At 52.2% G+C, this 70368-nt stretch overlaps 1 protein-coding gene across 1 annotated transcript; it reads left to right on the forward strand.

Moving 5' to 3' along the window:
• The first annotated feature begins 16019 nt into the window (after window positions 1-16019).
• On the forward strand, window positions 16020-51370 carry LOC135326378 (olfactory receptor 5L1-like). Its single transcript, XM_064504261.1, has 3 exons — window positions 16020-16381; window positions 48568-49518; window positions 51343-51370. Exons 1-3 carry the CDS (start codon window positions 16020-16022, stop codon window positions 51368-51370), a joined length of 1341 nt encoding a protein of 446 aa, XP_064360331.1.
• The last annotated feature ends 18998 nt before the right edge of the window (window positions 51371-70368 follow it).

The following is a 70368-nucleotide window of genomic DNA, read 5'->3' on the forward strand; positions in this document are numbered from 1 at the left end:
TATGGTCTCTTTAATAAAAGAAGATGTATTCAGTTCAGTGCTTAAAGTTTGAAGGGCTCTTCTTCCAAAGCTGGAGTCAAAAATGTGCTCTAGGACTTTCACCCTGAAAGACAGTGTTGCTTTTCCGGGGCACTCCTTGGGCTCAAGGCGATGAGCTGAAGTGCTGATTTGTTAGGGAACGAAGGCTGGATTCACTTCACACTTGTGGGTGCCCAGTGCTCCTGGAGGTGGTGAATGGTCAAGTGGTATCTCCCATATGACAGGACTGGAGGCTGATACCCATCCTTCTCAAAGGGAGTATGGATCCCCCAGGAGAGCCCAGGGCCTCTGCAAGAGCACCATGTGCTTCGGGGTGGGCAGTGAATGGAGCTTCTCAATATCAGGCACAGTCACCCAAAGGTGAAGGGCTAAACCAATGAATGTCCAGGCTAGTGAGAGCTCTGCAATCCAACGAGAGGCAGTGGGGACCCTGCAGGCACAGGAAGGGAGCCTGGAGAGTGGTTCATGTCACCTTCAATCCAAAACCAGGGGCTATATTTAATGACACACTGGAACACAGCCTGAGGCATTTGAAATGCCCCCCGATTGCGCAGAGCATCATCCCTGGCCACAGGCCCCTTGGTAGGTGGGGGCTGTCAGGTGCAATGGTGCCCATGCAGCTGGGTCTGCTTCCCACCCTGACCACCACCAGTGTGGAGTCACCCCGTGGCACTACAGCCCCACAGCCACTTGCTCTGCAGAGCAGCACCGCCAGCTCGGGGCCCCGCGGGGAGGATGGGGGAGGCCCAGGAATGGTCGGGCAGGCCAGCACTGATGCACTTACCTGGGAAAGGCTCTCCAGAGAGTAGGGATATGGCAGAGTGCCCTCCTTATATGTCCCCATCCTGCTGGGAGGATGGCACGGGCACCAGGGAAATGGCCTGATTCTGCCTGGAGTCACTGCAGGACTTTTGCATGAGATGAACATAACAGCTTCTGTGCTGCAGAAACACCGGCCATGACCCCTCGCTGCAGCCCCCACTGCTCCCTGCCGCTGCCCTGCTGATCTGCTGCCACCCCCACGCTGCCCCATCTCTCATCCCCTCTCTCCACACTTCAGGGACCAGCAGTGCAGCAGGAACTGGCACAGCCCCACAGCCGCTGCCTGGCCCTGGCCCTCCCCACCTCCCCCACCAAACATGACATCCGTCTTCAAGAAGGACAAGAAAGAGGATCCGGGGAAGGACCTGGGGCTTGTGGTGGACATCAAGTTGACAAGAAGTCAGCAGGGTGCTCTTGTAGCAAGGACGGCCACCTTTTTTCTGGGTTGTATTAGCAAGAGTGCAGGCAGCAGGGTGAGTGCAGTGGAGCACACAAAATAGCCTGGCAGCTTCAACCAAAGAGGAGCAAAATAAAGAAAGGGCAGAACTCACAGACTACCCGTGCTGGAGAGCATGGTATGCTCAGCAAGTGCCCAGGTACTGCAAACATTTTAAAACAACCAAAAAATGGCATTTCTGCCAGTGGCCAAATGGCTGGAGCCAGATGTGCCCAGACTTGCTCACGGGGGACTTCTGGTTTACTCTACCTCTAATAGCATGGCCAGGATTATGATTTTGTAGTCATAGAACATGCCTTTGCTAATCTAACTTAACCCAAGAGTAAAGCCTTAGGACTCATGCTCAAGCACACCAATGGGGGGAAAGAAGCCAAAAAACCCTTTCCATTGCCTTCAGTGGCTGCAAGATGGAGCCTGATTCTGGTCTGAAAGAGAAAACATTAGGACTGAATGTCCTGAGGGGGGCTATAAAATACTTGCTGCCTTTTGTGCTCTTCAGTGATGTTTCCTCTGGTCCCACCTCAGTCTACACTGAACTCTGTTTTTCCCCTTGCCTAATAGATCAGGACTGTGAAGAAATAGATGAGAAGAAAGAGGCCACTGCCACGCTGATGATCTGGGCAGCCTGGGGAGCCCATTGAGAAAGCAAATGTGTGCACGACACCTCATGGCCTGGAAAAAGCAAGTGGCAGTGACCCTCACGAGGTGTCAAGGATCCCAACCCTGAGCCATGAGGCTGGATATGGCTTCCTCTACTCACGCCGTGGGCTCAGGACCCACCTCACAGAGTCAGATAAATTTCTGTGGGAGAGGTGGAGGAAGAAAGTAGAAATGAGCCAAAAGAGGGGGAATGCAGGCCAGGAGTCCCAGCAGTAAACACCTCCAAATGTGGGTGGATTTACCCCCTCTCTGGCAAGTCCATTTCTTGCATGACCAGCAGCACCTGGGGGAAAGAAGGTTTTTTCCTGACCCTCCTCATGGGATGGAGAGCAGCAGGATTTGAGAGACCCCTTCCAGGCAAGGGGGAGTTGCTGGGCACTCAGGCAAAGATTTCAGCCTGGGACCTTAAAGTGCAGGGTGGCTGAAGACTACGAGATGCCTCCAGTGTGTGGCTTACAAGGGACCTGAGTCACATCACAGCCACCACTGAAACACCCTCAGAAGCAGATCCTGTAACATGTGGCCTGAACAAGACCTGCAGTATTTCCCCACCTTTCTCTGTGCACCTAAAGCTTTCTTTTTAGCCCCTCAGCACTGGGGAGCAGTCTCAGCTCCTGGAGTGGTGGGGTAGGCACCAGTGACTGCCAGCCCTGCCGCTACACTCAGAATTTCACTGTGTTGAACTAAACCCAGTCCCCCAGGTACTCCCTGCAGCCAGCTGGATGGGCGCAGATGGGACCTGTTCCTCGCAAGCATGTTGCTTGAGGAAGTGCTGGAAGAACAGGCCTGGCAGGATCCTCATGGCACTGCAATGCCTGTGGCTGTCATAACACCCCTGCAAGCAGTTCCTGGGCCAGGTGCCTGGGGACAAGCAGCTGGCAGTGCTTATGGGAGTCCAGCAGGAGCATGCCCTCCGGATGGGCAAGGAGAGCTCAGGTTCTTGTCACCCTGTTGGAGAGGAGCTGGCCACTCAGAGGACTGAGGGGAGGAGGGACAGGTCCCATTGCTCGTGAGGTGAAGGTGCTGACACATGCCTGGGGCCAGGGCACTGCTACCTCCTAGGCCCTCTCCCAGCTCCTGGGAAGCCCCTGCAGAAGCAAGCAAATCCTGGAGAACAACCCTCCCCACATTTTGGGGACCAATGACAGGGTCACTTCTGTGTGAGAGCATGACATGTGGCAGCAGGGATATGGCTGGCGTTTGTACTTCTGAGGTCACTTCTGCATGAGTACCTGATAGGTCAGCAGCAGGGACATGGCTTAGATACATATTGTGAGGTCACTTCCCCCCTCTGAAGCTGATTGTCCTACAGCAGACTCTTGGTTCATGAAGATTATTTTTGGGTCTGCTCTGTGTCTGCTGCTCAGAGGCCAGGAACGGGCTTATGGCGTCGATGCTAATTGTGCGATTGTCTTTGCAACAGCACCTGCTATGCCAGAAGCAGACAGAAGTTTGTGCTTGTGAGGTCCCTTCTGCCTGAGTACCTGATAGGCCAGCAGTGGGCACAGCTTCCATTCTGACTGAGAGGTCACTTATTTCTCTGGAGCTGTTAGGCCAACTGGAGGCTCTTGTCTCATGTAGGTAGTTGTGATGTCACCTCAGTCTCTGGTGGTGATAGGCCAGAAATAGACTTATGGCTTGGATGTTGATTGTGATGCCACTTCTGCCTCAGTACCCAAAAGGCCAGCAGCAGGCGCATGGCGTGGACCTTGATTGTGAGGTCACTGCTGCCTGAGTACCCGATAGGCCAAAAAGGGGGATACAGCTCTGATGCTGACTGTGAGGTCACTTCCTTCTCTCTACATGGGAGAAGTAAGCATGAAGATGAAACTCGGTCCTAGAGTTCCAATGAAGTACATTGTTTTTACTGATCACATGGAAGGACCGAGCCTCCACTAGAAAGATCCACAGACTCTTAGGTCATGTTGATTTAAAACACAGTACTCCTTAAATGACTCAAAACCAAAGAAATGTGTTGTCTATCCTTTTAGGTTAAAAAAAAAAAAAAGAAAAGAAAAAGCTATAAGGGTTTGTGCAGCCATCTTTGCCCTTCTAGCTTCCAGGATTGTTAAAACAGCAGTGAATTGTGTAGTGGGAATAAAATTGAGAAAGGTTTTGTTAAAACAGCATAGGAAAAAGTTTGAAACAATGCCTATGTTTGTCATCTTTAAGGCCCTAAGCTTATGTTAATCTTTTGATAGTTCAATGTGGAAGTCATTAAAACCCACAGCTGAAAAGTGAGGTTAGGCTGTCCCAGTTGTCCCACTTGTTTTTCCCAATTTCTCTTACTGTGCTGGTCAGGAAATCCGCTGACCTATTGATCTCAGTTATGTCTCTAGGATCTTTGGTTCCTTGAGCCAGCAAAGGTCTCGCAGTGCTGTGCTGGCAAAAAGAAATGCTGTCCACAGATGTATTTCATAACACTACAGCGAGATGACTAGAAAGCTTATTTGCGATCTGGATTAGAAGACAGCACACAGGGAAAGATGAAACCATTGGAATGGCTGAAATAACAAAAATAAATATCATATATGTATCGGTGATAATGCTGTAACTTTACCTATCCAACACAGCTCCTGGGTTTCAATGCCCATATTGATTTTTTTTCTAAAAATGCTGTTCTGCTTCTTCCTCCCTTCTCACCTTCTTTTCTAACTGTTGACCAGTCTCAGCTGAGCATGCCAAATTTGGATACCTCGATGTTTTTGAACTCTAGGCATCAGGAAAATGAATGTCTGGGTGAGGAAGAGATCCCGACAGGTGTGTGATGAGGGAGAAGGTTGTAATTCTCCCCCATATCGCCTAACTGACCCCTTGCCCTGGGCGCATTTGACTGACAAATGCCCAGGTGTGATGTGAGAACCATCACCTGCCCAGCCAGCATGGTGAGGACCAGCAGACATGGTGGGGATGGGCAGGATTGCTTAGGGGAAGTGTGGTACGAGTCAGCAAGAAAATGGGCTTTGGTAGTCTTCCTGATCACAGAACAGCTTACTACTTGTTGGAGCATGGAGAGCATTAACAACAAAAATAAAAGTGAGGGGAAGGGCGAAAGAAAGAAGAAAATCATCAGCACCTCCATCTTCCTTGGTAACTTCATTTTCAAACTTCTTGTTTTATGATTATCGTTCTAGAAATTGTGATTGCCACCCAGCATGGTACAGGCCAGGGCTCTAAATGGCTGGAGAGCCAGGATACAGGCAAAGGACTCCTCTGGAGCCTGCAGGAATCCGTGCTCTGGAGAAGTTGGCAGCTCTGGCAACCCTGGGCCTGTCAGCTCTGTTTGTTCGCACCACATCCCCTGAAGAAAGATGCACACAGGGAACTTTTCCCTTCTTTAATCTCATGGGATTTGTTGACTCAAGTCAGAGAGATAGGTGGAACTCATGGTAAGGAGGTGGCCTAGCTTTGATATGCTTGCTATTATGTCTGAACATCCACATTTGTTTCAGATTGGATGACATCAAATGATGCTGTTGTGCATGCCCATAGCTTCCATTCCAAATTAAACAGTCAGGAGGTTGCTGGCAGCTCAGGGAGATGAAGACGCTGCTCATAAACCTCTCTTCATGGCAAGAGCTCCTACTGCTCTCAGTGGGATTCGGACTGTGATTTTCATCTCCTCCTAAGACTCTGTAGCTCCCAGGAGCTGGCTTTGCATCAGCCTGACTGCAGGTTGTGCCCTTCTTCTCACCTCCTTTCTTTTTATATAATAATATAATGCAACCGATTTTTTTGGTTATTTTTTGTGGAAAAAAATGTGTTGAGGGTTGTGTCTTCCAGGTTACTGATGAACATGTTAAACAGGACAGATCCCAGCAGAGACCCCTGTGTACTCCACTTGTCACCAGCTTCCAGGCACAGCACAACCCATTCACAAAAACCCTCTGAGTGTGATCATCCAACCAGCATTTTACCCACCCAGTTGTCTACCCAGTGTATTGTAACGCTTGCTTGTATACAAGAAAACAGTGTGAGACAGTATCAAACACCTTGCTAAAATCGTGGTGAATAACATCCACTACTCTCCTCTCCTCCGCAAGTACAGGTCCTTTATCAGACAAGGCAATCAGGTGGGTCAGGAATGATTTGTCTTCAGGAAATCCATGCTGACTGCTCCCAGGCACCTCCTTCTCCTTCATGTGCCCAGAAACATGATGTGAGAGGACTGACTCCATGACACACTGCTCACCAGAGTGAGGCTGAATGGCCTGCAGCTCCCCAGGTTGTCCCTGTGGCTTCTTTTGAAGATGGGCACAACATACTCCTTTTTCTGGTCATTGGGACCTCCCCTGATCTCCATAACCTTTCAAAGATGGTAGAGACTGGCCTTGTTGTGATAGCAACCAGCCCTCTCAATGTCCTCAGATGCAGCCCATCCCGTCCCATAGACTTATATGGTTGAGTCCTTGCAAGTCATCCCTCACTCAACCCTCTTCCACCTTTTGTTGTTGTTGTTGTTGTTGTTGTTTTTCTTTGGAGTCCTGACTCTTGGCACAATGGCCTGGGAGACCTTGTTGCTGAAGACTGAAGCCAAGAAGGCCCTGAGCTCCTCAGACCTACCTGCACCTGCTGTTACTAGATTCCCTGCCCAATCCAACAGTAAGCCAACATTTTCCTTTTTATTCTTTTACTGCAGCTGAAGCAGTACCAGTTTTTCTTCATGCCCTTGACATCCCTGCAAGTGTCAGTCCTAGGCATGCTTTGGCTTCCCTAACACCATCCCTGATTCACTGGACAGTATTTCTGAATTCCTGCTTTGCTGCCTCTCCCTCCATTCGCTTCCTGCATGCTGCCTGCTATATATATATAGCCTGAGAGCTGAGGTATGAAAGGAGGTTGCCACTAAGAGGGAAAAGCCTGCAGTGCCCAAGGCCAAGAAGAAACAGAGCTGGGCCATGCAGGAATGCCAGGAGAGGGGTTTGCCACCTGAGCTGACTCTGCAGCACCTTGGGGCCTGTGGCAGAGGTGAACTGATCTCCAGAAAGGACATGGTGCCACTGAAGAAATCCTTGGGCCTGGGCAGCCTGTGATCCAGCCACCCTGAGGTCATCATTAGCCCATTCCCTGTTTATATTGTCCAGGGGTTAGAAGAGGTTCAGAGGGAGAAGAGCAAGAAGGGTTTGAGAGTGCAGAGAGTAGAGTGGAGACTTTGGTGTGCTGTGCCTCCCATTTACACAGCACGCTTGGATGTGGACAGTACAGACTGTGCCTGAAGGCAGAGGAAGGATTCATTTGTTTGGGCACAGGTAGGAAACCGGAGATGGCCTGGGGCACTTGCCCAGCACCAGTCCAAAAAGCCATGACATTCCTGTGGTTCCCATGGTGTATCTGCTAGAAAAATGCAGTTGTGCTGGACATCCCAGGCATCCGACATGGCCCTGCCAACGTATTTCTATGTCATTAAATCAAGGGTCTGCACTGAATTACATTAGGATTTTGCACTTCAGGGATCCCCGTGTGTCTCGACTTCATAGTGAGTGGTGGTCTAGCAGTAATAGGCATCTGGGGTCATTACAGATGGCCAAGGAAATTCCCCACCTGGTGCTCTAGGAGGATCTTGCTCATAGTTGCTCCATCAGAGCAAGCAGACACTGGCACATGCCTTGGACCACCTCTGTCTTTTCAAATGTCCCCAGGTGCTTGTTTATGGGCAACTGACTCCCACCCTCCATCTCCAGCGATTACAGTGGGAGCTTAGACAAGGAGCTCCCATGCAGACACCTCTGTTGTGCTCACTTCAGCTTGGGCAAGGGAAATCCCATCTCCAGTGTACTTGTGGAGTTCAAAGGAGTTTGCTGAACCCCAGTCCAGCCCAGGGGCTTCTAAACTGGCATAAGATGCCTAGACTGACTCATCTGAATCAATACCTGAACCATGTGTCAGTGAGCTCCCTTCTTGTCCCCATCTAGGTGTCCTGCCTAGTTAAGAGATGGGAATAGGGCCTTCCAGAGTGGGACGTTTCCACCTCTCACAGATAACCATCCTCTGATGAGACAAATTGCAATGCTGGAATGGGTTTCTGTCCTCTGTTTAGAGAGGTACCATAGGTGAATATTTTGGCATGGGGCTTTTCTGCCCCATCATGTACACCTTGCCACTTCTCCTTGCACATCTTCAGCAGGTCTCTATTTTCCAAACCCCTGAGCTCCTCTGCCCTTCAGAGCTGCCTCCCTTTGTCCATTCCATGGAAGAGATCCATACAGCTGAGCTTCCCCTTCACACAAAGGGCATCCTCCCTGCTTGCCTTCCCTCCTGGTTTCCCCTGAAGAACTTGGAGCCATCAGTTGCAGCTCTGTCATCCTGTGAGCTGTCCCACCATGTCTCAGCTATTACCCCAACAATGCTGTATTTCTGTGACAGAACACGGGGCTCCGGCTCCTCTTGCCTGTGCCCCAAGCTGAGGGCATTTGTACACGTTGGAGCTGCAGCATCTCAGCTCTGGTACCAGGGCCAAGTGCAGCCTTATGATGGGGAAAGCTCTTATGGAGTGCCTAGGACATCACGTATGCAAAGGCTTTGCTTCATAGCAGAGACATGCTGGAGTGGATGGCACATGGCAGTGGAATGCCGAAATAAGGTGCTGATGAAGAGAGCAAACCCTGCAGTCCCCAAAGCCAGAGAGAAACCCAGCTGGACCATGCAGCCCTAGTAGGAGAGGGGTTTGCTGCCCCAGGTGAAGCTGAAGCACTTTGGGGCCTGTGACAGAAGTAAAGAGGATGTCTGAGAAAGACAAGCTGCTGCTAAAAAGGTCCCTGGCATAGCATAGTCTTTGATCTAGCCGTGCTGTGGACATCATTAGCATGTTCACTGTTCATACCGTCTGCGGGAGAGAAGGTTCAGGAAAAGGAGAACCATCAGGGTTTGAAAGCATAGGCACATGAGTGGAGACTCTGGTGTGATGGGTCTCCCAGTCCTGCAGCACCCTGGAGGTAGCCAGGATGGACCTTCTCTCCATGCTGTGGTGGTGGTGTTCAGCTGCTGGCACACAGGCCCCAAACCCCTTTGAGAGACCCTGTGGTGTCTGCCCCGTACCCCTTGCAGCAGCACATGGCTTTCCTGGAGGTCGTGTGCGGTATGTGCCAGCCACATGCAGTTGTCTCGGCACCCCAGGCACCTGGCACAGCACTAGAGGCCTTTTTGGATCCCTTAAAATGAGAGCCTTGAATTAACTGGAGTGTCTGCAATGCCGAGATGTGCATGTGTCTTAGCTCTGTAGTGACTTGAGCTGTAGCATACACAGTTGACAGAGCCTAGAAAGCAATCAGGCTCTCCTTACGGTGAACTCCTCCTTTCGGTCAGCTGAAAAGCTCTGCAGGCCCCTCTGGCCCACAACTGATGCTCAGGCAGGATGTGGGTCTCTCAGCATTGCTGCATCAGAGGTGGCAGACGCACACAGACTTGGACCAAGCCTGGAACCTCAGCCATCACCAGGGGTTTGGGTGCGAGCTGCTGACTCCCCACCCCATCTCTATTGATTATCCTGGGAGCTCAGACAAGGGGCTTGCATGCAGGTGCCTCTTCTGTGCACACCTGAACTGAGGCAAGAGGAATCCCACCTCCTATGGGTTTGTGGCATGCCTGGGAGAGAGCTGAATCCCCCTCTGCCCAGGGCTTTCTAAGCTGAGATTAATCGCCTGCATTCCCTCCTCTGAATCACTGCCCTATGCAGGGGGAATGCAGCCCTCCCTGCCACTGTCTAGGTCTTCTGCCTAGTAATGGCACATGAATAGGGCTTGACAGAGGGGAACGTTTCCACAGTCCCAGGCAGATACTGCTTGACCATTCAGCACCTCCAGGAGCACTGGGCACCCACAAGTGAGAGCTGAATGCAGCCCTCATTCCCTAACACAGCACCCCATGGGCTCATCATCTCGAATCCATAGAGAGCCCTGGAAAAGCAAAAGGCCCTTTCACAGTGAAAGTCCTTGAGCACATTCTTGTCTCCAGCTGTGGAAGAAGAAACCAACTTTCAAGCATAACACTGAGGAAATTCCCTTTTATTAGAGACAGGTGAGCTCTGACACAGTGATTTCAGCTCTGACACATTTACAGAAGGCCTCTGGGTCAGACACAAAGGGTTTGGCCTCTGGAGAAGTGGGATGAATTCAAATACTCTGTACAAGCATGATTATCACAGGGAGAATGGCCAAAGCACAGGACTTGTCTGAGATAAATTCAAGGCACTTACAAAGAAGGATGGGCAGCTTATAGCTGCTGAACTAGTCCCAGTTGAATCATTTTCCTCAGTGCCTCCTTGAGTTCCTTGTTCCTCAGGCTGTAGATGAGGGGGTTCACTGCTGGAGGCACCACTGAGTACAGAACAGCCACCACCAGATCCACAGCTGGGCAGGAGAGGGAGGGAGGCTTCAGGTGGGCAAACATGATAGTGCTGACATACAGGGAGACCACGGCCAGGTGCGGGAGGTACGTGGAAAAGGTTTTGTGCCGGCCCTGCTCAGAGGGGATCCTCAGCACAACTGTGAAGATCTGCATGTAGGACAGCACAATGAAAACGAAACACCCTGAAGATAAACAGGCACCAACCACAAGAACCACAGCTTCCCCAGGATAGGAGTCTGAGCATGAGAGTCTGAGGATCTGGGGAATCTCACAGAAGAACTGGTCCACGATATTGCCTTGGCAGAGTGGTATTGAAAATGTGTTAGCAGTGTGCAGCACAGAACAGAGAAAACCGCTGCCCAAGACAGCTGCTGCCATTTGGACACAAGCTCTGCTGCCCATGAGGGTCTTGTAGTACAGGGGTTTGCAGATGGCAATGTAGCGGTCATAGGCCATGACTGTGATAAAAGAATACTCTGCTGATATAAAGAAGACAAAGAAAAAAACCTGGGCAGCACATCCTGGGTAGGAAATGGCCCTGGTGTCCCACAGGGAATTGGCCATGGATTTGGGGACAGTGGTGGAGATGGAGCCAAGGTCAAGGAGGGAGAGATGGAGGAGGAAGAAGTACATGGGGGTGTGGAGGCAATGCTCGCAGGCTATGGCTGTGATGATGAGGCCGTTGCCCAGGAGGGCAGCCAGGTAGATGCCCAGGAAGAGCGAGAAGTGCAGGAGCTGTAACTCTCGTGTGTTCGCAAATGCCAGGAGGAGGAACTCATTCAGGAAGCTGCTGTTGGACATATGATCCTTTGGGGCACAGGAGGCCTGACCAAGGAAGAAAAGAAAATAAAGTTAGAGCAGCCTTCTCTCAGCCAAACCCATTCTGTTTCTCATAGAAACCCCCACATTTCCTCTGTCTTTCACCTTATTTCAGCTCCCTTTCTGGGACTCTGGTTTGCGCTGGCTGAGTGTGTCCTGTGCAACAGGGGCCTCTGCCCGTAGCTCCAGAGGAGTCAGTTCTGCTTTGCCGGAGGTGTAAATGGACGTGTCAAACAGTCCCAGGTATTTGGGGGAATACCTGGGAACGGGCTGCATCAGCTGAGTGGAGGGGGCTTGGTCCTGTGACCCAGGGGAAATATTCTCTATTTACCACAATGAGAGCTGACTACAGCTGTGTCTGAAAGAGAAGACCCTTGTGAAGGATTCATCGCACCCAATCTTGCCCTCGTGAACAGAGGTGTCTGTATCTGAATCAGTCACACCAGCTCCCACCCTAGCAAGGGAGAGAAAGTCAAGCGTAGGCAGGGGCTGACCTGACTTTTTCTAGATGTCCCCGTTCCAGTGAGATAAACCAGCTCCTCACATCAATTTACATCCGTGCTCTTTCTCCCAGCGCTGTAGTGGGAGTGGCAAGGGGCTGGTTCTGATGTGCACATCCTGCAGCAAATTATGTCCACCCCTTATGTGGAAGGGCTGTTCAATATTTTGAAACCTATTATCTCCAGAAAATAGCCTGCAGCAGAGGAGTCTGATTATATATTGGTTTAGATTTTAGATGCCTCCATTACACCGTGGGAGCATTACTCCATGAGACCATTCTTGGACGGGCTAGAAATCTTTGGCATTTCAGTTGCTCTTAGCATGAGCAGTTATGCACCCGAAGAGGAAAAAAGGGCTCTCTGTGACTCTGTACAGAGTCCTGGGATCTGGTCTGTCGATGAGTTTTGTCCCTTACTGCCCTGCACTTCCGCCTCACTCAGATAAAGGACAACCACACTCACACATTCCTCTAAGAAAGAAACTGGACTGAGCTGGGAGCAGAGGACTTCAGTTAGAAAGGGAAGATTTCCAAATTCTTCTCTCTCAGCCCAGAGATGGAGGGAGTGATGAGTGTGACAAGGTTTCTGACTCACAGGAGCAGACCAAGGATGCTCAGATATCACAGAAATGCTCCAGGGAAGCTGTGCTCTTCTGCAGGGCAGCTTGCAGCTTGGTAGGACACTCCAGAGAAACAGTCTAGGGTCCTAAAGATGGGTTCTCCTTAAGAGGGAAACAGCTCAGTAAGAGTCATCTCTCTCTCTTGAGAGAGAGACAGATCAAAAAGTCTGTGAGAAACCTCAGCAAGTCCCTTCATCCCCACCTCAGCCTGCAGACAGCACCAGCATCACCTCCATGGCCTCATCAGGGTTTTTCTGACCTGCTTCTTAGGACCTGCAAGCACAGAGATGGCCCTGGCCAGGGCCCTGACCCAGGAGGCTTCTGTACATCACAGAACACAGAGTGGGGGATGGGGTCTGTGAACACCAACTGGGAAAAGACCTTGGAACAGAAAAAAAGCTCTTGGCAGAAACAGCTCCGGGCAGCAGGGATGGGCAGGGAAAGGTAGAGAATTGCTAACAGAAACATCACGGGAGGAAAGGGATGAGCCAGTCATGGTCAGTCATGCAATGCCAAAGCCTTCCCCAGGGTGCTCTGGTGTGTCCTGCAAAAACCTCCCAGCAGCAGGGCACTGTCCAGGGGCATCCCTCTGTGTGCAGGTGAGTTAATGAGTCTCAGCCGTGTGTCCAAACCTGACAGCTCTACTTCCATCTTCCCCTTGCCAGGTGGAAGGAAACTTAAAGCACTATCTCAGGGAATTGCCTTTTCTTTCACTAAACACTTGCCTTCGCCTTCCTTTTGCAAAGTCCCCTCAGAAATGTCCTGTGCATGAGTTGGAGCTGTGAGCAGCCCCGACCTATGCACCACCCTCTCAATGGGAGAATGAACCTGCCCTTCGATCCTCCCACCCAGAGCTTCTCCCTGCAGTGTCTTGAGGAGTTCCCTGGGCAGGCTGAGTGCTGACCCTCGCAGGCAGCAGAGTCACTGTTCTGGGCACACAGCACCCTGGGTTGCAGGGACACTGCTCTGAATTACAGCCCTGGGCAGACCTAGGTGCACACCCCAGCTTCACACCCCTGCACCATCCCCTCAAGAAGGTAGCCATGATGTCCTGTCAATCTGACAGCTGGGAATCTCTGCTCTAAAGCATCACCTACCTTCAACAGGAGAACCTGGTAGAGCCACCCTGACAGACCCTATCAGCTGTGGAAGGTGCCAGCTGCAGAAGAACCCTCTGGCAACCACAGCAGCGTTGCCTGCAGCCAGAGACTTACTGTGTCAAGGGCGGTGAAGATTTCTCCTCACAGTGAGTTTTTAGCTGTCCTCCTCTTGCTGACTGTCTTTAACTTCTGAGTCGCTCATCTCATCCTGGCCCCTGCCGACAGCACCTTGACTCTTGCTGCTGCTTTAAGAGGAGCTGCGCCAGGACAGAGCTGTGTCTCTGCAGCACCTGCCAGGTTGCCATGGGCTCCTGCAGTCCCAGGAGCCAGGCCCAGCTCAGGAGCAGAGGCCCAGCTGAAGACATGACTTCCTCTGTACCGTGTGCACCCTCGAGATGTTCCCGGGGCTCCAGGGCTGACAGTTCCTGAAAGGCAGCAGGGTCACCCGAGGGAAATGTCCACTGAAGTGGACTAAAATAATCACCAATGGTCTCTCCCTAAACAGCGGAGAGAGACTGATTGCAGGATTGCAGTTGCTCTCACCAGAGGATGGTTATCTGAGAGAGGTGGAAATGTCTCACTCTAGAAGGCCCTGCTCCTGTCTCATAAGAAGACAGGACACCTGCAAAAGACAAGAAGCCAGTTCACTGACTTGTGCTTCAGGGACTGATTTAGAGGAAGAAATCAATACATCCAATGCCCATTGAGAAGCCCCTTGGGATGGGCTGGCATTCAGCCTCCTGTGCACTGCACAAACTCTCAGGAGGTGGGATTCCCCTTGCCCAAGTTTTGAGGTGCATAAAAGAGGTGTCTGTAGGCAATCTCTTTTTCCAAGCTCCCACTGTGATTAATGGAGATGACGGGTTGGTGCCAGTTGTTTACACACACACACACACACACACACACACACACACACACACACACACACTTTTGGACATTTGAGGTGCACAGCTGAGCACAGCTAAGCCACATAGGTCACCAAGGAGGACACTCTCCTGGAGCTGGAACTGGTAAACAAGGAAGAACTGACCAGGGATGTGATAATCAGTGTCAGCCTTGCCTGCAGTGGCCACGAGGTAGTGGAGCTCCTGCTCCTGAGGGGAGTGAGGAAGAAGAGTATTAGAGTCCAGACTCTGGATGTCAGAAGAGCAGACTTGGGCCTACTGGGGAGACTGGTTGAGGAATCCCTTGGGAGGCAGCTCTGAAGGGAAAAGCAGCTCAGGAAAGCTGGCAGCTCTTTAAGGCAGCATCCTCCAAGCTCAAGAATGGCCCATTCTGATACCCAGGAGCACAAGTAGACACCTTAGGAGACAGGCTGCAAAATGCACAACAGTACAAAAAGGCAGCACACAGAATGGGCAGCAGGGAGAGGCTGCAAAGCAACAATTCAGAAATATTGTCCAGGGAAGTAAGGAAGTGGTTGGGAAAGCCACAGCTCCTCTCGGATTGATCCTTGCAAGAGATGTCAGGGGCAGGAAGATGATCTGCTATTGCTTCACCGACAGTAAAAGCATAAAAACAAAATGTAGGCCCATGGCTGAATGTGGCAAGGAATCTGGTAACAGCAGATGCACAGAGGTGTGGGGAACTCAATCCCTTGGCTTCAGGCTCCACCAAGAAGGTCTCCCAAGCCATTGTGCCTACACTAAGGACTCCCAAGGAGAAAAGCAACCCACAATGAAGGAGGGTTGAGTCAGGAATTATTTGCAAGAGCACAAATCTATGGGATTGGATGGGCTGCAGCCAAGGATACTGAGAGAGCTGGCTTCTATCTAGCAAGGCCGCTCTCTATCATCTTGGAAAGCTGTGGAGGCTCAGGAAGGTCCCAATGACTGGAGAAAGGCAAATATTGCATCCATGTTCAAAAAAGGCCAAAAGGACAATGTGGGGAACTACAGGCTGTTCAGCCTCACTTTGATCATGAAAATGTCATGGAGCAAGTCATCTCTGGCCCCGTTTCTGCATAAATGAAGGAGAAGGTGACGAGGAACAGTCAGCATAGATTTACTGAGGCTAGATCATGCCTCACCAACGTGATGGCCTTCTGTGTTAAAAAGACTGTATTTGTGGATGAACTGAGAACAGTGAACATCAGTCACCTTGACTTTGGGAAGGCTTTTGACACTTTCTCCCGCAGCATACTTGCACACCAATTAGGACTTTCTGATCTGAATGGGTAGACAACCGTTGGACAAATAACTGGTTGGATGATGAGGCTCAAAGGGTGGTGGTGAATGGGAAGTACTCTTCCTCGAGGCCAGATGAGAAATGGAGCACCACAGGGTCTCCACTGGGGCCTGTCCTACTTATCACCTTTATGAATGACCTGGAGGGGGCAACTTTCATCCTGTTTGTAGATGACCTCAAACTGCTTTGGGACTAATCTTAAGCTTGAGGGCTGCCATTGAGAGGGACCTAGACAGGCAGGAGGAAAGAGCTGTCAGGAATCTCATGACATTCAGCAAGGACAAAATGCCAGGATCCTGCACCTGGGACAGACCAACACCCTGCAGAGAGACAGGCTGGGGACTGAGTGGCCATGCAGCAGCTCTGCTGAGATGGGCAGACATATTTTGGCAGACAGAAGGCAAAATGTGAGACAGCAGTGTGCCTGGGCAGCAAAGAAGGCCAACAGCATCCTGCGCTGTATGAATAGGAGCATGGCCAGAAGGTCAAGGGAAGTGATCAGCCCCTTCTTCTCGGCACTTGTTAGGCCACATGTACAACACTGCATCCAGGTTTTGGCCCACCAGTACAAGGGCCCCGACCCCATACAAGGAGGTCCTCAGGAAGACAAAGCCAGGCTCTCCATAATGGTGCATGGCAGAAGGATGAGAGACAACAGCCACAGGTTGAAATCAGAGAGGAACAGGCTGGAGAGCAGGACAAACTTTTCCACTGAGAGGATGGTCACGCCTTGGAACATGTTGCCGAGAGAAGCTGTGCCATCTCCATCCCTGGAGGTTCTCAAGACTGGATCAAGGCCTCAGCAACCTGGTCTGACCCCAAAGCTGACCCTGCAGTGAGCACAAGGTTAGGCGGGAGGCCTCCTGAGGTCCTGTCCAGCCTGGAAGACTCTGTGATTCCTTCCCTTCTGGGTCAATTCTTGTCAGTGTTAGGGAAAGCACTCAGTTCTCATTGACCATGTGTCAGACACAAGCATGACCAGTTCAACTGGCTTTCCTGTCCTGCTCCAGTCAGAGATGGGCAGAGGCAGGGCTGCTTCACAGATACCCCTGAACAGCCCTGATCACTCCTTTGCTTCACCTTTTATTGTGTCTGTGTGTCCTTTACTCCCTCCAAGTTCTACCCTCTCCCCAGCCTCATAACCTCCCGTACAAACTGCCCACCTCTCTTTACCCTCTCCCCACAGACCCTCAGTGTGCTTGCTTTGTGCCCTCACTAGGCATTCCTGGGATGGTTGCCAAGGTAATTCCTACCTAGGTCACCAATTCCATTAAACCAGTACCTCCTTCTAGTACTTGAAGTGTCCTGCAATTCCTTCTGCTGCTGTCTTCTTAGAGGCATCCCAACTCAAGGTGAGCCATCTGCATTCACACGTTAACAGCTGCTGCACTGTGCTTCAGTCTGGGGGGCCTTGAGAACCTTGGGGATTCAGCCAACAGAAACCTCATGACATTTTACAAAGAGAAGGGGCAAGTCCTGCACATGGGGAAGAATAACCCCGTGTATCAGGGCAGTTTGGGATGTGAGCAGCTGAGGAGTGGCCTGAGGAGAAGGCCTGGGTATTGCAAGGGATGCCATAGGAGCCAGTGGTGCATGCTCACTGTGAATAAGGCCAGGCATCAACAGGGCTGCATTAGGAGCATGGCTTCCCAGACAACAGCAGTTATTATCCCCCTCATCTCAGCACTGGTGTGTCTGATTCCCAGGCTCCCTGGAACTTTTCTTGGTAGTGGGAAACAGCATGGGAAGGGGAAACAACCTCAGACCTGCAGCTTGGGAAGTTCAGACTGGCCAGTAACATAAAAATAAATTACCTGAAGGGCGGTGCTGTGGTGCAACAGGTCACCCAGAGGGAGTGTGTGATCAGCCCATGGCTTTGTGTTCCAAGGAACAGCCAGTGAGGATGAAAGACATCAATGAAGGGAGAGAGAACCCAGGGTGAGAGCCAGGTGGGGAAGCAGGCTGGGTGTCTACAGTCTGCAGGGACACAGGAGCAGGAGTGGGACAGTGTAGGTCGGCCTGTGGTGGAGATGGCCGAGGGTGCTGCAAAGGCTGAAGGGCCCTGACAGAACTGAAGTTTTTGTCCTATAGCTGTTGTCTTTGCTACCAAGGCCTACCAGGAGACACTGGGGCCTCGTTGTCCCCTTGTCCCCCCAGGGACCCCAGGAGATGTCTTGTCATTGTCCTGCACTCAGCCTTGCACACCCCCACCCGCACACTGCCCCAGGAGGAGCCCTGGGCAATGCATGAGGGAAAGCATCTCCCTTCCCAGGGTCTCAGTGTCCATGCTTGGCTGTTCTGTTTGAAAAACACACCAAGGGTTAACATGGTGTCAGAGCCACCTGCACATTTCCTTTGCCTACCTGTAATCAGTGATTACAATGTTCTGCTCTCATCAGCACCCAGTGAGTCTTTGCTGGTAATGGCCCTCAGTGGGATCTATTAACGCTCTACAAAAGTTTGGGATTTGCTTCTGACTTTGAAGTGAACATTTTGCTCCATCTCCTCACAATATCTGAGTTTCATGGACTCAGCACCAAATACACCATGGGGCTCATTACAACGCAAAAAGCCAGGATGAACCACGTCTCTCCCTGTAATTTTCTTCAAGTAATGTACGGCTAATTGGCTTCAGCAGTGTAGTGGAATGATAGTGACTTCAGTTAGAACATAGTGTAAAGGTATTTCTGCTTTTTAAGGTTTTTAGGATTAGTATTCTTATTCAGCTTTCACAATAAGTGACAGCAACATTCTCCAAATGACATAGATCCAGAGTGTTTCCTAAGGAAATGCGGACATGCAGGAAAAGCAGCGTCCCAGAGGTCAGATGCTGTATGGGCAATCTTCCTCCCCATCTCCCCAACCCTGCCTTTTCCCACATCAGCCACCTGGGACTTGCATCACTCCTGTTAAAGTCAAACCTTTTTCCATTGAAGTCTACAACTGAATGTTGCAGCTCATATGCCCCACTTCTCACCTGTTTCCTTAGAGAATGAGCTGCAAACAGACACAGAATAATTTTTCTTAACTGCAAGCCAGAGAGAAAAAAAAAGGCATGATGCAGTTTCCTAAAAATAATTACACTCCTCAACTGTATGCTAAGTCTGAGCTGCCTCCAATGAGGTCCCCTTTCCACAAGGGATAGCCTGGCTAGAAATCTTTTGGAGAGATAGGAAATGCTAGATAGAAACAGAATGAAGGACTTGCCCAGAGGAACAAACTACTGAAAGATGGAGCAAGCTTTAGACTCCCCAAAGCGCAAATCAGCAGTGTGGTATGGGAATGAACAAAGAGTAATGGAAGGAGTTGCAATGTTACAGTATCCAGACAGCATGCTGTAAAGGGGATGTTAGAAATTGTTAATGTAATCAGGACATGTGGAAACAGAGGAGAGAGCCATACAGCTCCTGGGGGTCCTGCACCATGCTGGGGGCTGTGCTGCTCTTGGGCATCTTGGACCAGGTTGTGTTTCTGCACAAAAGTCTGGAAAAGCCTTGAGGCAAGCCCCTGGAGAATAGGGATTTTCCTGAGTGTGAAAAGCAACCCAGGCAGGACTCAGGCATGTCAAGGGAAACCCATCCCACCCACACCAAACCCATTGCTCTCCCCAGAGACCTTCCCAACACTTCGGGCCAGGAGCAGGAGGCAGTGTGGGGCATGGCCACGTCCCAGACGAGCCTCCATGAGGCATGCAGCTCCGCAACATGTCCCAGCTTCAAGTGAGCTCTCTAAAGCAACACTTCCCATGGCCCTGGTGCACTGGCAAGACTTTGGGCAGACACCCAGGAGACAGGGCAGAGAAAGGGCAGAGACCTCAGGGTCCACAGCTGGGCTCACAGCATCACAGAGGCAGTGCCACACACTGAATAAGCAACCCAAAGAAGTAAACAAGTCCTTCCTTTGGCAGTGACTTGGAAAGCCCTATCTCTGACAGTATTCAAGGGGGATGGAGCCTCCCTTCTGCAAGAGTCACCCCGGGATTGTGCAAAGACTAGGAAGAGCAGGAAGGTTGGTTGTAGGGCTGTTCTCAAGCTTCAGCAGCTGCAGAGGTGGGAGCTGGTCACCTCACAAACTTCTGAATGAGCCCAAATGCAGGTCCTGAGGCATTGCACTGCCTTACAGGCTCTGCACTGGAGCCTGGACAGCAGTACTGCAGTGTGTGGGCATGTCCTGAGAATACCATGGTCAAAACTGTGGGAGCTGCAGGGTGCCAGGGCTGTAAAGCCCCTCAGGAGAGCTTGAGTGGCAGCTGGGTATGTCCAGGGTGCCAGCGGCTTTAGTGACCCCCAGACAAGAAGCACTGCATTGAGGGGACACTGAAAAGCCCAAGGCCCAAAAGAGAACCATGGAGGAGAAATGGCTTTCCCTAGGCTCAGGTTAGGCTCAGCCAGAAGGAAAGCTGGGCAAAATGCATGGGAAATGGGAAAACTTCCCCAGATTTGCTCCCTGGCCTGATCCTCCAGGTGATGTGTGTTAAGGGCACATTTGCTCTTCTCTGGTGTATCATCATCTTAAGCACCACAGATGGAGAAACCTTGCTGAGGACTTTTAAAATGAAAGAGCCTGCTTTGGTGCCTCAGGGAGGAAGGCTCTGTCCTCTCCCATATTGTCCTACATCCTACTTCGACAAAAAGAGTGACCCACAGCAGAAAGCAGTTTTGAGGCTCACCAAAGCCTCTCAGCCTGTGGCCACACTTTGTGCTGTTTGATCTCGTATGACTTTGATCCCGGCTTTGAAAAATGCCAAACCTTAAACCCCAGCTTCCTGCACAGGTCTGCCCAGGGCAGAGACCTGTCAGTGCAGGGGTGCAGAAGTGACTTCTCCAGTGCCCCATTTGAGATATTTCACAGCCTTTGGCACCATCTGGAGACATTCCTGAAGGATTTATCAGCAAGTTCTGGAAAATAACTGGGGCGAGGGGAGGGGACGGCTTTCCAGGACATGAAGGGAAATCTGTCTGCTCTCGCCCTGGCTGTGCCATCTCCATGGCAGTGACCTCCTGAGCCCCCTGATGACACCAGCTGAGGTCACAGTGGGATGTGCCACCTCACACAGAGGTCTCCCTGATGGCACAGCGGTGCAGTCACTTCCCTGAGAGGCCCAACCGCTGCTGGGCACCACTTGTGCACTCTCCACCACTGCCCTTTGGAGCAACTCCAGGGCAAGGAAAGGGGATGACAGCCATGCTGGGGCCCCTCCCCAACAGGCAGAGGGACACGTTGGAGAAGAGTTTTGGGTGATGAGACGGGAAGAGCGTCCTTCCTCCTCATCTGGAGAGGTGAGCCAAGGGCAAGGGGGCAAGTGAGATGCGGGACTGCTGGACCAACACCATCAGCCCAGACCACAGTTCCTTGTTCCCAGCGCTACTGCGGCTCTGCACTGAGGGTAAGGGCTTTGGGAGCTCCTTCCTGAGGGGTCGCACAGAGACTGTTAACTGCGAAAAGGGCTGTGGATCCTGGGCTGTGGGGGTGGCTGGACAGGGTGGGGGCTGCTGTGACAGCCCTGTTGTAGGGTCCTGATGGTGCCGAAGGGGTTAGAGGACGTGGCCTGGCCTGGCACCAGCACCGGCCCTGGGGCTGCTCCCCCCCGCCCAGCACGGCCCCTGGGCACAGGGTAGCCAGGAGCCCCGCGGGGCCCCTGCAGCACAGCCCAGACCCTGCGGGACAGCGGCTGGGCCCCGGGGCCCCGCACTGCCCGGGCCACAGGGTGCCAGGCTGCCCCCAGGCCTTGCCACGCCCCGCTGCACCCCGCGCTGCCGCCCACAACATGGCGCCTCACTGCGTGGGGGGGGAGGAGAGAAGAGGGGAGAGGAGGGCAGAGCTGGTCGCCGGGGCAGGAGGCTGCAATGTTGCCCCGGCAATGCCCCAGTGCTGCCTCCTATTGGTGGATGTGAGGAGGAGGGCGGGATGGGTTTGACTGATGGCTCTTTCAGCCAATCGGATTGCAGCATGCGAAAGAACCCAGCCCTGGAAGCAGGGAAGGAGCAAAGCGGGTGCGAGCGGGGCTGACGGGGCTGTGGGCATGTCCTGATGGTGGCAGGTGCCCTCCCGCCGGGGTGGGGGCAGCAGTGCTGCCCCGGGGCTGCTTTCCTCCAGGAGCTGCAGCAGGGGCTGGTGGGGCCGGGAGCACGGGACAAAGCGCCCTGGCCCCGGGGCAGCTGCCCTGCGAGCCAGACGTGCCGGCTGCCCCCGAGCAGCTGGGCTGGGGCGGCTGGGGGTTTGGGGGCAGGAAGCTTTGCCCCTGCCCTGGGTCACAGACCCCTTGTCCAGCCTTTCCCAGAGCTGCTGCTTTGGGGGCAGTAACTGGTCCGTAGCGGGTGTTTCGCTTCCCGATGAGCGTTGCGAGGCCCTGGGGTGAGTCCGGGCGGCCACTCAGGACCTGGCTGAGCCTTGGGGGAGGCAGGACAGCTGCAGGTGGCAATAGCCGCGTGGCCAGGCTGTGGGCAGGGAGGTCACGGCTGTCTGCGAGAGCTGGGCCAGGAGATCCCCAGTGTCACATCAGCTCTTGGTCAGTAGCTGCCAGGCCAGCAGGAGGCCCGTGGCTCGGCTGTTGGTGATGAGGTCACTTCTGTCTGAGTCCCTGATAGACCAGCAGCAACGGGAGCATGGCTTGGATGTTGGTGGTGAGGTCATTTGTGATTGCTGAACTGATTGAACAGCAGCAGCCATGTGGCTGGAAAGGTGCTTGTGAGGTCACTTGCAGCTGAGCAGTTGATGGGCCAGCAGCAGGTCCATGGCTGGGACATGTGCTTTGGAGCTCACTTCTGCCTGAGCAGCTGATAAGCCAGGATTTGGCTCATGGCTGGAGAAGTTATCGTGAGGTAGCTGCTGTCTCAGAGGCTTGTAGGCCAGTGACAGGCACAGGGCTGTGAAGGGGACTGTGAGGTCATCTCCTTCTGAGTCCCTGATAGGCCAGCAGCAGGCCCTGCCTGGGAAGGTCCTTGTGAGGTCACTGCAGACAGAGCAGCTGGCAGGCCAGCAGCTGGCACCTGGCTGGGAACTGACTCTGAGGTCCCTCCTGTCCCAGCAGCCTCTGGGGCTGCAGCAGGCGCCTGGCTGTAAAGGTGCCTGTGAGGTGCCTTCTGGGTGAGAAGCCAATAGGCCAGCAGCAGGCTGTGAAGTGGGGAATGTGCTGGTGAGATCAGCTGTGTCTTGGTACGTGATAGGCCAGCAGCAGGCCCATTGCTGGGAATGGACTTTGAGGTCATTTCCTCCAGAGCAGCAGGGAGGCCAGCAGCAGGCAGGTGGCGGAAAAATGTTTGTGAGCTCACCCCTGTCTCAGTGCCTGGTAGACTGTGTGGAGGCACATTGCTGGGAGAGTCGCTGTGAGGTCACTTGTCTCTGCAAGGCTAGCACTTGGCTAATGGCTTGGGCATTTGCTTGTGAGGTCACTTGTGCCTGAGTCCCTGATAGGCCAGCAGCTGGCAGATGGGTGTGGAAGGAGATTGTGAGGTCTCCTGGGTCAGAGTAGCTGGTAGGGCAGCAGCATGTTCATGGCTGGGGAAGGTATTTTGAGGCAACTTCTGTCTCTGAAGGCCTTAGACCATCAGCAGGCACCTGGTGGGGGTATGGACTTGTGAGGTCACTTCAGTCTGAGCAGTTGATAGGCCAGGAGAAGGCCCATGGCTTGGATGTTGGTGGTGAGGTCACTTCTGGGTTTGGTGAGTGTGCCAGGAGGAGGGATTGACACCTGCAGAGCCCTACAACAGTACAGAGGTGCAACTAATAAATCAAGGAGAAGTAGACAATAATGTTCCATACCATCTGTCACAATTTTTTTTCCATTCCATCATCATGAAATAGTAGTGCTACATTTAAAATGAGGATGATGTTCTCTGGTAAATGTAGACATGGAGTCTGACTTTTTGCTTCTTGCTAAGTATAGGCTTACAGCCTGCTACTGGTGGGTGAAGGAGTCCAGCTAGAATTTTTCCACTGCTAAATGAGTAAAATGCTGGTGTGAGCAGTGAGCTCAGTAATCAGATTTCCAGCATCTGTGTGCTGCAGAATATTCTTCCACATCCAAACACCAGGGCGCTTCTGAGATTTTTCTCCCATATCTGAAGGATATCTCTGTCCTTTGATTCCTGGAGGTGGGAAGTGAGCAGGTGCCGGGCTGTGCCTGGTTTTTGAGAGGAAGGGCCTGTTGCAAGGCCTTGGAGGACTGGAAGGGAATGGCAGGGCTGGAGAGTTGGTCTGTGTGTGTTTTGGGGCCCTGGGGATGCCCTGGCTGCTGCCATGTGTGGTGCTGTGTCCGGTGTGTCCCTGCTGCAGAGGCACGTGTTGGCTGGCCACCCTCTGTGAGGGGAGGGGCAGGTGCTGCGGTGTGTCACAGTGGTGGGGTGGCCTGTGGTGGGGACAGGTGGTGGCTTCAGTGTCTTGGTGCTGCTCTGCGTGGGAGGAGGTGTCTGGAGAGAGCAGTGGTGTGCGTGGGGAGTGCCGCCAGGCTGGGGAGCTGGGGAGCCCTTGGAGGTGAGGAGGTGACTTGGCTCGCAGGGCCCAGGCTGCCCTGGTGGCCAGAGCCAGGGGTGCTGGCAGCCTGCTGCCTTCTGTGCGCTGAGGTTCAGCCTGGAGTTTCCTCAGCTCTTGCCAGGATCTGCAGCCAGGTATGCCACATAGACTGTGAAATACATAGAAATATGCAGCTTAGAGTATTTGGAGTACAAGAGGTCATCTTTCTGAAAGGCTTTCTTATTGGAGATTCTTGAAGTTAACACTTCTGGGATCTGTCCAACCACAAGGGTTTTTAGGCTAGAGGCACAGTAGTTGCCTCTCTCTTCTATTAGCAAAGGCTATGGGGAGATACTGCCCGTATACCTAATTGGTGGAGACACTCTTTTCTTCTCATGTGGCAGGACCCTAGAAACTCTTTGCTTATAATGCAGTAGTATACCCCAATTAGCCATTACTTCACGCTCCGATTAAACCCCCTTCAATCCAGTGAAATATAGCTGGGAGAGAGGGTCTTGAGCTCTTCCTGCTGAAGGCCTCCCTGCTTCGGGGCTCCCTGCTGCTCCCTGCACCCTGCGCACTGCCCTGGGCTCTGACACCGGACATCCAGGGCCTGGCATCTAGCAGGAGGCCTCAGAGGGAGCAGGAGGCCACTGAGAGCAGTTTAGATCATGTGGGACTTTTTTCACCCACACAGTTAACAAGGAAATGGTCTTGCCACAGTGGAGCACTCAGAGGCACCCTTTCAAGCGGCAGTGCCACAGTCATTAGATTTTAAAATGCGCAAAATAAGGAAATCTTCCACTGACAAAGTATTTCTTCAGAAAATAATTGGCCTTTAAAAACACTTCTCACAGATGCGCAGTGACTACAGTGAGTCATGATGCTCAAGCCCTTGCCTGCAAGTCAGCAGGAAATACTTCAGGGGTCATAGCTGAGAATCAGCTTGCAAAGCTGAAGTTGTTTTGTGCAGATAACTTGCAAGGCCCCTCAGAATTAGGTTCCTCACCTTTCCATGTGCTCCTGTCTGCTCTAAGGGAGTCATTTATAACCTGGCAGTTCAGGTGTCCAACTCAGCTGAGCACGTTTTGCAGTGTGTCACTGAGCTGGTTGAGGCCTGCAGGTTCTGAAGCTCCTGCCTGATTAGCTCAGGCACAGCCTGGGTCTTAGCTCACTTGTGGAGAGGAGATTCCTGGAGAGTGCTGAAAACAATTTCTTGGCACAGGCAATCAGTGAGCAAACAACAGCTGGACTGTCAGTCACAAGCAAGGCAGAAGCAGATGGAGATGTAACGGTTGAGGGCAGCCATGGCTGCAATGATCATGAGATGGTGGAGAAGTAAGACAAGAAGTAGAATCACAACCCAGGACTGCAGGAGAGCTGACTTCATCTTGAATCCTGCTTGGAAGGGTCCCACAGGAGACTACCCTGGGGGGCAGAAGGGCCATGAGGCCTCTGTAAAGACAGACTAGGCAGAGGAAGAGAGGACAGAGAGGCAGAGGAAGAGAGAGGAGACATGTCAATGTGAATACAGTAGTTTCTCAGAACAAAGTTTCTCCAATCAGAGTGTTGCAGGAAGTGTATCATGAAGAATAACATACACATATATATAAACATGTAATCTCACATAGAGTAATTACTGTAGTGCTCAAATATGGCCAGAAAGAAATAAATAAATTATCAAAAATGGGAAAAAAAAGTTTTGCTACACTTTTCAACTTTTTAAACTTCATTGTGTTGTTATTGCCCTTTTTTGTTTGGTTCTTTTTTGATACACTGGTCTTTTGGGGAGATTCTTTCCCTCTCTCTCTCTTTTTTTTTTTTTTTTTGGAAAGGAAAAGTGATTTTCAGGGCTGGGCTGGGATGCAGTCCCAGGGTCCTGGACATATGGTGCCATTGCAGGTGCCCTGATCCCCTCTGCCCAGTCTCCATCTGCAGCTCCGAGGGGCTCCGGTCTCCCGCAGGTCCCCTGTGAGAGCTGCCAGGCCCAGGCAGGACCCTCAGAGACATGAGGGACACTCTCCCATGAGATACTGGAAATTTTGAGGAAGGGTATGAATCTCAGGAGAAGAAACGTTGATCTGCCTGTTAACTCACATTACCACTGCTCTATCTTATGCTGTGAGTATAATCTCAGTAACCTTTCACATATTTCCACATGTCCTGATTAAACTGAGCATTTCTAAAGGCATCTTTGCATCAGACGATCTGGACATATGCACTTTCCATAGTTTCCCAATTTTCCTCCTCCCCTTGCTCTTTATCATTCAGATAGCTCTCAACTCTCCAGTTGCTGCCCCGAGCTTCTGGGAGTCTGAAGCTTGCCTCGTTTTTCAGCAGGCTCATTGTCTCTTAAACAAACTCCTTCACTGTGTGTCTATCCAGCCTTTCCTATCTATTTGTCAAGAACATTTCCTTGTAGACTCTAAACCTCACTACAGGCAACGTGGAGTTGACAAAGTTGAGGACGGTATTTTATTTCTTATGAAACTGGATAATGATTATTTTACTTTGATCACAGTTAAGACAAATCCTTCTGAGCCTGTTTGCAGCTAGTTCTCTAAGGAAAGCAGGTGGGAATTGGTGCATGTGAGCTGTAACATTCAGCTACAGACCTGAGAGGAAAAACCTTAGATTTTTAACCAGAGTGCTTTAGGTCCCCAGTGGCTGATGAGGGAACTGGCAGGGCTGGGGAGCTGGGGAGGAAGGTTGTCCATACATGTCTCCTATCAAAAATACTGCTTGTCCTACATGTCCAGACTTCATTCAGAGACCCAGTGGGTCAGTCTGTATTGGAGAATGTGGGTATCACTTATTCTGAAAGCTGAAGAATAAAGAAAGCTTAAGAAGCAGACATCTTTCTTTTTCAGGTGTTCATTGAAATCTGCCTAACTTCAATACTCTCCTGAAAGCTTCCCAATTAGCCACACAAGAATTGACAAAATGAGGAAAATTATGGAAAGATGCATGGTTCCTTAGGGTTTTTTGCATTTTAATGACCCCTCAGGTGTATTTGGTGCTCAGCCTGCAAACCGCAGATGCTGAGAGGAGATTGAACAAACCTCTCAAGAAATTAAAGTCATAAGCAAATCCCAAGTTTCTTGGAGTGTTAACAGGTCCCACTGAGGGCCATTACCAACAAAGTCTCCCCAGGGCCTGATTAGAGTGGAAAGTTGGAGGCCCTGATTGCAGGTAGGCAAAGGCAATGTGCAGGTGGCTGTGATGCCAAGTCAACCTGGATGTGTGTTATCAAGCAGAGCAGCCAGGCACTGACAGCCAGCCCCTGGGTAGGGTGATCCTTTCCATCCTGCATTGCTCAGGGCTCTTCCTGGGGGCAGTGTGTGGGTGGGGGTGTGCAATGCCAAATGCAAGACCATGATACGGCACCTCTTGGGCTCCCAAGGGACAAGGAGGCAGCAAGGCCACAGTGCTTTAAGGAATGGCATTTTCTCATGGGCCTCGGTGGCAGAGACACCAGCCATAGCCAAGAGAACAAAGACCTAGCTCTGTTAGAAGCTTTCAACCCTGGCAGTGCCCTCAGCCATCTTCATCTCGGGCTGTCCTATGCTTTCGCATGCCTGTGCCTGTTTCCTTGCAGACGATAGACAAGCAACCTGCTTCCTAACCTTGCACTCACCCTGGGATCTCCCGACCTCTCCTGATGTCCTCCTGTCCTCACTTGCTTTTCCTTGAAACACAGAGCCATGGGCTGAACACAGACTCCCTCTGCGTATCCTATAGCACCACAGCATTGCCCTACAAGTGACATTTCCTTTTCCTAATGTCACATGTACACCCCACAAGCTGCTGTTTGTGGCTTTTTCTCCTTCTCATGCTGTTTTGCACTACCAAGAAAAGCTCCATCATCTCTGATACCACCCTTCAGGCACTCAAAGGCTCCTACTCTACTACCTCCACTTCAGCAGGATAAAGAAGCTGAGGTCCCTCAACCCCTCCTCATGCACAGGTTTATTCCCACCTAGGCACAGGACTTGACACTTTTCTTGTAAATATTCATAAAGTATCTGTTGCCCGAATCACCCAAGTTCCTCAAGATCCTTCTGGACTGTAGCTCCTCCTGTGTCAAAACAAAAAAAGAACAAAAAAAAAAAAACCAAAACAAAACAAAAAAAGAAGCCAAAGCAGCACCAAAGAGTTAAGGGGAAGCAGGAGTGGGGTGATTGTGGGGGAAGGGACCAGGATGGTAACAGAGACAAGATTAAAAGGGAAAGAAAGAAAAAAAAACAAGGAAATTAAAAGCAAAGTAAAGGATTGATCAGGGCTGTCTTGGGGATTCCTGCCAAGAAGCCCTGCAGCTGAATAATTCTGCCTGGAGAAGGGCAAGAAAGCTGGCCTACTTCCACTGTCACAGGGAACCTGCATCCTTTCCCAGGCACCAACAAGAGAATATTGAGAGTGGGAAGAATCATGGACTCCTTCAGGGTGGAAGGGACCTCAGGAGGTCTCTAGCCCAGTCTTCTTGCCTCTTCCTCCTGATTAGATGTCATGTACAAACGTGATGAGAGTTGCATGCTCCAGGTCACTGATGAACCTGTCAGAATAGACAGGTCCAGTGTAGACCCTGAATACTCCACCTTTACCTGGCTTCCTGGTAAAGAATGACTCATTCAAAAAAAACCCTCTGAGCTCGATCATCCAACCAGCTTTTTACCCACCTAGTTCTCCACTCATCTTATCGTAAAGCCTTACTTATATTCAAGAATATTCATGCAGACAGTGTCCAACACCTTGCTAAAATCATGGTAAATGACATCCAGTACTTTCTGCTCCTGCACAATCACGTGTCTTTGATCACAGAAGGCAATCAGCCTGTGCAGGCATGATTTACCTTCAGTAAGTCCATGCTGACTGCTCCCAGGCACATTCTTCATGTGCCCAGAAATGTGATCTGAGAGGACTGGCTGCATGACACAGTCCCCACCAAAGTGAGGCTGAAGGGCCTGCAGCTCCCTGGGTGGTCCTTGTGGCCATTTTTGAAGATGGGCACAACATATTCCTTTTTCTGCTCATTGGGACCTCCCCTGATCTCCACAGCCTTTCAAAGTGATAGGCAGTGGCCTTGTAAAGACAGCAGACAGCTCTCTCAATGTCCTTAGATGCAAGGCGTCTAAACCCAGAGACTCGTATTGATTTAGCTCTTGCAAGCAATCCCTCACTCAATGCTCATCCACTGCTGGCTGTTTTTCTTCTCTGGAGCCCTGACTTGAGGCACAGCAGCCCAGGAGACCTTGTGGGTGCAGACTGAAGCCAAGAAGGCACTGAGCTCCTCAGACCTATCTGAATCTGCTATTATTAGAGCCCCTGCCTCCTTCAGCAGTGAGCCCAGGTGTCTTTCTCCATTACTGGAGTAGTAGCAGCTCTTCTTCATGCCCTTGACATTCCCTGCAAGTGTCTATCCTCTGGGAGCTCTGATTTCCCTAACATCATCCCTACTTTGGTGGACAATAGTATCCTGTTTAGCCAAGCTGGTCTCCCAAGACGTCTACTAGTTTTACTGAGTATCAGTAGGGACCATCGTTGTGCTTGGTGGCTGCTGTCCTAAAGGACCTGCTGGCTTTCCTGAGTTCCATTGCCCTTCATGGCTGCCTCCAGTGGGATCCCCCAGCAGTCCCCTGGAGAGACCCAAAACTGCCCCTCTGAAGGCTGGAGTCTGTACACTGCTCTTGTCCTTCCTCACTGCCCTCACAAGCCAGGACTCCCCTGTTTCATAGTCACTGCGGCCAAGGTTTCCACAGATTATCACAGGCCTGATCAGTGCTTCCCTGTGTGTGCGAACCAGGTCCAGGTGAGCATCACCCTTCTTGGCCCATCAGGGAGCTGTGCTTAGAAGATGTCCCTGACACCCTCCAGAAATCTCCTGGACTGCTTGCACCCTGCTGTTTGCCCTTCCAATGAATGTCAGCGAGATTACAGCCCCCCCTGTAAGAACCAGGCCTTGTGACCCACTGACTACCTCAGGTTGCTTAAGGGAGACTGTATCCACCTCCTCCACCTCCTCACCCTCATTGGGTGGTCTGTAACTCTCATCACAATGTCACCTCTACTCTGATGCTCACGCACAAGCTCTCACCCAAACCCTTGTCCATCCCATTCAAGTGCTCCATACATCTGGACTGTCCCTTCACACCAAGGGCATCCCCCCTGCTCATCTTCCCCAACCGTCTTGCCTGCAGAGCTTGTACCCTGCCATCACAGCCCTCCAGTCATGCGAGCTGTCCCACTGCATCTCAGTTATTCCAACCTTGTTTCAGTCCTGTGACAGCTTGTGCATCTCCATCTGCTCCACTCTGTGCCCCAGCCTGCATGCACTTGTGTATATTTGGGGTTGCAGAGCCTCAGCTGTGACACAGGGAACAGATTTGTAATGGTGACACCTGTTACCAAGAGCCAAAGAAACCGTGTGTGCAATGGCCCCACTTCAGAGCACAGACATGCTGGCATAGATAGCAGGTGGCAATGTAATGGTGAAAGGAGGTTCCCACTAAGAGAGCAAACCATGCGGTGCCCAAGGCCAGGGAGAAACAGAGCTGGGCTGTGCAGGAATGCCAGGAGAGGGGTTTGCTGCCTGAGCTGATTTGTAGCACCCTGGGTCCTGTGGCAGAGGTGAACTGATCTTCAGGAAGGAAAAGGAGCCACTGAAGAAGTCTCTGGCCCTGGGCAGCCTGTGATTTGGCCACTCTGAGGTCATCATTAGCCCAGTTCCTGGTCATATCATCTGGGGGTGAGAAGAGGTTCAGGAGGAGGAAAGCTAGAAGGTTTGAAGGGTTCAGAGACTAGAGCGGAGACCTTGGTGTGACGTGTCTCTCCCATTTATGAAGCACGCCTGGCTGTAGATGGGATGGACTTGGCCTAAAGGCAGTGGTGGGATCCAGTTGTTTGAGCACTGGTAGGAAATCTGAGATGCCCTGGGGCACTTGCCCAGCAACCACTCCAAAGGTCATGGTTTTCCTGTAGCTCCCATGGTGTATCTGCTAGAGGCACGTGGTTGTGCTGGACACCCCAGGCATCCGACATGGCCCTGCAGGCCTATTTCTCTGTCACTGAAACAAGTGCCTGCACTGGATGGCATCAACTGTTTGCAGTGTTGGGATCTGCATGTGTCTCAGCTTCCTAGTGAGTGGAGCTCTGGTAGCAGTGGACATCTATTCCCATTTCAGTGGCCAAGGCAATTCCCTACTTAGCCCCCAACTCATGCCCTAGAAGGATGTAGGTCTCACAGTTGCTCCATCAGAGCAAGCAGACACTGGCACATGCCTTGGACCACCTCTGTCTCTTCCAAAGTCACCAGGTGTTTGTGTGTGAGCACCTGACTCCCACCCTCCATCTCCAGGGATTATAATGGGAGCTTAGACCAAGATATTGCATGCAGACATCCATGCTGTGCTCACTTCTGCCTGGGCAAGGGGAATTCCACCTTCAGTGTGTTTTTTGTGGAGCTCACAGGAAGGATCTGAATCCTATGCCAGTCCAGGGCCTTCTAAAGCAGCCTGAGAAGCCCAAACTGACTCATCTGAATCAATATCTGAACAATGGGAAAACAAGCTCTGTTTTTGTCCCCATCTAGGTGTCCTGCCTAGCTAAGAGATGGGGATAGGGGCTTCCTGAGTGGGACATCTCCACCTCTTGCGAATAACCATCCTCTGATGAAACAAATTGCAATGCTGCAATCACTCTCTCTACACTGTTTAGAGAGGGAGCATCAGTGATTATTTCAGTTTATTGCAGTGAACATTTCCCATGACGAGGGAGCACAAGGGATAGAGAAAGTCAGGCCTTCAGCTGGGCCTCTGCTCCTGAGTGGGGCCAGGCTCCTGGGATGGAGGGAGCTCATGGCAACCTGGCAGCACTGCCCAGACACAGCTGTGTGCAGGAGCAGCTCCTCTGCCAAGAGCAGCAGGGCTGCGGGCACTGCCTGCTGCTGCTGACATGAGCTGAGAGAAGGCAGAGAGAAGTGGAAGGCAGTGTGGAGTGGGAGGACAGAGGAGAGCTGCTTGTGGGAGAAATCTTCACAGCCCTTGACACGGTAAGTCTCTGGCTGCAGGGCAATGCTAGTGAGGTTCCTGGAAAGGTCTTGAAACCTGTCCAGCCACACAACTGGATTTTTATGGATCACTCTCCCAGTTTCTCCATTGCAGGGGAAGGGGACTTCCTTTAGAGCAGGGATTCCCTGCCACAGCGTCACAGGGACAGGGCATCCTGTTATCTTCTCGCAGGGATGCTGCAGGGCTGTGAAGCTGGGGTGTGCACACAGGTCTGCCCAGGGCTGTAATTCACAGCAGTGTCGCTGCACCCCAGGGTGCTGTGTGCCTGCAGCAGTGACTCTGCTGCCTGCAAGTGTCAGCCCTCAGCCTGCCCAGGGAGCTCCCCACAGCACTGGGGGAGAAGCTGTGGGTGGGAGGAGAGAACCCAGCAGGACAGGTCCTGTCAAGAGGGAGCTGTGTGGGTCAGGACTGCTCCAAGCTCCAGCTCACTCCAAGGACATTTCTGGAGGGGCCTTTTCAAAAGGCAGCTCAAGGCAGAGGATACATGAAAGGGAAGGAGCTGTCATGAGTCTGTGCTTTCAGTTTTACTCTCTTCGGGTGGGGTGAAATCGGATTGGACCTGTCAGGTTTAGACAGCGGTCGGAGGCTCCAAAACAGTAACACTGAGAGGAGCAGCTCTGGGAGGGACTCAGCAAATGCCTTCATCCACCCTGAAGCCTACAGACAGAGCCAGCAGCACCTTTCCAGCCTCACCAAGGTTTGTCTCCCCTGCTCCGGAGCACCTGCAACCACGGAGGTGCCCTGGGCAGTGTCCTGCCCCCGGGAGGTTTCTGCAGGGCAGAGCTGAGCACCCAGCGGGTGGGATGGGGTCTGTGAGCACTGGCAGGGCAGAGACGTGGGGACAGAGAAACAGCTGCCCGCAGGGACGGCTCCAGGCAGCAGAGTCATGCTCAGAGTGTGAGAGGAAACCATCAACTCCAGCACCTCCTCTCCTCTGCCAGCCAGCACAGCCCTCTGCTCTCAAGGCTGTGGGGTTTAGGGCATAAATTGTTTCCTTGGCAGCCAGACATCCAGGACAGGGGAAACTCCTGAGTGCCCATCTGTCTCTCCCTTGTCCCTTCCTCCATGAGCAGAAATATCATGGTATTGCTCTGTTTCCCACCTTTCCATGCTGCTCTTGTTATTCCCTTTTGACTGTCTGAGCAGCAGGGTTTCCGATGCCGTTCAGACACTGACCCAGCAGGTCCTGCCATGCAGACGTGTCCTTGACACTGAAGTGCTAAAGCCTCCCTTTAACCTGTGGGGTTCTGAGCGATGCAGTGCTGGGGGGCTGGGAATGAGCCAACTCTCTCTCCTGGACACTCCATCTTCAGGACATTCAGCTACTTCTCTGGGGTGCCCAGCTATGCTGCAGGCTGCCCTCCAGAAGGGCACAGCTCTCCCATTGCCTCTGAGTATTATCTAGGGATCCCCTGGAGAAGCTGTTTAGATACTGAGGCCATGGAAATGCTATTGGGTGGCTGGATGTGGGCAGCTGGAAGGAGTTCAGTGTCTTCCTGGCTAGAAGGGGAGGGCTGAGACCTCACTCAGGTACTCTGAGAAAGGGTGCTGAGTCAGTTGATCTGCACTTTGAACCTGGATTCCTCTGCTCTCAGCTGTCGCAGTTCTTTTTAGGGTAACAAGAATAGGATCGTCCTCCACCTCTGAGGTGGGAGCACAGCGCAGCTGGGAACAAGGCAGATGGACAGACCAGCTCTCCTTGCTCTGCACTAAAGCTGGAGTGAGTCCTTTTGCCTCTCCAGAATTACAGTTGGTCCCTCTGAGTGCAGTAGCAATGCTGAGGATTTCTATCTTCAAGAATCCTCCTCAAGTGTGACATCTAAAAGAAAAGCCTTAAAATTATTAAGGAATCGACAGTGTTTAAAGCTGGGAGGGAAGATGCTGAAAAGCCCTTCTACATTGCGAGTGGATTAAGTCTCACTAGAACTGTGAGTATAGAAGTTGAGTCACCCCTGTTCCCGTGTAATCACTGCTGCAGGTCAGGGCTGACTCCTCAGGATCCCACGAGTGGAGGTCCCTGCTCCTCATGGCAGACTCGGGCAGTGTGAACAGCAGCTCAAGCCAAGGACCTCAATGATGCTCCTGCCAAGATGGGGAAAAGTAATATGTGTGTGTTTGGGGGAGGTTAAGAGAAAGCTTTGCTCAGAGAAGTCTATCCTACCTTGTCAAAATCTCTTTTTCTTCAGACAGTACCCTAGGTTCCTGAGGGAGCAAATGTCCAACAGCAGCTCCTTCAATGAGTTCCTCCTCCTGGCATTTGCAGACACACGGGAGCTGCAGCTCTTGCACTTCTCACTCTTCCTGGGCATCTACCTGGCTGCCCTCCTGGGCAACGGCCTCATCATCACAGCCATAGCCTGCGACCACCACCTCCACACACCCATGTACTTCTTCCTCCTCAATCTCTCCATCCTCGACCTCGGCTCCATCTCCACCACTGTCCCCAAATCCATGGCCAATTCTCTGAGGGACACGAGGGCCATTTCCTACTCAGGATGTGCTGCCCAGGTCTTCCTCATTTTCTTCTTGTTTGGAGGAGAGTATTCTCTTCTCACTGTCATGGCCTATGACCGCTTTGTTGCTATTTGCAGACCCCTGCACTATGGGACCCTCATGGGCAACAGAGCTTGTGTCCAAATGGCAGCAGCTGCCTGGGCCAGTGGTTTTCTCTATGCTCTCCTGCACACCGCTAACACATTTTCAATACCACTCTGCCAAGGCAACACAGTGGACCAGTTCTTCTGTGAAATCCCCCAGATCCTCAAGCTCTCCTGCTCAGACGCCTACCTCAGGGAAGTGGGCCTTCTTGTAGTTAGTGGCTGTTTAATTTTGGGGTGTTTCATTTTCATTGTGGTGTCCTACGTGCAGATCTTCACAGTCGTGCTGAGGATCCCCTCCGAGCAGGGACGACACAAAGCCTTTTCCATGTGCCTCCCGCACCTGGCCGTCGTCTCCCTGTTTGTCAGCACTGCAATGATTGCCTACCTGAAGCCCCCCTCCCTCTCCTGCCCAGCTGTGGATCTGGTGGTGGCTGTTCTGTACTCAGTGGTGCCTCCAGCAGTGAACCCCCTCATCTACAGCCTGAGGAACAAGGAGCTCAAGGAGGCACTGAGGAAACTGGTTGAATGGGTCCATTGTCAGCACCAGTAACAGTACGTTGTGTATTCACTCCCCACGTTATCTGGCATCAAGGTTGTGTGTTCTTTCTTTCTTATTTTTCTCTTTTTCCTAAAAAGAAGAAAAAAAATAGGTTCATGTCCCATCTCCTCAGGAATCTCTCATTTGAATGTGACCCAGAGACCATGTTGAAGCAGGAAGCTGGGTTTCCCCCTGCATCAGCTGAGGTGAGGGAACCTCAGAGCCTGCCAGTTTGTGCTGCTGCAGATGCCTCCAGTGTAATGAGGCAAGTTTCCCTTTGCAGTGTCTCTTTTGACACTGACACCAAGGGAGCTCAGGGGCACAGAGTCAGGCTCGGATGAGTACAGGCGGGATGAGACCATGGGTCCCGTGTCCATTAGGAGAGCTCGGCTCCCCTGGCCACAGTCAGGGTGTGATCTCACACCCCTCTCCTGTGAGGGTGGCAGCCAAGTGTCACCGTGGGCTGGTCCCTTTCCTCTACACGCTCCAGCACTACAAGTGGAGGGGGAGTGGAGGGGAGGGGAGTCAGGCAGCAGCTTGTGGGGACAGACCCCGTGCTTGGCAGTATCATCCCCCCACTGCTGCAGCAGGCATTTCCTCACTGCAGCCTTCGCGGGGGGACTGCAGCTTTCCTGCAGAGATGTCCTCACACAGCAGCAGGACTTTCTCTTTTTAGAGTTGTTCTTTTCATTTCCATGCTGGCCTTCTGTGCTCGATTCTGTGGATAAGGCCCAGGAGTTCTCATGACCTGGTGGTGGTAGGGTTGTGTTTCCATGTGCGTGTGTCCTGGAAGTACAGGCAGCACCAGACACTGGGCACCCTTATGTCAGACCTGGCCTGCAGAACAACATTTCCATAATAAAAGGGGATCTCCCCTGTGATGTGCCTGAAGTCTGTCCTTTCTTCAGAAGATGGAGTCAAAAATACGCCCCAGGGGTTGCACCACTAAGGGGCTGGTGTTCTGCTTGTGAAATCCATGGATTCTAGGGGACAAGCTCAGAGTCCCTGGGTGATCTGTTAGGGACTGAGGGCTGCACTCAGAGCTCATTTCTCAGTGACCAGTGCCAGTGGGGAGGGGGAATGGTCTCTGAAATGTCTGCCTGGGGCTGTCCCATGGGTGACAGTGCTGATGAGAGATGCCCATCCTTCTGGAGGGGAATCTGAACCCCACGAGAGCCCAGGGGATCTCCAGGGACAGCGTGTGCCTCGGGGTGGGCAGTGAGTGGAGCCTTACAAAATGAGGGATGGTCCACAGTGGAGTAAGCAGAAGGTAGAGCACTAAATCCAGGTATACATGGAGAAACGAGGGCTCTGCAATCCCTAGAGAGGTGGTGGGGACCCAGGAGGCCCAGGGAAGGGGCACTGGAGGGTGATTCCTGCACCCTCAGTGAAACACCACAGGCTGGAGCTGGTGCCCACCCAAACACATCTCCTGCCACTGCAAGTGCCCTGGGGTCACTCTGAGCACCATCCATGAGCGCAGACAGGTGCCAGCAGTATCAGTGGTGGTGATCCCTGTCCAGCTGGGTCTGCTTCCTGCCCCAACCAGCATGGCCTGTGGCCCCACAGCAGGGCTGCTCTGTATGGGAAGTGGAGCCAGGAGCCAAGGGTGCTGGTGAGGCAGACAGGGCAGGGACCCACTGACGAGAGGTGTCATCTTGCAGAGCCTGGACGCGGAGCAGAGCAGGACTGGGGAGGGTACCCGAGGTCAGCCACAGTCCAGTGATGGCCAGATGGGACTGCAGGGCTCCAACCAGCCCTGCTTTGCGTGGGAGGTTGGACTGGAGACCTCCGGAGGTCCCTTCCCACCAAAACTCCTCTGTGATTCCATGAATTCTCAGCCTCCGCTCTGGCTTGGTGGCATGGTGGACAAGAGCACCTGGGGCAGAGCAGAATGAGCCCAGCTGGGAGAGCCTCGGGGGAAGATCCAAAGGTCCCTGGCTCAGCCCTGGGCTTTGGAAAACTCCCTCACACACCCCGAGAGGCTCCATCTGCCTCTTCCACCCTCCCTGTGCTCCCCTTCAGTCGGCGAAAGTGGAGTCCAGCATCGCCTGGGGACTCTTCCATGAGGAGGAGAGGGAGGGCCTTCACCAGCCCCACACTGACTTTTCCACCCCCAACCCTTGCTATTGTTTGTGCCTAGGTTTGCCCACTTGCCTTCACCATGGTCATGGCTGCACTGAAGCCCATGAAAATCCCAGTGCTCCTATCCTTGAATGGGCATCCACCCTGAACCTGGAGCCTGGCTGGCTATAGAGGCATCACCCATCCAGTGTCCCGGCCATGCAGCCAAGGGCAGGGGTCTTTCCTCTAATTTCCCTGCTCCTCCCATGTTCCTGGCACTGCTGTTGCTGTGCCCATGTCAAACACTCCTGCCGGCAGACTTCCCTGGGCCTGAGGCAGCTCCAGCTCCCTCCAGGGCATCTCTGGAGCCTTTCAGGAATGGGCTGAGGTGGGGCTGGCACCAGAGATCTCTGACATGAAAAGGGCTGGGTTATTATTAAATGACTATTAAATGATCCCCCAGAGTCTGGGGGACCTGAGCACCTGGCCCCTGCCCAGCCCAGCCTGTGCCCCACTCGGGGGTCAGCAGACATCCTGCTCCGGGATCTGCCAGGCTCTGGTGCAGAAGAGAGGCCCTGCAAGGCTGGTCTTTTCCCTTCTGTTGGGATACGGAGACCTGCAGGAGGATGGAGCTGGCCATGGACCACCCCACAGCTGGGTGAGCAGCCAGAAAGGGGTGATGTGAGGGGCTGCTCTGGGACGATGGCCCTGCAGCAGCTTCCCCAGTGTGTCCGTGCAATGCTCTCCTCTCCTGCACCTGCCATGTCCTGCTGCCTTTCCCAGCAGACCTGCATTTGCCCTGCAAGTACACGGCTGTGTGCTCCCACAGTGCTGTTCACACACAGGAGCTGCCTGCTGGCTTTTTCCTCTCCTGGACCCTTTCCAGCCCAGCCCAGCGCAGCCCAGACCCTCCCCACCTCTCCCCACCTCCCCTGCCCTCTCCCCAGCCCACCCAGCACAGCAGACCAGGCTGCGGTGGCCCCACAGCAGTGCCCGCCACAGGGGGCTGCAGAGCTCTGGGCACTCACCCCACAGCCCCAGCCCCTCTGCAGGGCACAGCAGCTGCTGGGGGGCAGAGAGGGGTGTCAGCCTCCCCATCAGCCCCCGGGCTGGGGGCCAGCAATGGCCCAAGGAAATGGAGGCCAGGCACTCCAGGTCTCCACTGCTCTCATGACCAGAGATCCTTAACCCTGGCTGCCTGCAGCCCCTCCGGCACCTCCTGCGGCCCCAGGGATTGAGCAGCCTGCCCACTCCAGGCACATGCTGGCCCTGGAGATCCTCTGTGATCCCTGGGTGGCTTCATATCCCCTTCCAGCAGGAATGGCATCTGTCACCAGCCCTGTAATATGTGGGACAGTCCCCGGCAGATACCTCTTGACCACTCACCCCCTCCAGGGGCACTGGGCACCCGCAAGGGACAGCTGAATCCAGCCCTCCTTCCCTAACACATCACTCTACGAGCTGATGCCCCTTAGCCCATGCAAAACCCAGGCACAGCAACAGGGCCTTTTTGGGTGCAATTCCCTGAGCGCATTCTTGGCACCAGATGGGAAGAAGAGCCCAGCCTTCAGGCAGAGTACTGAGAAAATCCCCTTTTATTACGGAGATCCTACATGAGTGGTCAGCTCTGACACAGTGAGGGGCAGATTTACAGAAGGCCTCTCAGTCAGACAGATGGGGTTTGTGTCTCTGGAGAAGTGGGATGCATTCAAACATTTGTGCACAAACATGAGTATCACAGATAGAATGTGCAAAACAAAAGAGCTGCCAGAGATAAACTGGAAATGACTTGTGAAGAGAGGTGGGCAGCTTATTGCTGCAGAACTAGTACCAGTTGAATCAGTTTCCTCAGTGCCTCCTTGAGCTCCTTGTTCCTCATGCTGTAGATGAGGGGGTTCACTGCTGGAGGCATCACCGCGTACAGAACAGCCACCACCAGATCCAGAGCTGGGGAGGAGAGGGAGGGGGGCTTCAGGTAGGCAAACAGGGCAGTGCTGAGAAACAGGGAGACCACAGCCAGGTGCGGGAGGCACATGGAAAAGGCTTTGTGCCGGCCCTGCTCAGAGGGGATCCTCAGCACAGCAGTGAAGATCTGCATGTAGGACACCACAATGAAAACAAAACACCCAAAGAATAAGCAGGCATTAACCACAAGAAGGCCAAGTTCCCTGAGGTAGGAGTCTGAGCAGGAGAGCTTGAGGATTTGGGGCACTTCACAGAAGAACTGCTCCACAACATTGCCTTGGCAGAGTGGTATTGAAAATGTATTAGCAGTGTGCAGGAGAGCATAGAGAAAACCACTGGCCCAGGCAGCTGCTGCCATTCTGACACAAGCTCTGCTGCCCATGAGGGTCCCACAGTGCAGGGGTTTGCAGATGGCAATGTAGCGGTCATAGGCCATGACAGTGAGGAGATAAAACTCTCCTCCAAAGAAGAAGAAAAACAGGAAGAGCTGGGCAGCACATCCTGAGTAGGAAGTGGCCCTGATGTTCCACAGGGAATTGGCCATGGATTTGGGGACCATGGCGGAGATAGAGCCGAGGTCGAGGAGGGAGAGGTTGAGGAGGAAGAAGTACATGGGGGTGTGGAGGCGGTGGTTGCAGGCTATAGCTGTGATGATGAGGCTGTTGGCCCTGGCGTCTCTGAGGGACCTGCCTGGGCCTGGCAGCCCTCACAGGGGACCTGTGGGAGACAGGAGCCCCTCAGAGCTGCAGAGGGAGGCTGGGTAGAGGGGACCAGGGCACCTGCAATGGCACCACATGTCCATGACCCTGTGACTGCATCCCAGCCCAGTTCTGAAAATCACTTTCCTTTTCAAGCAAAAAGATAATGCATAATTACCCCAGAAGACTAGTATACCGAAACAGAACAAATCAAGAAAGACATAAGAGCACACACACAAAAAAAACAAGAAAGAAAAGCTGGAAAGTATAAAAACATGATTCTTTGCTTTAAAAATCTTTTTTTCAATTGCTTTCTTGTTTCATTTTTTAATGTCATTTTCTAAACAGTTCTGCTATAATCAGGCCCGCACTGTTAAACAAGATATTTTTGTGTCTCACATAGTGCTGGTACTCAGAAAACCACCCCTGCCCATCGCTGTCCGTGCCACTCCTCACTCTTTGCACAGAGCACATCTCACTGTGAGGCTTCGGGCTCTCTCGACTGATGAGGAAAGCAGGGCGACCAGCTTTGTCTATTTTTGGATGGCCAAATTGGCACAAATCTCAACATACCAGTCTTAAAGTGCTGCTTGAAAGGAGGCCCTAAAACATCTAGCCACATGCCCTTGACATTCCCTGCAGGAAGTCAGTGAAGTGTGACTTCATTTTAGGGGACAACAGGGAGGAGGCTGATCTCACCCCATGCCAGACCCCACCAGTGAAAATGTCTTTGTCTAAGTCAGCTGTCGGGACTTCCCTCTCTAGTCAATGGAGGGAAATAGGTTTCTCAACTGAGGTGTTTGGAGATACTTTTCCTAATGACAAGCTAAGGTCCCGTAGGAGCCGCCCCCAAAATCTCCAGCGCAACGTGGGAACACAGCAGCTATCCCAGGGCATCTCAGGCAGCAGCAGCCTCTCGGTGTGGTCAAATGAATCAAGCCCCAAAAGGAGAATCTAGTCACAAGCTGAAATCTTCTCCAAAAATAACTCAATGTGATAACTGACAAAAAAAATCCTCTTTCCAAAACTTCACACATTTTTACCATTGCTGAATATTTTCTTTTTCTTTCCTCTTAATGGGCAGCATCATGTTCAGGCACTCCAGTAACCATGGCTATGAAGCATGGCAGGGACCAGGGTCCCAGATAAAGCTCTCAGGATGCTGTGTGTTCAGGACACATTTGCTCTTTTCTGGTGTATCGTCTCTACCTTAAGCACCACAGACCGAGAAACCTTGCTGAGGACTTTTCAAAACAAAGAGCCTGCTTTGGTGCCTCAAGGAGGAAGGCTGTATCCTCTCCCGATATGGTCCTACATCCTGCTTCTGCAAAAAGCGCAGCCCACAGCAGAAACCAGTTTTGAGGCTCACCAAAGCATCTCAGCCTGTGGCCACACTATGTGCTGTTTCATTCCACATGACTTTGATCCTGTCTTTAAAAACTGCCAACCTCCAAACCAACCCCCAAACCCCAGTTTCCCGCACATGTCTGCCCAGTGCAGAGACCTGACAGTGCAGGGGTGCAGAAGTGACCTCTCCAAGGCCCCCTTTTAGATCTGTCACAACCTTTGGCACTGTCTGGAGATGTTCCTGAAGAATTAATCAGCAAGTTTTTGGCAAATACCTGGGGTGAAGGGAGGTGAGGTGAGGGGAAATCTGTCTGCTCTCTCCCTGGCTCTGCCATCTCCACGGCAGTGACCTCCTGAGCCCCCTGATGACAGGAGCTGAGGTCACAGTGGGATGTGCTGCATCACAGGGAGGTCTGCCCAGTGCCGCAGCAGTGTCCTCACTTCCCTGCGAGGCCCAGGAGCTGCTGAGCACTGCTCACACGCTGCCCGTCAGAGCTGCTCCATGTCACGGAGCCGGGATAACAGGAAGCAGGGGCATGCTGGGGCCCCTCAATGGCCGGCAGAGGAGCAGCGAGAGGAGTTTTGGGTGATGAGATGGGAAGAGCATGCTTTTTCCTTTCTCTCTGGATGGACAGAAGAGCTGAGGGCAAGGGGGCAAGTGAGATGGAGAACTGCTGGACCAAGACTGTCAGCCCAGACCACAGTTCCTTGTTCTCAGTACTCCTGCAGTTCTCCAAAGGTAAGGGCTTGGGGAGCTCCTTCCTGAGGTGTTGCATAGAGACTGTTAACTGCAAAAACAGCTGTGGGTCCCGGGCTGTGGGAGTGGCTGGAAGGTGTGGGGGGGCTGCCACAGGAGCCCTGCCTGAGGGTCTGGCCTGGCTCGGGGGACAGTGTGGCAGCCAGGACTCCTGGTAGCCCCAAGGCTCCTGTGGGGCCAGCTCCATCTGCCTGTGGAGGCTGTGGGGCAATCCATGGCCAGGCTTCCCTGGGAGTGGGTCCCCCTTTGGCATCTGGCTCTGCCAGGAAAGGAGTCCTGTGTCCTGGAGCTGGGGTGTCCGGCAGCTCCCGTGGGGCTCTCAAGACCATGCTGGAAATGCCCAAATGGGAAATCAAACCTTCACCTTGTAATAACCCCAAGGGGTCTACTTGTTTGGGAGAACCTCTCTTCTTTCCCCCAGATCCTTTTATGCTGCCAACTTGGCACAGCATGTTTGGGGCTCAGAGATGTTGTCCTCCAAAGGCCACAGCCACTAGCCTCCTGCAAACTGGGGTCAGACCTCTGCACCCAAAAGACAGCCTGTTTGGGGGAGCAGCTTGGGAAGAGGTGGGGGTGCCATCGCCACCCCACAAGTCCCTGCTGACCCCAAGCCTGTTTCTCTGAGCCGTGGGGGGCAGTGCTGGGGGGAGCCCAGCAGGGCCATCTCCCCCGCCCCCTCCCAGCCCCACACCTCTGCTGCCCAGCACCGGCAGGCCCAGAGCTGCTCTGGCCCTGGCTGCCCTGAGGCCCCGGGGCTCCTCAGGGGGTGCCGCAGGCAGGGGGCCGGGGCCCCAGGGGCCAGAAGGCTCTGCCCTGCCCTGCCCTGCTGTGCCCGGGGGCAGCAGGATGCTGCCCATGGGCTCTGGCACCCTGGCCATGCCCAGGAGGACCACTTCTACCAGAGCAGCTGATAGGTCAGTATTTGATGCATGGTGGCGGAAGTCATAGTAAGGCAGCTGCTGTCTCAGAGGGTTAGAGGCCACTGACAGGCATATGGTTGTGAAGACGGCTGTGAGGTCATCTCTTCTGAGTACCCTATAGGCCAGCAGCAGGCCCCTGGCTGAAAAGTTGCATGTGAGGTCACTGCACACAGAGCAGCTGGCAGGCCAGCAGCTGGCACCTGGCTGGGAACTGACTTTGAGATCACACCTGTCCCAGCAGCATATAGGCCTGCAGCATGGGTTGGATATTGATGGTGAAATCTCTGGTTTCTAGTGTCTGTGTGCTATAGAAAATCCACCTCATCAAAACTGCAGCGAGCTTGTGAGACATTTCTCCAAGATCTGAGCCATATCTCTGTCCTTTCATGCCTCGAGGTAGGAAGTGACCAGGCGCAGGGCTGTGACTGGCTATTCGGAGGAAGTACTTGTTGCAAGCCCTTGGAGGACTACAAGCAAACGGAAGGGCTGGAGAGGTGGCCTTTGTGCGTTTTGGGGCCTTTGCGGGTCCCCTAGCTGCTGCCATGTCTGGTTGTGTGCTCTTTGTGTCCCTGATGAGAAGGTGTGTGTTGGCTGGCAACCCTCTATGAGGCGAGGGGCAGGTGGTGCGGTGTGTCACAGTGGTGGGGTGCCCTGTGGTGGGAACGAGTGGTGGCCCCAGTTTCTTGGTGCTGCTCTGCACGGGAGGAAGTGTCTGGAGAGAGCAGTGCTGTGCGTGGGGAGTGCCGCCAGGCTGGGGAGCTGGGGAGCCCTTGGAGGTGAGGAGGTGACTTGGCTCGCAGGGCCCAGGCTGCCCTGGTGGCCAGAGCCAGGGATGCTGGCAGCCTGCTGCCTTCTGTGCACTGAGGTTCAGGCCTTGAGTTTCCTCAGCTCTTGCCAGGATCTCCAGCCACATATGCCACATAGACTGTGAAATACATAGAAATATGGAGTGTAGAGTATTTGCAGTATAAGAGCTCGTCTTTCAGAAAGAGTTCCTTATTGGAGGTTTTGAATTTTGGCACTTTTGAGATCTGTCCAACCAAAAGTTTTATTAGGCTAGAGGCGTGGTAGTTGCCTCTCTCTCTTACTAGCGAAGGCTAACTGGAGATCTTACCCATCTACATAAATGGTGCAGACACTCTTTTCTTCTTGTAATGGAAGGTTAGGCTCACTGGCCACCATAACAGGGTCCCACCCTAGGTTCCTGCTGAAAAGTTCGGAGCCAAATCAAAGCAAATTAAATAAATAAATTTTAATGATGTGTGTGCAGTAATTACAGCTCGAGCTGGGTGCCTCCAAAGAGGGACCCCAACAAAGAAATCCCTGGGCAATTATAACTTTTCAAGCTAAGCTCTCCACCCCTCACACGGTAGTTCAGACCAATAGTATTATTGAGGTCTGGGGTCTCCTGCTCCTTATTGGGTCTCATCGTTGTCCCTAGGCAGGCTGTTTTTCTCCCTTATCTTTTCTGTTGCGGTTTCTGCTGACGGATGTACCTTCATTCCTTGTTGGGTCACGCTGTTTTCTCTCAAGGTCCTGACAAGGAGGTGGTAATTCCAGACCACAACAATTAACACTGTTTCAGCAGTGAGAGGAGACTTTGTCTCTCAAGGTCCTGACGCCCTGCACAGCCCTTATTTCAAAGTCTTGACATTCTGCCTTTTGGAGTGTGAGACACAGGAGCACAGACTGCTTGGAACTCCCTTATCTTTCCAGCTTGAATCAGCTCTGGGGCCTCTTTTACTGAACTAGGTGAAAGTTCCTTATGTTATCTGAATGCGGTCTAAGGCTTCAGCAAATTTAACTCCTCATGTTAAGCAAGTTTTATAGAAGTTGTGCTAAGCGGCTCCCTCTAGACAGTTTCAGTTCAATAACTTCCTTAACAGGAGGGATGGTGTCAGGAAAGCCAAAGCTCAAAGTTGAGACTTGCAAGGGATGTCAAGGACCCCTTGACACTAGTGAAGGGCTGAAGAAGGAAAGAGTTGATCCATTGCTGAATGGAGTGGGTGACTTAGTGACAGTGAGCACACAGAAGGCTGAGGAACTCTTCTGTGATTCCTGAAAAGGCTTGAGGAGGAGAAGAACTGCCAGAGGTGCATGAGGACTGAGTCAGAGATTACTTGTGAGAACTCAGCCTCTGAAAGCCATGCGACCCGACAAGCTGCATCGAAGCGTACTGACGGAAGCCACCAACCTCCTTGCAAGGACACTCTCTGTCATTTTTGAGAGATGAGGGCAGGCATACCCAGGGAGTAGAGAAAAGCACCATCTGAAGCCATCTTCAGAATGGGCCATTCTTTTAATTACTCTTTTAATAATCCAAAGAACAACAGGCTGGTCAAACTTACTTCAGTGCCTCAGTAAATCATGGAGTGAGTGCTCTTGAAACACATTTATGATCACACGGAAAAGAATGTGACTGGTAATAGTCAGCATGGGTTTCCCCCAAGTTTAACTCTTGCCTCACCAACTTTGTTACCTTCTAGGGTAAAATAAACAGATTAGTGGAAGAGGGAAGAGCAGTGGATGTCACTCACCTTGTCTTTAACAAGGCTTTCCACATGATCTCAAGCCTCTCAAGTCAGGATGTAATGGTCTAGATGGGTGGACAAACAGAAGAATAACACTGGTTGGGTGTCTGGGCCCATATTATGGGTCGTACTCTACCTGGGGACCCTTAACAAGTGTAGTCCTTCAGGGGTCTATCCTGGGATCTTTCCTGTTTTACATCTTTATCACTCACCTGGAGGACATCTGCAGAGGAGAACAAACTGCGTAGGTAGCAGCCAATATGCTCAAAGACAGGGCAGTCATCAAGAGAGACCTCAAAAATCTCAACAGGTAGCATGAAAATGCATGAAATTCAATAGATGAATGCCTGCCTCTGGGAACTAAAAAACCTGTTGCAACAACAAAGGCTGGGGACAGATTACAGGATGTAGCAATGGCCAGCTGCTCCCAAAGGCATGACATGCTGGGAGCCAAGTGTGACAGGGCAGGGGCTCCAGCAGCCTGGGCCCAGCCCCACCATACCCAGGCAAGGTGAGCAGGGAAGACCTGGAAATGGTAGCCAGGTTCAACCAAGACTCCAGATCATCAGGCAAGTTCTTGGTGATAAGGCAGGTCTGAAGGCAAGCTGGGAACACAAGTCAGCAAATCAAAATCGGGTCCAGTGAGAGTAACCAGGGTCAGACAAAGGCCCATAATTGCAGGGCAAGATGAGGCATGTCCAAGGTCAAGCTGGAAAGTCACACCATGAGTCAGAGTCCGGATCAACAGGGCCCATGGCCAAGAACAGGCACACCTATAACACAGCTGCAGAGAAGCATACCTGCAATGTAGCTCAAGATGGGACTGAAGACTCAGACCTGAGCTTAAATGGGTTCCTGGGCCTTTGAGAGGTGGTGCATGTGGAAGCCCCTGGTGAGTCTGTTAGGGGGCTGTGAAGGCCTGTTATTGGCCCCAAAGCCCTGTCGAAAGCCTGGCCAGGAGCAGCTCTGTGGAAAAGGGCCTGGGGATCCTGCTGCACAGCCAAGTGAATGTGAGCCAGCAATGTGCCCTGGCAGTGAGAAAGGCCAATAGCCTCCTGGGCTGTGTGCACAGGAGCATGGCCAGCAGATCAAGGAGAGCGAGCACCCCCCAGTGCTCCTTAGACCACATCTAGAGTGCCACGTCCAGTGTTGGGTCCCAAATAAAGACAACAACATACTGGGGCCAATTCAGTACAAGGCCATCAGGATGCTCAGGAAGCTGCCGCACAAACTTCTGTGTCTATGAAGCCAGCCACTCCTGCCTTCCAGCCAGGGTAGAGGCCAAGGAGGCTCCAACAGGACTGAGTGGAATCCTGCCCTGTGGCACCCATCGGTGCGACAACAGGAGCAAAGGAGATCTCTGAGAACCTCTGAGATAAGAGAGAGGGACAGAAACCAGGAGGAAATATCAGTAGCTCTGCTCCCTTCAGTCCCTCACACACCAGGCCCCTGTGTCTCAGGGAGAGGTTTGGGGGCCCTCTCCCTTCAGGGGAAGGAGCCTGGCACCCAAGGGGGATTCACCCATTCCCCCAGGGAAGTCTCCATGGCTGGGAGAAATACCAGGGGCTCGGCCTTTTCCTCCCCACACACCATTGTGGGAGGCTGGAGGGACCAGCTCAGGCCATCAGGGCTCTCTAAACCTGAGTGAGTCAGTGAACAGACAGTTGCCTGCAGGGAGGTGAGGGGAATCCCATTCATGGGATCTCTCCTGGCTCTGTGTCATGACTTAGGAGGAGGCCTGATGATTGTGCTGCCTCAGTTTCCTGAGCATGTCCCAGAGTTTGAGTGACCAGCATTATGGGGAAAGCTGTATGTCAGAAGTGTTTGCAAAGTTTCCAGCAGTTCAGAGGTTTCAGTCTCCTTTGAGGGCCAGTTATGCCTTGCTTGCTCCCTGTAGTCACTGGGGAGAGATGATCTGCAGCAGGAACCTTCAGAGACTCATTAGTGCTATAAACCCCAGGACAATCTGGAGGGCCGGGGCATTCAGCTCCTGCTGGAGACTCTCTATAGGAGCTGCTGAAGGAGGACAGAAAGCGCAGGGCAGTGCCTGATCCTCAGATCAGGGTTTGCAGAGAGCTCAGGGAAGACAAGGACACGTTGGAGAAGAGGCAGAGGATCAGATCCCTCACCTTGATCATCACTTCCTGGCACCATCAGCGCTGAGGTCATCACCTCATCCTGAGGACTGCAGGTTTGTGTTGTGCCTTCTGAGTCAGGGCTGTTCCTTCTTAGCTGATGAGGCTTTGCATGGTGGTATCTATGAGTGAGAAAGGTGACGGGCATATCCCTTCCCGGGTGTCTTCTACTCCAGCTCCCTCTTCCCTCCACACATTTCTTCTGATGCCCTTGTTAGCTGAGCAGAGTCCTGGGGAGCTTGCTAGTGGGTGTGGAGTTAGAGTTGTGCCTTTGCTGGCCCTGAGCCTGCCCAGAGTCCTGACAAGGGGCACCCCCACCTCACTTGGGAGGTAGGATCCGGGTAGAGGACTGTGCTTCTCAGGCAGGGACCTTCCCTGGCTGTGCACACAGCCATGTCCTGGGCATTCACCACAAACAGGAGGGTAACGATGCTCCTTCCCAATCTCACCCACCGCTCACCATGGAAGCACCCACCCCTTCTCCTAGCAAGGCTGTTCAGGGAGCCCCATGAGCACAGCTGGCAGTGCTGAGGTCCAGCTGCTGGACTGTGCCATGAGGCAGCTGGCATGATGTGCTCGCATAAAGGGATTTTCTTGCCTGGTTGGGATTGGGCTTGCTATTTGGAATAACTTTGGGTGTAGGAGAGACACTGTCATGGTCTGAGTGAATGCTTTCTCTCCTATACCTCCACCCCAAGAGGGAAATGAGCACCTCTGTGGGGCAGCTTACCTCTGTGGTTCTCCTAGGAGGCCCTTCTCTGTAGATGCATGGTTTAACTCTCTCTAGTTCCCTCCTTTCACTAGTCATGGAGGTCAGTAAGAGAATACAAATGCAGTCAGAGAAGTGTCAGAGTCATGTTGTCTCTGACAGAAACTGTCTTCATGATTATTCTACACAAGAAACAAATAAATAAACAAAGGCTCTTTCTCATAGGTGTCCTTGCTGGCAAAGAGGAGTGAGGAAGCTGAGGTGCTACAGGGAGAAAGGGGAATGGGAGAATTGCACATCGTCAATGGAGTTTGTCCTGCTGGGAATGGGGAATTTGCCCTCGCTCCAGACACCACTCTTCGTCCTCTTGTTTATGATCTACTTGGTAACGATGATTGGGAACATCCTCATTGTTGCGTTGGTGGTGGCAGACTGGCACCTGCACACCCCCATGTACTTTTTCCTCAGCAATCTCTCCTCGTTGGAGATCTGCTACAGCTCCACGATCCTGCCCCAGCTGCTGGCCAGCTTCCTGACTGGGGACAGGACCATCTCTGCTCAGGGCTGTATTGTACAATTCTATTTTTTTGCCTCTTTTGTGGTTACCGAGTCTTATCTGCTGGCAGTTATGTCCTACGATCGGTACTTGGCCATATGCCAGCCCCTGCTCTATGCAAGCATCATGACCTGGAAGGTCTCTCTACAGCTGGCAGCAGCGTCTTGGCTAGTGGGATTGCTAATCTCCACAGTAGTCATTTCTTTCATATCTGAGTTGAAGTTCTGTGGCCCCAATGCAATTAACCACTTCTTCTGTGATTTTAAACCATTGCTGGAGCTTGCCTGCAGTGACACCCGGGTGGTTACAATAGTAACTTTCTTCCTATCTTTCCTGGATTTAGTCTTCCCTTTCCTGTTCACAGTGGCCTCCTACATGTGCATCATAGCTGCCATCCTGAGGATCCCGTCCAGCGTGGGCAGGCAGAAGGCCTTCTCCACCTGCTCCTCCCACCTCACTGTTGTCAATGTTTTCTATGGCACCCTCATCATTGTCTACATGCTGCCCAGAACCCCCCAGCTGAGGCAGCTCAACAAAGTGTTCTCCTTTTCCTACACCGTCCTCACACCCCTGGTCAATCCCCTCATCTACAGCCTGCGGAACAGGGAGGTCAGGGAGGCCCTGAGAAATGCACTCAGGAAAGCTCTGGCCTGCACCTAGAGCTCATAGCCATTGTGCGCTACTGCATGCAAAACACTGCTGGTTCTGTAAGGTAGTCAAATCAGCACAGGTAATAGTATGCTGCATAGTAGCTATCCCTTCAGAAGAACATGGCACTGAGAATTGTTTTCAGAAAGCAGAAGGGAAGAGAGTACAGATTTCCTTCAGCAATTAAAGGCATGGGTTAGAAGGGAGTGGAAATAATGTCCCTTTCTTGGTGCTTCCTTTCCAGACAAAAAAGTCGTGTTGCCGTATGTGGGAAATGTTGCAATGGTGTCATTTTCTTTTCCTGTGGTGACAGGGGATTCATCTGGGGTGGAATCTGAGAGAACAGGGAGGGAGAGCGGGAGTGGCAGTACTTTCCTGACTGGGGGTTCCTCAGGTGGGAGCCATCTCCCTCTGCTGTGAACATTTCCAGGGTAGAGGTCATTGCCTCAGCCCACAGCCCTTGTTACTCTTCTGTCCAGTGGAAATGCAGATACTGCTAGAGCTGCCCAAGCACATGCTGGTGTCTCCTGTCACTTGTGATGGCCTTGAGTCTCCCAGATATCTGAGGTTCCTGGCAGACAGTGCGGGGAAATAGTGAAGGGACTTGTTGGGACTGGGGCTGTAAATGGATGCTGTAGGCACACCTCAGGGCATCTGAAAGGGTCCTCAATACCATGCATTGGCAAGAGCACTCGTGCCTGCAGGCAGGGACTCCAGTGCCAGCCTGTCTGTGATTCAGCCCTTCCTGAGTGCAATTCAAAATTGATTGATACTGATTTTTATATATATGTGTGTGTGTGAGAGAGAGAGAGAGAGAGAGAGAGAGAAGGATATTCAAAAGCCATCTGGACAGGGTCCTGGGCAATGTGCTCCAGGTGACCCTGCTTGAGCAGGGGGCTTGGACTAGATGATCTCCAGAGGTCCCTTCCAATCTCAACCATTCTGTAGTTCTGTGATTCTGAGAGGGGAGGGGAGAGGAGAGGCAGGCAAGAGGGAGCTGCAGGGGAAGGTGTCAGGGCTGGGCTGTACGTAGTGAGGTCACTTGTGCTGCAGGATGCTGATTGGTGAGGAGCATCAGGCAGCCATGGTGAGGTGCTCAAGTGAAGGGCGAGGGGCAGCCCAGGAGGGCAGAGAGGTTGTGGGAGGGCCAAGGCAGAAGCAGGTGAAGATGGCCGAGGCTTGTCTGCCCCTCACACTGTCATCTCCTGCTGCTCGTCCACGTAGACAGCAAAGGCACTGCCCAGGGAGACTTGCAAAGCATCAAGAAGGACTACCTGGGTCTGGGGGTGATGATCAGGGGACCTGGGGGGCCCAGGTGGTTTTCTCTTTGATCCTGCTGGTGAGGGCAAAGGGCTTGAGGAGGTGGGGACAGATCCTGTGGGCCAACAACTGTTGCACAGCTGGTGTCAGCAACAGGACTTTGGTTTTTATGACCATGGGGCCCTCTTTGCTCAGAAGAGATAGGGTCAGCCTGAACAAGCAGGGCAGAAGCATCTTTGCTGACAGCCTGGCAAACCTGGTAAGGAGATGGTTCCACTGGGAACGACCAGAGGGAGAGGATGACCAACAGTCAGTAAAGCCACAGCAATAGGCACGCTGGCCAGTGTGTCCAGGGGAGAGCTCTGGGAGCCAGGACACATCCTAGGAACCCACTGCATCCACCAGCAGAAAAGACACAAAATGCAGTCCATCCTTCTCCTTGAGAGAGAAGCCAGAGGAGCCCTCTCCAGCCCCAGATGATCTGAGAGATGATCTGCTGGTGGCCAGAGGTCATGAAATTCAGCAGAAATGACCAGCTCCAGCCTTGGGTGAGACAGAAAAGCAGGTTTCCTTGTTCTGTGAGGAAACTGCTTTGAAGCAGTCCCTCAGGTCTTCACCCCTGCTAGAGCAAAGAAAAGCACGTTGGTGCCCATTGGCCTCCAGGGCAGGTGTGCCTGTGCTGCCCCGCCTCATGTGCTCACCTGGTTGCCCAATTGTGATGTCACAGTCTCTGATGTCACAGTTACTGGTGACCATGGAGGAGATGGTCAGGCTCCAACAGTCTCAGTTGTCTGCCTTCCCCCACCTTTTGAGTCAGGCTTGCCCTTTGGGGCTTCCCTGCCTGCAAGGTGTATTTGGGGGAAACCCCACCTGACCTGAGACTGAAGGAAACTGTGTCATCCAGCCTCTGGTATGGAAAGAAATCTGAAGAAACCAAAGTCCCTGTTACACAGAGATGTCCCCCGAAGGAGGGGAAAAGACCAGCCCTGCTTGGCCTCTCTTCTGCACCACAGCCTGGCAGATCCTGGAGCATGGCTGTCTGCTGACCTGCGTGTGGGGCTCAGCTGGGACTGGGCAGGGGCTGGGTGCCCGGACCTCCCACACTCTGGAGGATCATTTAAGTCATTTAATAATACCCCAGCCCTTTCCATGTCTGATGTCTGTGATGCCAGCTCCAGCTGAGCTCTGGCTTTCCTCACTCCATCCCTGAATGCACGGAAAAGGTCTTGATGCTCCCCTGGGCAACCCTTTCCCCTTCCAGCCTCTGTGCACTTCCACCCCGGCACCCTGAGCACTGGTGCTGCTGCCAGGGCAGAGGTGGAGGAACCCCCGGAGCAGCTCCTCAGGGAGCTCTCCAGGGAAACGCTATGCCCAGCCCCAGCCCCAGCCCCAGCCCCAGCCCCAGCCTGGCAGAGGGGAGCTGCCCTCTCCTGACCCACCCTGGCAGTGCCAGCCCCACCTCAGCCTGCTCCTGAAAGGCTCCAGCGCAGCCCTGGAGGGAGCTGGAGCTGCCTTGGGCCTGGAGCAGCCTGATGGCAGGAGGGTTTGACATGGGCACAGCAGCAGCAGTGCCAGGAGTAGGGGAGGAGCAGGGAAATTGGGGCAAAGACCCCTGCCCTCAGCTGCATGCCTGGGGAACTGGATGGGCGATGCCTTTGTGGCCAGCCAGGCTCCAGTTTCAGCTCGCTTGAGGGTAGGATCATTGGGATTTTCATGGGCCTCAGTGCAGCCATGACCATGGTGAAGACAAGTGGGCAGACCCAGGCCCAGGCAACTGCGAAGGTCGGGGGTGGAAAAGGCACCATGGAGCTGGTGAAGGCCCTCCCTCTCCTCCCCAGGGGGAAGAGAGTCCCCTATCTGACAGTACTCAAAGGGGACGGAGTCTCCCGTTTGCAAGTCACCCCAGGACTGTGCAGAGATGAGGAAGACCAGGAAGGCTGGTTGTAGGGATGTTCTCAAACTCCAGCAGCTGCAGCGCTGAGAGCTGGTCACATCACAAATTTCTGAATGAGCCCAAATGCAGGTCCTGAGGCACTGCACTGCCTTACAGGCTCTGCACTGGAGCCTGGGCAGCAGCCATGCAGTGTCTGGGCATGTCCTGAGAAGCCCAGGGTCAAGACTGTGGGAGATCCAGGGTGACAGGGCCATACAGCCCCCTTGGGAGAGCCAGGGTGCCTGTGGTGGGGGGATCCGGGGTGCCAGGGCAGTACAGCCGCCAAGAGAGCTGAGGTCCCAGGGAGGGCCCAGGGGTCAGGGACTGTACCCGGGGGAGAAGCGCTGCCTCGAGGTCAAGCCCAAGGATCAGCTGAGCCCCAGACGTGAGAAACGGCTTTTCCCAGGCTCAGCCAGAAGGAAAGCTGTGCAAAATTCATGCGAAATGGGACCATGGTCCCAGATAGAGCCCTCCACATGATGTGTGTTAAGGACATGTTTAGTCTTTTCTGGCATATCATCTCTAAAGCATTGCAGACCAAGAAACCTTGCTGAGGACTTTTAAAAACAAAGAGCCTGGTTTGATGCCTCAGGGACGAAGGCTGCATCCTGTCCCATACTGGCCAACCTCCTACTTCTACAACAAGAGTGACCCACAGTAGTTATCAGTTTTGAGGCTCACCAAAGCATCTCAGCTTGTGGCCACACTTTGTGCTGTTTCATCCCATGACTTTTCTCCTGTCTTCAGAAAACACCAAACCCCAAACGAACCCCCAGCCCCCAGGTTACTACACAGCTCTGCCAAGTGCAGAGATCTGTCAGTGCAGGGGTGCAGAAGTGACCTCTCCAGTGCTGCATTTAAGATATTTCATAGCCTTTGTCACTGTCTGGAGATGTTCTTGAAGGATTTATCATCAATTCTGGAACAGAACTGGGAACTGAAGGGAGGTGGCTGCTTTCCAGAACATGAGGGAAACATCTCTCTGCTCTTTCTCATTTTGTGCCATCTCCATGGCGGTGACCTACTGAGCCCCCTGATGACATGAGCTGAGGTCACAGTGGGATATGCTGCATCACAGGGAGGTCTCCCTGGTGCCACAGAAGTGTCCTCACTTCCCTGTGAGGGCTGGGTGCTGCTGGGCACTGCTTACCCACTCCCCACCACTGCCCTTCAGAGCAGCTCCATGAGAAGGGGTGGGGACAGGAGGCAGTGGGGCCATGTTGGGGCTGCTCACTGACAGGCAGACGAGCAGGGACATGTTGGAGAGGAGTTTTGGGTGACGAGATGGGAAGCGTATCCCTTTTCTCTAGCTGGACAGATGAGCCGAGGACAAGGGGGCAAATGAGATGGAGGACTGCTGCACCAAGACCATCAGCCCAGACCACAATTCCTTGTTCTCAGTGCTCCTGTGGCTCTCCACCAAGGGTGAGGGCTTTGAGAGCTCCTTCCCAAGGTGTTGCACAGACACTGTTAATTCCAAAAAAACAGCTGTGGATCCTGGGCTCTGGGGGTGGCTGGCCAGGCCTGGGGGCTGCCACAAGAGCCCTGCCTGAGGGTCCCGCCTGGCTCAAGGGGACAATGTGGCAGTCTGGACTCCTGGGTCCTGCAGCTGGGGCTGCTCTGAGCCCCAGTTCTCTCCCATCATGGCAGAGGGCAATCCAGGTCCAGGTTTCCCTGGGAGCAGGTCCCCCTTTGGGATCTGACTCTGGCAGGGAAGGGGTCCTGCAGGCTGGGGTGTCCTGCAGCTCCCATGGGGCTCTCAAGAGCCTGCTGGAAATGCCCATGTTGGAAGTGAAACCTTCACCTTCTAATAGGCCCAAGGTGTCTACTTGTTTGGGAGAACCTCTCTTCCTTCCCCCTGCATCCTTTTATGCTTGGAAGCTTGGCAGAGAATGTTTTAGGCTCAGAGATCTTGTCCTCAGGTGGACACAGCCCCTTTCCTCGTGCAAACTGGAGTCAAAATGGAGTTCACAAGCAAAAGATCAGGCCCTTTTGTGGTGCAACCCCTTGGGAGTAGTTTTGACTCCATCTTCTGAAGAAAAGCCAGACTTCAGGCATGTCACAGGGGAGATGCTCTTTTATTACAGAAATGCTATTCTGGAGGCCAGGTCTGGCATAAGGGTGACCATTTCCTGGTCCTGCCTGTACTTACAGGACACATGCGCATGGATACACAACCCTGCCATCACCAGGTTATGAGAACTCCTGGGCCATATACACACATGAGAGCACAGCAGGACAGCATGGAAAGGAGAAGAAACCTTGAAAAGAGAGAGACCTGCTGCTGTGTCGATGCATCTCCAGGAAAGCTGCAGCCCCCACACAAAGGCTGCAGTGAGGCAATGCCTGATGTGGCAGAGGGGAAGGTACTGAGGAGCAGAAGGTCTGTCCCCACAAGCTGTTGCCTGACTCTCCTCCCTTTCACTCTTGCTCTGCTTTGAGTGTTGGAGCTCTGTAGAGGAAAGGGAGCAGCCCACAGTGACACTTTAATTGCAATCAAACAAAATTAACATGATCCAGTGTCATAAGAAATAAAATACACTCCTCAACTGTATGTCAAGTCCAAGTTGCCTCCAGTGAGATCCACAGTCTACAAGGATTAACCTTCCTTGACATGTTTTTGACAGATAGATAGGAAAGGCTGCTCAGGCACACAGTGAAGGAGTTGGTTGAAGAGGCAATTAGACTGCTGAAAGATGATGCAAGCTTCAGACTCCCTGAAGCTTAAAGCAGCAACTGGAGAGTTGAGAGGTATCTGAATGATAAAGAGCAAGGGGAGGAGGAAGACTGGAAAACTATGGAAAGTGCATATGCCCAGAGATTCTGACACAAAGCTGACTTTAGAAATGATCAATTTAATCAGGGCACGTAGAAATAGGTGAAACATTAGTGAGGTTAAAACCACAACATAACAGGCAGAGCAGTGGTAACGCAAGTAAAGGGCAGATCAGCATTTCTTCTCCTGAGATTCATTCCCTTCCTCAAAATTTCCATTATGTCATCATGGCAAAGCACTGACATTTAATTAAAATTATCCAGTCCTTTCAGCTGGTAAAAATGGTCTCATATGTTTTTATTTTTATGTTGAGAACAGTTCTTCCCCTTTCCAGGCAGAGCTCAGGTGTCCAACCACAAGCACCCAGTGGCACCTGGAGAGGCCCTGGTGTTTCTGAGGCACCTGCCTGGCCCTGGCAGCTCTCACAGGGGACCTGCGGGAGACTGGAGGCCCTTGGAGCTGCAGAGGGAGGCTGGGCAGAGGGGACCAGGGTACCTGCAATGGCATCACATGTCCATGACCCTGTGACTGCATCCCAGCCCAGCTCTGAAAATCAAATTCAGTATTTCAGACAAAAAGATAATACATCATTGACCCAAAGACCACTATACTAAAACAGAACAAATCAGGAAAGACAATAACAACACATCGAAATGAATAGCTGGAAAGTATAACAAAGTGTTTCTTTGCTTTAAATCTTTTTCTTTATTTCTTTCTTGCTTCATTTTTAATGTCATTTTCTAAACATTTCTGTTTAATCAGGCCTGCACCATTAAACAAGATAGGTCTCACACAAAGCCAACTGCTCAGAAAACCACCCCCTGCCCACGGCTGTCCATGCCGCTCCTCACTCTTTGCGCAGAAGACGTTGCACTCTGAGGTGTCCGGCCCTCCTGGCTGATCAGCAAAGCAGGGTGCCCAGCTTCAAGGAAATGCTCTGTTTTTGGGTGGCCATATTTGCACAAATCTCAACATAGCCATGTTAAAGCAAGGTTTTAAAGGAGTCTCTAAAACATCTTCAAAGCAATAATTGACAAAGAATCCTCATTTTCAAAACTTCACACAGTTTTCACCATTGCCAAATAGTTTTTCTTTCTTATTCATTGGCAGCACCATGTTCAAGCACTACAGGAATTGGTGTGTCTGTGTGAGCGTACACACACACATATATATATATTTATATGTATATATATACACATTATTTAAATAGATATGTTTCAGATCTCTTCTTCTGCTTCCCTCTCCTGTCTGCTACCTCTGCCTTGTCTCTCTTTACAGAGCTCTCCAGGGAATGGTTCACTGAATCACAGCCCTTGGGGTGGACAAGACCTCTGGATGTCATCTAGTCCCATACCCCCTGGTCTTTGCAGAGGGAACTAGATGAGGTTGCCCAGGGGCTCCCCCCAGTTATGCATTGTCCACAGAGGTGCTGAGAGTGTGCTCCAGCCACTGTGCAGGCCATTAATAAAGAGGTTAAACAGTCCTGCCCCACATGTCGATCACTGAGCGATGCTGCTAGTAACTGGCTGCCGCTTGGAACGTGTACCACTGAGCACAGCATTTCAGCCTGATGGTCCAGCCAATCTTCCACCTTCCCTATGGTCCATTGATCCAGGGCAGATCTCAGCAATTTGGCTATGAGGAGACTACGAGGGACTGCATCAAAGGCCTTGATAAAGTGAAGGTTCACAAAATCCTCTGCTTTCCCCTTGGGCACAAAGCCATTCATCTGATGGTAGGAGGCAATCAGGTTGGTCAGGCATGGTTTCCATTTCCCCTCGGTCAGCTCATGCTGCCTCTTCCAACCCTTCCCCTTCATGTGCTTGGAGATGGTTTCCAGGAGGATTTGCTCCATCACCTTGCCAGGGACTGAGAGGAAGAGGACCAGCCTGCTGTTCCCCAGATCCTCCCTCTTGCCCTTCTGAAAAATGGGTGTGTTCTGCCTTTTCCCAGTCATCAGGAACCTTCCTGATCACCCTGACATTTCATAGACAATTGGGAGCAGCATTGCAGTGACTCCAGCCACTTCTCCCTGCACCCTGGGGTGCTTCCCATCTGGTCACCCGGACTTGTGTGTGCCCATTGGGCAAAAGTGCTCCCCAGCTGCAACTTCCTCTGCCATGGGTGAGGCTTTGCTAATACAGATGCTGCCAAAGGACTCAGGGGCCAGGGAGGCCTGGCAGTAGACAATATCCATGAAAGACAAGGTAAAAGAGGCAATGAGCACCTCAGCCTTTCCCCTGTCTTTGTCACTAGGTCCCCTGCCCCACTGAGCAGGGAGACCACATTTTCCTTGGCTGGCTGCCTTCCTTATGCTGCCAACGTCCTTACAGAAGCCCTTCCGGTTGCCCTCTCTTGCTAGCTCCAGCTTCAGCTCCAGCTCCAGCTCCAGCTGAGCTTTGACTTGCCTACCTCCATCCCTTCTGCCACAGCAAATGTCTGTGCCTTCTTCCTGGGTATCCCATTCCCCCTTCAACCCTCTGTGCACTTCCTTCTGCCTTTTCAAGTGGTAAATCACAAAGTCCCTGTTCATCCACGCCAGCCTCAGGCCAGGCCCTGCTGGACTTTCCTGCAGAATAGAGTGTTCCTGTGCTTTGAGGACATTGTCCCTGAAGATCCAAGGGGGCTCCATGGCTCCTCTGCCCTCCCGGGCAGTCACCCCTGGGATCCTGACAAGGATCATCCTGAACAAGATGAAATCCTCTCTCCTGCAGTCCAGGGCAGTGATTCTGTTATTCCTCTTACCTCTCCACCATCTCACAGTCACTGCAGTGACAGCCAGCCTCCACATTCACATCCCCATCCAGGCTGAGCTTCAGGCAAGAAAGAAAGAAAGGGGAAGATGGCACCATCTACTTAGAGGTGCAACTACAGAGGTGAAGAACTCACACTACAGAAAAGCCTGCATTTCTCCCCTCACCACTGAGGGGATTCAGGACTTTTATGTGGCTAATGATGGATGCAAAGAATTTCCGGAGTAATGTAGACATGCCTGAGGCAGTGCTTCCCAGGCTGCCCTTGTAGTCAATGGTAAGAAGGTGTTCACCTGCCTCCTTTTAGATGGTCACATAAAGCAGAAATGACTTGTGTCCCAGAAACATTTGCTCTGTGCTTGAAATGGGGCCTGAGATCACAGGCTTTTAGGATAATTCAGGTTGAAGAGTGTTGGAAACTTGCACGGGAGGAGCCGACGGAGGGAAGACCCAGACGCTCAATATGAGTGATCAGTGTACTTCAACTTTATTAGGTGTGGTCTTTCTTTATATAGTATAGGACTAATCAGGCTCATACATATTGCAAAAGCTGAGCTCCTTATTGGTAACAGCAATTTGGTTTACCCAGCAACTTCTGCATTACATCACCCGCAAGTTCCCAGGACTAATCATTGATAACACCTTGGAGCCAAGGACAATGTGTCCTTGGCTCTAGCTGTTTTTACTCTCATACGGGACTTGGCTCACATCAACTGTGTGCGATATGCACTTAGTTCTGCTTCCTTTAGCTGTTCAATCTTCACATGACCTCTGCCCTCAAGCCAGTCCTCCACAATTCCCCCGTTTTTATTTTGTGCGAGAAAGACCTTTTCAGTTAATTGTTCAAGCTTTTGTGTTAAGCAGCCAAAAATCACTCTTACAGCAATTAAAATTAATACAATTATGAATAGAATACGTAGCCCTTCTTTGATCAAGCCCAAAATCCAGGTACTCACATTACCAAACATCTTTCTAAACAGATCATCAAACCAATTGTACTGTACGGTGATTCTCTGGGTGTGGTCCTTTAGCCATTTCAATTGCTCATGGATTGACTGTCCATGATCAGAAAGATTAAAACAACACATTCCTTCAAAATCCTCACACCCATGTCCCTGTGCCAAAAGCAGAAAGTCTATAGCTGCTCTATTTTGCAAGACTGCATGTCTCAGGCTATCCATATCCTGTGACATTTCAGAGAGAATTTGTGTAGTAACATTTGATTGCCTAACAGCCCAACAAGCAAGTTTATTTAAATTAGACATGGCATGCGCAACTGCAACGTTAGGAGCTAAAGCTGCGGCGAAAAACCTTTCCGCAGGCCCCCATAATTCTACATCATCAACACAATCTGAACCTAATTTTTTCAATTCACGCTTGCCTCGACGATTCTCACTTCTTCTATGTTTGATTGCTGCAGTCAGATTTGACCAACGCTGATCATGTAAGTCAGGGGCGAAGAGTGTCCTAATGAGTTCGGCCAGGGTTGAAATTTTTTTTTTCTTGAATAGTTCGTTTTGGTTGTAACGGTGGTGCTATCCATTCTAGTACAATGGGTTCCGCCAACCCTCTTTTTTCCCCCGTTTTTATTTTGTGTTGTGTAATGGCTCCCATTAGGTATTGTGGGCCACATAAAATAGTAAGATCAAGTGGCTGATTTTCCAGGCGTCGATGCGTAGCACGCGTAGTGATTAGCGATGCAATTTCCTGGAGTACCCGTTGCTGTTCCTCTGTGAGCGTGACGGCAGCCGCTGGGTCTGTTCCCTTCAGCAAGGGGCGTAGCAGATTTAAAAGTTCATTAGGAATGCCGACAACCGGACGGATCCATTGGAGGTCTCCTAATAGTTTTTGAGCATCATTGAGTGTTCTTATGTCAGTCCTGATTGTCAATTTCTGTGGTCTGATGGTGGCATTCGAAATATGCCAACCTAGATACTGCCAGGGGCTGGATTCCTGTACCTTTTCCGGGGCCATCACAAGTTCCTTTTTCTTTAATTGTGTGATTAGATCAAATTTTTGTTCAGGAGAAAAAGGGTTTTTTTGTGCCAACAATATGTCGTCCATGTAGTGATAGATCATGGTCTCTGGCCACTGTTGACGTAACGGTTGAAGTGCCGCATCGACATAGAGTTGACAGAGGGTTGGTGAGTTTCGCATACCCTGCGGTAGTACTGTCCATTCAAATCTTTGGTCTGGCCCCTCTCTATTGATAGCAGGGAGTGTAAATGCAAATCGCTGTTTATCATCTTCATGGAGGGCTATGGTAAAGAAACAGTCCTTTAAATCTACAATTAGCAGGTGCCAGCCTTCTGGGATCATTGCTGGGCTGGGTAACCCCGGTTGTAAAGCACCCATGTCATGCATCTGTCTGTTTACAGCACGTAGATCGTGTAAAAGTCTGTATTTGCCAGATTTTTTCTTGATCACAAATATTGGGGTATTCCAAGGGCTGGTAGATAGTCTTAGATGACCTTGTTTGTACTGTTCCTTTACTAGTTCATGTGCTTGAATGAGACTTTCCCGTTTAAGCGGCCATTGCTCTACCCACACAGGCTGATCAGTCCTCCAGCTGAGTGGGATTGGGAAAGTCCAGGCAATGGCCGGTGCTATAAAGGGTGTTCCGAGGTAAGCACCATACCCATCTGGGCAAGGATATCGTGCCCTATTAATGCTTGCACTCCTTCAGGTAGGGGTAAAATGGAAACGGAGCAATTAACCACCTTGTTCCCTATAGTCCATTGTAGCATCGATGATTTCCGGGCGAGGGTGACCCCGCCTACTCCAGCTACCGTGGAGCTGGTCTCTCGGGTTGGCCAATGCTGGGGCCAAATCTTAGTGCTAATTATTGATACATCCGCTCCAGTGTCCAATAAGGCATTAGTGCGTATAGATTCTTCTTTATACCTTACAGTCACGGTTTGTCGGGGCCTTTGATGCATTCCGACAGTCAGTAATACTACACTTCCAGTGGAACCAAAAGCACCATAGCCTCGTGGTTGCTCTTTCGCTGGTGCCACCCCTTCAGTCAGGTGGGGAAGCGGAATAAGTTGAGCTATTCTCGATCCTTGTGGTATGTGCATAGGTGGAAACATTGCTGAAACCACAATTTGTATTTCCCCGAAATAGTCCTTGTCGATCAATCCTGTCAAAACTTGTAATCCTTTCATTGTAGCGGACGATCTTCCAATCAGTAAGGCACCTATCGGCTCATGATTAATAGTTACTGGTCCATAGACATTCGTCCGGATTCTTGTTGGCTTTGTATCCAATAAGGTGGCGTCTACTGCTGTTGCCAAGTCCAGTCCGAGACTCCCTCTGGTGGCTGGTCGAAGACAAAGGGATTCATGCTGTTCGGAGTGGAGCTGGGCGCCGGCTGAGGTGGTTGTGTTAACTGCGGGGGTTGCTGAGTTGTTGTGGTGAATGCCGCCTTTTGTGTCGTCGCGGGGCGGCTCGTCCCGCTTCTCTGGGCGTTTCCCGAGCCAGCCTTCCAACAAGCCGCTCCATCATGTTTGTTGCTTTTGCAGTTGGGACACCATACTCTACTAGCTTGGCATTCTCTGCGAAGATGACCAACAACGCCGCATCGGTAGCAGTGTGCCGATCGTCGATCGGGGGGGTATTTCCGCCGAGAGTTTGCAAAGGAGCAAGGGCAGCGAATACCTGTCTTTGATTCTGTTGCATATTATCCCGCAACGCCTGTGCTTGCTCTCTCATGCTCTCTCCTAATTGTTTCACCTCCTCTACTAGCATAGCTTGCGGTCCTACAGGTACCTGCGCCATTCTTTCTAGCCCCTCCTCAATAGTCCATGTTCCCGGGAGTGTGGCTAAAATACTACGCGTTGAAGGGTTACTATTCTGTATTGCACATTGTTTCAAGATAGTCCCTTTCAGATAATCTGGTACCCCTGCTGCTTGTATAGCATTGGCTACTCTGTCAATAAATAAGCCGAAAGGCTCTTCCCGGCCCTGCTTTATTTCCATATAAGATGGGATACCCCCTGGCTCCTTTAATTGATCAAGCGCCCGCCTTGCTAGTTTCATTGATTCTTTAGCTTTATCTGGTCCCAGCAGGGCCTGCGCTTCTAAGCGGAAATACGCGCCTATCCCCATCAACTCATCTAATGTTACTCCATACAACGGGTCCCCTGGAGCCCTTATAACAGCTACCGCTTCCTGGCATACTGCGTGCCAATGCGCGTTAAACAGCAGCTGCTGATGCTGTGTTAGTATTAACTTCATTATGCTGCGTATGTCCCCCGGCAACAATATATTTGTCCCCCAAATATAGTCCAACATCTGTCGGGTTGGTTCCCCCTTTATTCCCGATTTTTTTTTTCTTTCTTTTTCTTTTCTTTTTTTTTTTTTCTTTTTCAAACTGCTTTTATTAGTGGTTTCTGACCATTAATATCATAGAGAAAAACTTATTTCACATTGATAGCCTGAGATGGGTGTCCTCAGATAATTGTGGCCAAAGGAAGAGGAGAAGGAGAGGAGGAGAAAAAGGGGGGGGGGGAGAGAGGGGGGGAGAGGGGGGGGGAGAGAGAGGGGGGGGAGAGAGAGAGAGGGGGGAGAGAGAGAGGGGGGGAGAGGGGGGGGAGGGGGTGGGGAGAGGGGGGGAGAGAGGGGGGGAGGGGGGGGAGAGGGGGGGAGGGAGAGGAGGGGAGGGAGAGGGGGAGGTGGGGGAGGGAGGGGGGGGGGAGGCGCTGAGGGAGGAGGGGGGATCTGCCGCATGGTCAATGTTGCTCCTTTTGGCAGGCCTGTGTTCCCAGACCCTCCCTGGGCAATAGTAAAGGTTCGAGGGGGGTGATGGGTATGGGGACACAGGGGACACCTCTGCATGCGGGGGTTCCTTGAACCCATCGGGGCTTCCCAAACGCTCCGCGGCGGCGACAGCTACTTTCTTTTTTTGTTTGTTTGTTTTGTTTTGTGTTTTTTTATTTTTTTTCCTTTTTTTCTTTTTTTTCTTTTTTTTTCCTTTTTTTTCCTTTTTTTTTCTTTTCTTTTTTTTTTCTTTTCTTTTTTTTTTTTTTTTTATTTGAGGTGCGAGAGCATTAGTAACTGCCCTCCACGGCTTCATCAGCTTTTTTGCTGTCTTGTTGTCACTTATTACTTCATCAAACAACTTGTCCCCAAATTTTTTCCATTCAGTTTGTTCGAACATGGTATCTGGGTTAACAAAACACCCCTTAGCCACTCCGTAAGCTAATAGCCCTGGGAGTTCCTTATGACATTCTATTCCTTGAGTACCTCGCTTTTCTAAAAAGCATCTTAATAAATAATAAGCCGCTTGTCGCTCCGTGGTTACTCACTTACCGTTGCAACCTTTGCAAGACCTGCGGCGAGACTTTCTGGCAGGACCCCGTCTCGTCCTGGGCACGGACCCCCTTTGTTTGTGTCCTCTCCACCTCCTCTGTAACTCTGGCACGTAGACCCCCTTTTGTGTCTCGTCGCCTTTAGCACAGCAGGACCAGCTGTCTCTAGCACTCTGTCGACTCCTGAGTTTTTAATCACCGAGTCCCTGACCGGCAGGGTCCCTGTTCGGGCGCCATTTGTTGGAAACTTGCACGGGAGGAGCCGACGGAGGGAAGACCCAGACGCTCAATATGAGTGATCAGTGTACTTCAACTTTATTAGGTGTGGTCTTTCTTTATATAGCACAGGACTAATCAGGCTCATACATATTGCAAAAGCTGAGCTCCTTATTGGTAACAGCAATTTGGTTTACCCAGCAACTTCTGCATTACATCACCCGCAAGTTCCCAGGACTAATCATTGATAACACCTTGGAGCCAAGGACAATGTGTCCTTGGCTCTAGCTGTTTTTACTCTCATACGGGACTTGGCTCACATCAACTGTGTGCGATATGCACTTAGTTCTGCTTCCTTTATTTGTTCGATCTTCACATGACCTCTGCCCTCAAGCCAGTCCTCCACAACAGACAACAGTGAACGTCAGTTAACTCAAGTTTAGGAAGGCTTTTGACACTTTCTCCCACAGTATACTTGCACACCAGTTAGTATGCAAGTTAGACAGACAGCAGTGTGTCCGGGCAGCAAGGAAGGCCAACTGCCTGAAACAGGCTGAAAGCCTCCGACAGACCTGATGTCTTTGTCCCCTATGGCTGTTGTCTCTGCCACTGAGGCCTGTGAGTAGACACCAGGGCCTCACTGTCCCCTTGTCCCGTAGGAAGCCCAGCAGGTCTCATGCCATTGGCCTGCATTCAACACAGCACACCCCAGCGTGCACAGGGCAACCCAGGAAGAGCCATGGAAAACACATGGGGGAAAGGATCTTGCTTCCCAGGGTCTCAGTGTACATGCTTGGCCATTTGGCTTGAAAAACACACCAAGGGTTAACATGGTATCAGAGCCACCTGCACATTTCCTTTGCCTGCCTGTAATCGGTGATTACAATGTTCTGCTCTCATCAGCCCCCAGTGGGTCTTTGCTGGTAATGGCCCTCAGTGGGGTCTATTAACGCTCTACAAAAGTTTGGGATTTGCTTCTGACTTTGACTTGAACATTTTGCTCAATCTCCTTGCAATAGCTGAGATTCATGGACTCAGCACCAAATACACCTTGGGGCTCATTACAATGCAAAAAGCCACGATGAACCATGTCTCTCTCTATCATTTTCTTCAAGTAATGTATGACTAATTGGTTTCAGCAGTGTAGTGGAATGATAGTGACTTCAGTTAGAACGTAGTGTAAAGGTATTCCTGCTTTTTAAGGTTTTTATGATTAGTATTCTTTTTCAGCTTTCACAATAAGTGACAGCAACATTCTCCAAATGATAGAGATCCAGAGTATCTCCTAAGGAAGTGTGGACATGCAGGAAAAGCAGTGTCCCAGAGGTCAGACACTGTATGGACACCCTTCCTCCCCATCTCCTTAACCCTGTCATTTCCCTCATCAGCCACCTGGGACTTGCATCACTGCTGTTAAAGTCTAACCTTTCTCCACTGAAGTCTGCAAATGAATGTTACAGCTCATATGCCCCAGTTCCCACTTGCTTTCCTCAGAGAACGAGCTGCAAATAGACACAGAAGAATTTTTCTTAATTGCAAGCCAGAAAAAAAAACAAAAAAAAGGCATGCTATAGTTTGGTAAAATTAATTACACTCCTCAACTGTATGCTAAGTCCAAGCTGCCTCCAATGAGGTGCCCTTTCCACAAGGGATAGCCTGGCTAGAAATGTTTTGGAGAGATAGGAAATGCTAGATAGAAACAGAATGAAGGACTTGCCCAGAGGAACAAACTACTGAAAGATGGAGCAAGCTTTAGACTCCCCAAAGCGCAAATCAGCAGTGTGCTATGGGAATGAACAAAGAGTAATGGAAGGAGTTACAGTGTTACAGTGCCCAGACAGTGTGCTGTAAAGGGATGTTAGAAATTGTTAATGTAATCAGGACATGTGGAAAAAGAGGAGAGAGCCATACAGCTCCTGGGGGTCCTGCACCATGCTGGGGGCTGTGCTGCTCTTGGGCATCTTGGACCAGGCTGTGTTTCTCTACAAAAGTCTGGAAAAAACTCTATGCAAGTCCCTGGAGAAGAGGGATTTTCCTGGGCACCTCAGAGCAACCCAGGCAGGACTCAGGCATGTCAAGGGAAACCCATCCCACCCACACCAAACCCACTGCTCTCAATCCTGGGACCTTCCTGGCCCCTTGGACCAGTAGCAGGAGGAGGTGTGGGGGCATGGCCACGTCCCAGATGAGCCTCTGTCAGGCCTCCAGCTCCATGACATGTCACATCTTCAAGTGAGCTCTCTAAAGCAACACTTCCCATGGCCCTGGTGCACTGGCAAGACTTTGGGCAGACACCCAGGAGACAGGGCAGACAAAGGGCAGAGACCTCAGGGTGCACAGCTGGGCTCACAAAGGGGGTGCCACCGGCTGGATAAGCAACCCAAAGAAGTAAACGAGTCCTTCCTTTTGCAGTGACTTGGAAAGCCCCATCTCTCACAGTATTCAAGGGGGATGGAGTCTCCCTTCTGCAAGAGTCACCCCAGGACTCTGCAAAGACTAGGAAGAGCAGGAAGGCTGGTTATAGGGACGTTCTCAAGCTTCAGCAGCTGCAGAGGTGGGAGCTGGTCACCTCACAAACTTCTGAATGAGCCCAAATGCAGGTCCTGAGGCACTGCACCACCTTCCAGGCTCTGCATCAGAGCCTGGACAGCAGCACTGTGGTGTGTGGGCATGTCCTGAGAATACCATGGTCAAAACTGTGGGAGATGCAGGGTGCCAGGGCTGTAAAGCTCCCCAGGAGTGCTTGGGTGGCAGCTGGGTATGTCCAGGGTGCCAGCAGCTTTAGTGACCCCCAGGCAAGAAGCACTGCTTCGAGGGGACACTGAAAAGCCCAAAGTCCAGAAGAGGCCCAGGGAGGAGAAAGGGCTTTCCCTAGGCTCAGGGAAGGCTCAGCCAGAAAGCCCAAAGCTGGGCAAAATGCATGGGAAACGGGAAAGTTCCCTCAGATTTCCTTCTGGGCCTGACACTCCTGATGATGTGTTTTAAGGGCACATTTGCTCTTCTCTGGCGTATCATCTTCATCTTAAGCACCACAGATGGGGAAACCTTGCTGAGGACTCTTAAAAACAAAGAGCCTGCTTTGGTGCCTCAGGGAGGAAGGCTCTGTCCTCTCCCATATTGTCCTACATCCTACTTCTACAAAAAGAGCAACCCACAGCAGAAACCAGTTTTGAAGCTCACCAAAGCACCTCAGCCTGTGGCCACACTTTGTGCTGTTTGATCTCACAGGACTTTGATCCTGGCTTTGAAAAATACCAAAGCTTAAACCAGCCCTGAAACCCCATCTTCCCACACACAGGTGTGCCCAGGGCAGAGACCTGTCAGGGCAGAGGTGCAGAAGTGACTTCTCCAGTGCCCCATTTGAGATATTTCACAGCCTTTGACACCATCTGGAGACATTCCTGAAGGATTTATCAGCACGTTCTGGAAAATAACTGGGGTGAAGGGAGGTGACTGCTTTCCAGGACGTGAGGGGAAATCTCTCTGCTCTCTCCCTGGCTGTGCCATCTCCATGGCAGTGACCTCCTGAGCCCCCTGATGACACGAGCTGAGGTCACAGTGGGATGTGCTGCATCACACAGAGGTCTCCCAGGTGGTGCCACAGGGGTACCCGCACAACCCTGCAAGGCCAGGTCACTGCTGGGCACCGCTCATGTGCTGCCTGCCACTGCCCTTTGGAACCACTCCGGGGCAAGGAGAGGGGATGGGAGCTGCACTGGGGCCCCTCACTGACAGGCAGAGGAACAGGGGCACATCAGAGAGTTTTGTGTAACCAGACGGGAAGAGCGTCCTTCCTCCTCATCTGGAGAGGTGAGCCAAGGGCAAGGGGACAAGCGAGATGCAGGACTGCTAGACCACCACCATCAGCCCAGACCACAGTTCCTTGTTCCCAGTGCTCCTGCAGCTCTCCACCAAGGGTAAGGGCTTTGGGAGCTCCTTCCTGAGGGGTCGCACAGAGACTGTGAACTGCAAAAAGGGCTGTGGATCCTGGTTTGTAGGGGTGGCTGCACAGGGTGGGGGCTGCCACGACAGCCCTGTTGTAGGGTCCCAATGGGGCCAAAGGGGTGAGAGGACACGGCCTGGCCTGGCACCAGCACTGGCCCCGGGGCTGCTCCCCTGTGCCTGGCACGGCCCCCGGGCATAGGGCAGCCAGGAGCCCCGCGGGGCCCCTGCAGCAGAGCCCAGCCCCTGTGGAGCAGCAGCTGGGCCCCAGGGCCCCGCACTACTGAGGCACATGGTGCCGGGCTGCCCCCAGGCCCTGCTGCGCCCCGCGCTGCCGCCTACAACATGGCAACCCACCGTGGGGGAGGGGGGAGGAGGGTAGGGGCTGCCCACCAGGTCACAGAAGGCTGCAGTTTTGCCATGGCATCTCCCCATGTGCTGCCCTCCTATTGGACAGCAAGGGGAGGAGGGCGGGCTGGCCTTGACTGATGGCTCTGTCAGCCAATGGGAGTGCAGCAGGCTGCTGGGGGCCTCGCCAGAGCCCTGCCCCAGGCTCCCTTTTGTCCTGAACAGTGCGTTTCCAGGGCTCGCAGAGAGGCTGTCCCTGCGGGTCCTGCTGGGCCCCAGCCGCTGCGGCTGCTCTGTGCCTCTTGCTGGGCTGCAGCCCTGCGGCCCTGGCAGCAGCCGGGAGGGTGTTTGCAGAGCAGCTCTGTGCTGGGAGCTGCTGGGCTCCTGCAGGGCCTGGGCAGCTGCTGGGCGGCCAGTGCTGCCCTGGCCGGTGCCATTAGCCCTGCTCCCAGGCCGGGCTGCAGAGCTGCTGAATCCCGGCTCTGCTGGTTTCCCCCGCTGAGATGCCCTGGCCGCAGTCCTTCCCCGTGTCTCAGAGTGTCAGGGCCCCAAGCAGGAGAGCGCTTGTTGTCCTGGGGGTGTGGAGGATTTGCTGGGTGTGTTCAGCACTGGGGCAGGAACCAGACTTGGGAGTTGCGGGAAGGCTTCTCCCTCTCCCTGGTCCATGAGGCCCTGCTGTCTCCAGCTCCATGGTCGCTGCTCCCATGCAATCCTCTTGGTAGGAGGTGTTGCCAAGAATTACTTGCAGGCCTTCCTCCAATTCCTAAGTTTGATGGGCTAGATGCTACATAGGCAGAAGCTGATCTTATTTTGGGGGTAGTAACTAGTCCGTAGTGGGTGTTTTGCTGCACTGTGATCATTGTGAGGCCCCAGGGTGAGTCCGGGCGGCCACTCAGGAGCTGGCTGAGCCTTGGGGGAGGCAGGGGCAGCTGCAGGCGGCAATAGCCGCGTCGCTGGGCTGTGGGCAGGGAGGTCACGGCTGTCTGCGAGAGCTGGGCCAGGAGATCCCCAGCATCAGATCAGCTCTTGGTCAGTAGCTGCCAGGCCAGCAGGAGGCCCGTGGCTCGGCTGTTGAGGTGACGGTGAGGACATCTCTTTCTGAGTCACCATTAGGCCAGCAGCAGGCAGAGTGGTGTGGATGCTGACTGGGAGGGTTGTCAGAGTACCTGTTAGACCAGCACTGGCAAATGGCTGGGGAAGTTACCTTGAGAAAACTTGTGACTCTGAAGCCTATAGGTCAGTGACAGGCACCTCCTGGGGGTCCGCGCTTGTGAGGTCACTTCTATCTGAGTAGCTGATAGGCCAGGAGAAGGCCCATGGCTTGGATGTTGGTGGTGAGGTCACTGCTGGGTTTGGTGAGTGTGCTGGGAGGAGGGATTGACACCTGCAGAGCTCTACAGCAGTAGAGAGATGCAACTAATAAATCAAGCAGAAGTAGGCAATAATGTTCCACACCATCTGTCACAAATTTTATTCCACTGCATCATCTTGAATTAGTAGTGCTACATTTAAAATGGGGATGATCTCTGGTAAACATAGATGTGGGATTTGACTTTGTGTTTCTTTCTAATAACTTCTTGCTATGGGTTGATGAGGAGATGAGGAGGTGACTTGGCTCGCAGGGCCCAGGCTGCCCTGGTGGCCAGAGCCAGGGATGCTGGCAGCCTGGTGCCCTCTGTGTGCTGAGGTTCAGGCCTGGAGTTTCCTCAGCTCTTGCCAGGATCTGCAGCCAGATATGCCACACAGACTGTGAAATACATAGAAATATGGAGCTTAGAGTATTTGGAGTACAAAAGGTCGTCTTTCAGAAAGGTTTTCATGGAGGACATTCTTGAAGTTAACACTCCTGGGATCTGTCCAAACACAAGTGTTTTTAGGATAGAGACATAGTAGTTGCCTCTCTCTTCCATTAACAAAGGCTAAGGGGAGATCTACCCAGACACGTAATTGGTGCAGACACTCTTTTCTTCTCATGTGGCAGGACCCTAGAAACTCTTAGCTAATAATGTCTTAGTATCCCCCAATCAGGCATTAATTAACCATCCAATTAACCAACCATCCCTCCAATCCAGTGAAGGATAGCTGGGGGGAGGTAGTCTTGAGCTCTGCCTGCCAAAGGCCACACTGCTTCAGGGCTCTCTGCTGCAACCTGCACATGGCTCAGTCTTGTCCACCAGAGAAGCTGAAAGGCCATCAGCAGGCATGTGGGCTTGGTGGGCTGTAAGGTCACTTGTAGCTGAGCAGCTGATAGGGCAGCACTTGGCTAATGCCAATGGTAATTGTTTGTGAGGTCATTTCTG

The sequence above is a fragment of the Dromaius novaehollandiae genome, unplaced genomic scaffold (assembly GCF_036370855.1).
Source record: "Dromaius novaehollandiae isolate bDroNov1 unplaced genomic scaffold, bDroNov1.hap1 HAP1_SCAFFOLD_27, whole genome shotgun sequence".
NCBI lineage: Eukaryota > Metazoa > Chordata > Aves > Casuariiformes > Dromaiidae > Dromaius > Dromaius novaehollandiae.

What these genes read in the sequence shown, in the direction of transcription:
- LOC135326378 (XM_064504261.1), top strand. Translation starts at nt 16,020, where the DNA reads ATGGCCAGAAGGTCAAGGGAAGTGATCAGCCCCTTCTTCTCGGCACTT. An exon ending in ACCCCAAAGCTGACCCTGCA is followed by an intron (nt 16,382 to 48,567) that starts GTGAGCACAAGG and finishes TTGCTGGCAAAG; the next exon opens with AGGAGTGAGGAAGCTGAGGT. An exon ending in GCCCTGAGAAATGCACTCAG is followed by an intron (nt 49,519 to 51,342) that starts GAAAGCTCTGGC and finishes CCTTGGGTGAGA; the next exon opens with CAGAAAAGCAGGTTTCCTTG.